General features: G+C 37.5%; 2 protein-coding genes across 7 annotated transcripts; both read right to left on the bottom strand.

Annotated features, from left to right (window-relative positions):
• Window positions 1-36607: 36607 nt before the first annotated feature.
• On the bottom strand, window positions 36608-39585 carry LOC141626559 (uncharacterized). 2 transcript variants are annotated; one of them, XM_074440298.1, is made up of 4 exons: window positions 39350-39585; window positions 39067-39267; window positions 38696-38955; window positions 36608-37902 (listed from the first exon to the last, which is right to left on the bottom strand). In XM_074440298.1, exons 1-4 carry the CDS (start codon window positions 39408-39410, stop codon window positions 36964-36966), a joined length of 1461 nt encoding a protein of 486 aa, XP_074296399.1. In that variant the 5' UTR covers window positions 39411-39585; the 3' UTR covers window positions 36608-36963. The 2 variants fall into 2 exon arrangements, with proteins under 2 accessions (XP_074296399.1, XP_074296398.1); XM_074440297.1 differs by having other exon boundaries at window positions 38696-39267.
• A 990-nt stretch (window positions 39586-40575) lies between these two features.
• On the bottom strand, window positions 40576-56332 carry LOC141626706 (putative protein phosphatase 2C 60). 5 transcript variants are annotated; one of them, XM_074440381.1, is made up of 9 exons: window positions 56222-56332; window positions 55965-56088; window positions 51471-51534; window positions 50605-50713; window positions 49297-49450; window positions 47934-48059; window positions 47679-47802; window positions 46977-47053; window positions 40576-41023 (listed from the first exon to the last, which is right to left on the bottom strand). In XM_074440381.1, exons 2-9 carry the CDS (start codon window positions 56079-56081, stop codon window positions 40787-40789), a joined length of 1008 nt encoding a protein of 335 aa, XP_074296482.1. In that variant the 5' UTR covers window positions 56082-56088; window positions 56222-56332; the 3' UTR covers window positions 40576-40786. The 5 variants fall into 5 exon arrangements, with proteins under 5 accessions (XP_074296482.1, XP_074296483.1, XP_074296485.1 ...); XM_074440382.1 differs by having other exon boundaries at window positions 56227-56307; XM_074440383.1 differs by lacking the exon at window positions 40576-41023 and adding an exon at window positions 46251-46377.
• Window positions 56333-72089: the final 15757 nt, after the last annotated feature.

Genomic DNA, 72089 nt, shown 5'->3' with positions numbered 1-72089 from the left:
ACTCACAAGTTTGAAATAGGTGAGTATGACTTCCCCCCCCCTTACCACACAAAGAAAAGTCATTATCAGGGACAATACCAAGGGAAAACAACTTATCCTTGAGCATAAGAGCTTTCCTAGCAGTGAGCCAACCAATAAATTGATGCTTGGGGAGACACCAAGAATTCCATATCTGTTTATGCCAAGGCACATTCTGAAATTTGTGCATGATAAGATCATAGCCACTACTCAAAGTGTAACCTCTAACATCCAGTAACCATTGCTCATTCTGGTAACCAGTATCCAATTTATCCTTGACCTTACAAACAGACTTCCACCCCCAGCTAAGATCACCACTAGGTTTGTAGTCTTTCCAGTCTTGGCCCTTTAAGTAGACCTGGTTTACCCATTTCACCCACAATCTATCAGGATTATAATAAACCCACCAGACCAGCTTGCCTATTGCAGCAATGTTCTAGGAAAAGCTATCCCTTATGCCTAAACCTCCTTCAGATTTTGGACAACATACTTTCTCCCACCCTACCATAGGTACTCTAACAAAATCTGCACCTCCATCCCAAAGATAGTTTCTGCAGATGGCATTTAGCTTATTCAGAACACCTATATGGATAACAAAAATGTTTATCCAGTAGCTATACAGAGCAGTCAGAACAGAGTTCACCAGGACTAATCTTCCTGAGTAACTCAGCTTCTTGGATCCAAAACATCTAATCTTACTGACCAACTTCTCCACCAGAATATTGCAGTCAGCTTTCTTCATTCTTCCACAAGTAATAGGGATCCCCAAATAAGTAAAAGGTAAATGACCTTCAGTAAACCCAGAGACTTGTAGAATATCTTGTTTCACCCAACTATGGACTCCATTAAAATAAGCATTGGTCTTATTGGAGTTCATTTGCAGCCCAAAAGCACAAGAAAATGTAGCAAAAGACCTTAACAGAATCATAATTGAATTCACATCTCCTTTGCAAAACAGCAAAAGGTCATTAGCAAACATTAAGTGGGACAGCTTCAAATTACTACACATAGGATGGAATTTGAAAGGCATTATAGAAGTGGTATAATTCAAAACTCTACTCAAATACTTCATGGCAATGGTAAAGAGGAGGGGAGATAATGGGTCTCCCTGTCTTAAGCCTTTAGCTCCTTTAAAGTGACCAAACACCTCTCCATTCAACACAAGAGAATAAGAAGCAGTAGTGATGCATTCCATAACCAGATCAATAAATTTTTGAGGAAAATTCAGGAAGGTCATCATTTGTTTCATAAACTCCCAATTAACAGAGTCATAGGCTTTTTTAAGGTCAACCTTGAGCATGAATCTAGGGGAGACAGACTTCCTATTATAACATCTGACAATATCCTGACAAATTAGAATGTTTTCCACTATGCTTCTCCCTTTAATAAAACCCCCTTGGTTGTCACTGATAATGCTAGGAAGGATAGTGGCAAGTCTATTACAAATAAGCTTTGAAATGGTTTTGTAAATAACATTACAACATGATATTGGTCGAAATTGGGAAACATTTTGAGGAATTTCACACTTAGGGATCAAGGTAACTAAATTATGATTCATTTGTTTCAACAGGTGCCCATGTTGAAAGAAATCAGAGATGGCCTCACACACAGTCTCACCCACAGTCTCCCAAGAATCCCTAAAAAAAGCACTTGAATACCCATCAGGCCCAGCTGCCTTATGGGGAGGAATAGAAAATAATACCTGCTTGATCTCAGCATTGGTAACAGGAGCAAGCAAAGTAGCATGGTGATCAACAGTGCAAAGCTTTCCCAGTTGGACCACATTTTTTGCAACATTGATAGTCTCAGCAGATGAACCCAACAGATTTGTGTAAAAATCAAGAAAAGCACTCTAGATTTCATCAGGGGTCTCACACACTTTCCCCCTACTATCAGCCAACCTCATAATTCTAGTCCTGACCTGCCTGGATTTAATAATGCTGTGGAAATATTTAGTATTGCAGTCACCTTTTTCCACCCAAACAGCCTTAGACTTCTGTAAAAGAAAATCATAGCAGGCCTCATTTAAAAACCTGACACTACTAGCAGCCTCCCTTTCCTGCACAATGAGCTCTGGATTAAGTGGATCAGTCCTAAGACTCTGTTGAACCTTCTCCAAGTACATCTGGTGATACCCGTCGTTGTGAGTACCAAAAATAAGATTTATAATTTCCTATTAAGACTAACCTAGGCTAGTGGTAACAGGGTCGAACCACAAGGAGGCAGATGTAAATTCTAGTCGATTTATATTCAGTCTAAGGTAACAATTGTGGGGGTTGAGTTGAGTTGGTCTAAAGCTAAGAATAAATAAAGACAATAAACTAAAAAGATGGTTTAAACAGATAAAGAAGGGGTACTAGGATGGTCGGTTCATTAAAGCTTCGGCGGCAGCATACTAAACAAGTCTAAATCGAACACAAGTGAGGCGGGAAACAAGAGGTCCTCTCGGTCCACTCTTAACAAATAGCATCTCTCGATCTCGCTATAGGTCCCTAATATCACTAATACTGACTCTCGTTCTGAAAAGTGACTAATGGTCTAAACTATACCTATCTTTCGATCTCAGCACAGTTTAGTCGTCTTTAATTGGTGGTCAAATAACTTTCCCTATCTTTCGATCTAATGGGTCAGTCATAAATTAAGCATCTAACTGGTCGCATGTATTCGATTCGTTAAATACAACATTAAAATCAATTAAAACGAAGGGTAACCTCACGAGGTCAGTCGATCGACTGACACGCGATTCAATCCGTGTTCAATACTTTGCCGCCTATGCTAAAATTCGCCTACATCCTAGCACAGACTATTTAGCTACTCATGCTAAGGGTAAAAACAATAACATTGACGATAAGAATTATTGAATTCATGCTTGAAACGATAAAGTAAACAATTAACATAAACAATAAAATTGGTTGCGGGAATCTAACTATCAATTCTACACTAATGATGAAATAAAGCAATAAACTGAAATTAGGACAGATGAATACCGAATTTGCAGAGGAAAGATTAGTTAATAAGAACCGAAAATCCAATGCTTAACAATAATCTAAACCCTAATGAATAAATAAAGAACTGTTTGATGTAAAACTTAATGTAAAACTACTGAATAAAGCTTGATGAAAACTGAATGAATTAGGTTACGTTATAAAGAGAGTATACGTAACATAATTCCTAAACCTAGTAACTAGTGGGCTTGATAAATCTCGATCTTTTAATTCTTGTCTGGAATAGCGTCTTGGTCGATCGATCAAGTTGCTTGGCCGATCGATCGCCCTTAGCAAATGATGTCTGATAGCTTCACATACCCCGATGGTTGGTCGATCGATCGATGGAGGTGGTCGATCGATCGATTAAGTCGCTACTAGACTTCTATAAACTCGTGGACTTGTCTTTTAGGGCCTTGAATTGCGCACCAAGCTCGTTCCTCGGGTGAATACTTCACGTCATATGCAATGCAGGATACTCGGGGACGGATTTAGCTCGATTTCCGCTGGATTCTTCACATTTCGCAATAACGCATTGCAAAAATACTAAGTAGACGGAAATAGGGAGAAATGTAGCATAAACTACATGCATGAGCTCTGAAATGCGTGTAAAATGGGATGTAAAACATCATATAAAAGACACGCATCAAACTTCCCCAAACCAAACCCTTGCTTGTCCCCAAGCAAGAACTAGACTCGATCTAATGACCTAATGGAACGAGTTCAATCTCAGAGCGAATTGCAACATGTGAAGCCTAAACCATTTTAATGCTCAACTGACAATCAATTAGTAACATGAATCATGCAAACGAGTTATGAAGTCGTTAAAACTATTGCTGAACCGTCAACCATAGAGACTTGTCAAATCGGACTCTCACGGGTCGCTCATATCACACATAAGCACAGGTGAATATATAAGAGAATAGAAAGAATTCATTTTGTAAAGACTCTCACCTAACTACGACCTATAAGAACATGCCTGCAATCTAATATGAAAATGATCTCTACAACCGTACATACGCATTCCAACTAACAAAATGACCATGACACATGCTGAGGTACATATGGGATATGTGAGGTATGGGTAAGAAGAGGCAAAACATTTATGGAAAAGTGGAGGTACAGGTGATCAAGCTAGTACCAAAACGGAACCAAACGGCAACATCCAACTTCTTGCTCATAATCAAACGAACGGTGCTATAGCAAGCACAAATCTCACAATTTCCAGAGATAAAAGTAATCAACTAACTCCCCATAAAATATGAATAAAACATGGGAGCAAAAATCGCCAAAAGATAAAGGATTGAATTATGCGAATTGGTTTCCTTTCTTCACGGACCTTCAGTCGATCGACCTATAAGGGCAGTCGATCGACTGCTTAAACAGTACAGAACTCTCTTCTTTTTTTTCTTTTTTCAAATCATTTCTTTTTCACTTCTTTTCTTTTCTTCTTCAACTTTGTTTCTTTCCTTCCTTTCTTTTCATTCTCCCAACTAAATCTCAATAAGAGCATTTACTACCAAAAATGAGTAACAACCCCAAGAACACAGACTACTAGCTTGACAAAGGACAGGCTAAATGTAGGATGTAGTAAATAGGACAAAAAGGATATTTTTGGCAGTGTGGAGCTTATGGGCAAATTGAATAAAGGGGAACCTCTACCACATGTGTCAACTAACCACAGACCGAATGCGTACAGGTATTTAGAAGATTAAGTTCATATTTATGCACATTTATGTGACATGCCTCATAAGGAGTACTACTCACATTCCTAAATAAACCGGTCATAGATGTCACCAGTTATAGGCTCTAATAACTCAGAAATATGATGTAGCTTGCCAATTTTCAAAGTCAAGTCTCAAGTCCAGCAAATAATTAACGAAAACTCGTAGATTATGCATATGATTCTACTAATAACATGTAAATCAAGCAAGGCTCGTGCAAAAAAAAACAGTGCAAGTGCTATATCATCCTTGAAATACTACCGTTCCGACTCGACCTATATGCTAAAATAAACGTGCATTTTATGGAAATTTTTGAAATTTTTCAATTTTTTTTGCTGTTTTCTGTATATATAAGAGAAATGAAATAAACAATGCAAAACAAAATTAAACGTGAATGCAAGCAAATGATATGCGACGCAAAACCCTTCCCCAAACCAAATCGCACAATGTCCCCATTGTGCAAAATCATGTAATGAAAGAAAAGAGAAATGGGAATTTGCGAGAAAATTAAATAAACATGACGTGAAGTGGAAGTCGGGAACTTACAAGACTTTAAGCGCATCAAAGGAAACCTCCCCAAACCAGCGTGAGCTAGGAGATTTCAGTAGCCACCAGTGCTACGAAAAGGTACCTGAAAGACAAGTAAAACCCACGCATAAAATCGAGAGAACAAATTTAAAGTGGTAAAATGGTGCACGAATGAGAAAATTAGAAGAAATAAGTAATTTGACGGAAAGTAAAGTGGAGTAGAAAACTCCCTTAAGTCCGCAAATCGACCAAACACAGCAGGGGAGAGGTCGTGAATAAGGACAGCAGCGTCCTTGGTCGATCGACCAAAAGGGGCAGTCGATCGACGGATGAACAGAACGAAGCTCTGGAAAGTGCAACTCAGTCGATCGACCAAGATGGCCAGTCGATCGACTGAAAGTACTGCTGTACTCCTTATTTCTTTGTATTTGCTCAATAACTTGAGCTAATGAGGTCTAAAAACCTGCAAGTGCACAATAACACGCGCCCAAAATTGCGCAAAACCCAGAATAAAGTCTAAAGCATATAAAATCCTAAACAACAAAATAAAATGCGAAGTTTCGCGCACACAAAAGCAATAAAAATTGTCTTAACAAAAGCAAATAAATTGAAGTTTATAAAGAGCTCGATCAACTAATAGTTGATCAAGAAAGACTTCGGTATGGCCCACTTCGTCGGCTTTTGGCTACTAGAGGTAGCCTCAACGGTGCTTATTTGAGCAGTTGCACCCTTCTTAGCTTCCACGTCCGTATGGCTCAACGGATCAACAATCTCATCATCTCCCCAGTCAAGGATCTCTTCGGGCTTGTCAGAATCCAAATCAGACTCTCTGGCTTTGACCGGCTCGTCATCAACTATCTCATCAATTCCATAGCTCAGGCAACCAAGACCTCCTCTTTGAATGATAGGCTTTGCTACAGTTGGAGCAACTTGAGGCACTTCCTTCCCCAAACCAGCCCCTGCATTATCAGAAATAGACAAATCTTCCTCCAATTTGCTCCCAGTCTGGGGCGGAGGGGTTAACACAGAAGTAGTAATAGAGACAGCAATTCGGGAAGCACAAAGTACGATTTCTTTTCGTAAACCGTATTACAAGTTCTGAGCACATGGGGTCCTTTTTCTTAGCCTACTGGGCAAAGACAATAGAATGCTTGCCTACTTTAAAAGTCAAGGTACCTAGACCGACATCTATGATCGCACCAAAGGTGTGCGAGAAATGGCCTACCCAAAATAATGGGAATATGAGCATCCTCAGGCATGTCAAGGACAACAAAGTCAACAGGGAAGAAAAACTTCCCTATTTGGACAGGGATGTCCTCTAGGACTCCTATGGGTTAGACCGCGGAGCGATCAGCCATCTGAACTGTCATGTCTGTCACTGCGAACCTAGTCAATTTGAGCTTTCTAGCTAAACTCAAGGGCATGACGCTTATACTAGCTCCTAAGTCACATAATGCCTTCTCAATGAAGAAGGTACCTATATTGCATGGAACAGAAAAGCTGCCCGGGTCCTCTAACTTATGCGGTGCAGTGTGGGACAGGTAAGAGCAAGACTCTTTGGTTAAAGCGACCGTGTGCACATGTTCGAGTGACTTTTTCTTAGACAGGAGTTGTTTCATAAACTTAGTGTATGCAGGCACTTGGTTAACTAACTCAAGGAAGGGTACCTGAACATTCAAGCTACGAATAAATTTCTCAAACTTACTGAAAGATACTTGTTCCTTTGTCGGCACTAGTCTCTCCGGATATGGGGCTGTAAGAAGTACCTTAGCCCTCTCCTCTAAGTTGCGCATGCCGGCATCCGTGGACTTAGGCTGGAAGTCCGTCACCTTCTCCTTGTTGAAGCTTGACCCCTCTTCAGACCGTCTCAAATGTGATCCATTAACCGTCGTCGGATCGAACTTCGGGGCCGGGACTGACCCATCAGCACTCGGGTCTTGTCCTAATGTCTTCGGGACTGTCGAACCCCGGAACAAATGGTCTCTCAAATTGTCGGGCATTGAAGGACGAAATTCCTCGCTATCAGCAATAGCCTTGGTCGATCGACAACTGTCCTCAGTCGATCGACCGTTGTGCACAATTCCAGAAGCTCCTGTAACCCGTGTATCAGTCGATCGACCGGGTGTATCAGTCGATCGACTGATATACCTGGTAAACGCCTGTTTCTTTGATTTATTCGTTGAAGCTTTCTTTTGACTTGTTTCCGGCTCATCTTTTTCAACAGCGTCCTCGACCATGGCAGGACCCTCAAGGGTGGACCCACTCCTCAAAGTGATGGCATTTAAGGTCTCCTTTTGGTCAGTTTGGGTCGGCAAGTGTCCGGGAGCTCGAGTGTTACTTTTGCTAGCCAATTGAGCAATTTGGCTCTCTAGTAGCTTCATCCCGGCCTCTCTTGCTTGGGACTCCTTTAGCAACAAGTTCTTAAGCTCGGAAAATTCAGAATTCTGCGATTGTTGCTGCTGCGGCACATAGGGAGGTTTCTGATATTGTTGTTGCTTTTGATGAGGAGGAACATAAGGTTGCTGCTGCGGCGGAGCTTGAGTTGGGTTCAGGATATTTTGGCTCCTCCAACTCAAGTTTGGATGGGTATTTGGCTCATAGTAGGTGTTTGTCTGCCTATAGTGTTGAAAGGCAGCACAAGACTCAAAGGGACTAGGGCAGTTTTTCGAAACGTGTCCCTCAGCTCCACACCTTTCACAGACGAAGGGACCGTCTAACACAGCATTTACTTGGTAAATCCCACCTTTAGAAGCTCCTCCTAGTTCATACTTGTCAAATCTCGCAGTAAGAGCTTCAAGCGCAAAGAACAGGAGGAAGATTGACGCACTCTCCTCTCGGTTCCCTCCGGAATTACCATACTCGGCCTTGTGGGTGGCCGGATCGTCGGTGATCTTCCACCCCTTGGTTGCTCCCAAGTTCTCAAAGAAACCGGCCATTGGTCAGAAGCGTCCAAAATGGCCCCTCGATCGTCGTACAACCTATTATAGAAATGATTGCACAAGCTCCATTTTTCGAACCCATGGTGCGGTATGGTTCGCACCAGCTTCTTAAATCGGACCCATGCCTCGTGGAAGTTATCATCTGGCCCTTGTTTGAAACTTGTGATTTGGGCTCTAATAGCAATCGTCTTTGAAGCAGAAAAGTACTTCTTGTAGAATGCCAATGCCAAGGAATTCCAATCGTAATCCCATGAACGGCTCGGTCGGATCTCTATACCACTCCCTTGCAAAGCATCACGAAGGAGAAGATAAACATGGTCTCCTTAATCTGGTCTTGGGTCACACCGGTGGTGGGGGTATGGAAGCAATGATGAGTCAATAAAGGTCTCCATATGCTTAGTTTGCATCTTCATTTGCGAGCTCCCCCAAACCGGTTTCTCTCAACCATGTTAATGTATGAAGGCTTTGGTTCGAACTTCCGGCATCTCCTGGTAATTCGAACCCCTTATATAAGTTTTATTTGTTGGCTCGGAATAACTAGCTATACTCGCTTCCTCGGCCATGATTTGGAATTTCGGGGAGGTAACTGTCTCGGTGAAGAAGTGGAAACGGATGAAGAATGTGGGTCTTCTTGACAGTGTCGTTCTCGTAATAGCTTGACAGAGTACTCGGCTCTTCCTCTGTCGGTAATACCCTTTGTGTTCGTCTCAACTCGCACAAAGATTTCTCTATCTCAGGATCAAATGGTACTAGTTCACCACCCTGTGACCTGCGCATAAGAAGAAACTACAAAAAGAGTATAAGAAAAGTTTAAGGAACAGAAGTCCCTTAAACTAAGAAAGACTAAAAATAAAACAACTAAAATTAGAACTATTGCCTCCCCGGCAACGGCGCCAAAATTTGATACCCGTCGTTGTGAGTACCAAAAATAAGATTTATAATTTCCTATTAAGACTAACCTAGGCTAGTGGTAACAGGGTCGAACCACAAGGAGGTAGATGTAAATTCTAGTCGATTTATATTCAGTCTAAGGTAACAATTGTGGGGGTTGAGTTGAGTTGGTCTAAAGCTAAGAATAAATAAAGACAATAAACTAAAAAGATGGTTTAAACAGATAAAGAAGGGGTACTAGGATGGTCGGTTCATTAAAGCTTCGGCGGCAGCATACTAGACAAGTCTAAATCGAACACAAGTGAGGCGGGAAACAAGAGGTCCTCTCGGTCCACTCTTAACAAATAGCATCTCTCGATCTCGCTATAGGTCCCTAATATCACTAATACTGACTCTCGTCCTGAAAAGTGACTAATGGTCTAAACTATACCTATCTTTCGATCTCAGCACAGTTTAGTCGTCTTTAATTGGTGGTCAAATAACTTTCCCTATCTTTCGATCTAATGGGTCAGTCATAAATTAAGCATCTAACTGGTCGCATGCATTCGATTCGTTAAATACAACATTAAAATCAATTAAAACGAAGGGTAACCTCACGAGGTCAGTCGATCGACTGACACGCGAATCAATCCGTGTCAATACTTTGCCGCCTATGCTAAAATTCGCCTACATCCTAGCACAGACTATTTAGCTACTCATGCTAAGGGTAAAAACAATAACATTGACGATAAGAATTACTGAATTCATGCTTGAAACGATAAAGTAAACAATTAACATAAACAATAAAATTGGTTGCGGGAATCTAACTATCAATTCTACACTAATGATGAAATAAAGCAATAAACTGAAATTAGGACAGATGAATACCGAATTTGCAGAGGAAAGATTAGTTAATAAGAACCGAAAATCCAATGCTTAACAATAATCCAAACCCTAATGAATAAATAAAGAACTGTTTGATGTAAAACTTAATGTAAAACTACTGAATAAAGCTTGATGAAAACTGAATGAATTAGGTTACGTTATAAAGAGAGTATACGTAACATAATTCCTAAACCTAGTAACTAGTGGGCTTGATAAATCTCGATCTTTTAATTCTAAATCGTCCGGAATAGCGTCTTGGTCGATCGATGAAGTTGCCGATCGATCGCTTAGCGATGTACGATAGCCAGACATACCCCGATGGTTGGTCGATCGACTGATGGAGGTGGTCGATCGACTGATTAAGCTGCTACTAGACTTCTATAAACTCGTGGACTTGTCTTTTGGGGCCTTGAATTGCGCACCAAGCTCGTTCCTTGGGTGAATACTTCACGACATATGCAATGCAGGATACTCGGGGACGGATTTAGCTCGATTTCCGCTGGATTCTTCACATTTCTGCAATAACGTACAAAAATACGGAAGTAGACGGAAATAGGGAGAAATGTAGCATAAACTACATGCATGAGCTCTTAAATGCGTGTAAAATGGGATGTAAAACATCATATAAAAGACACGCATCATCTGGGCTCTAGCAAAGTTATTCTCAACATCCTCAAAATCATTCTTATTGAGATTTTTAAGAGGCCCTTTCAAGTGCTTAAGCTTACAAACCAGCCTATACATTTTAGTACCAGGCCAGTTTTGATCCCAAACAATCTTCACACACTGCTGAAAATCCACAGACTTACTCCACATATTAAAATATTTGAAACTTCTCTTTTTCTTCCCCCCAACAAGCTTAGATTGAATAACACATGGGCAATGATCAAAAATTCCTTCACAATAGAAAAAAGCATAAGCCTGAGGATAGTCTTGTAGCCACTTCTGGTTGACAAGGACTCTGTCCAGTCTACTATACACCCTGGTAGCAAGTTCATACTTATTACACCAAGTGAACAGTGAGCTTGTAGCTGGACAGTCCATCACTTCACAATCATCAATACAATTCTTAAAGTCAGTAATCTCTTCTTCTGAGGAAGCCCCACCCAATCTTTCATTAGGGCTAAGCACAGTATTAAAATCACCACATATTGTTGGAATATGTGTCCTCCGACAATAATGCGATCACGACTGTTGATCATGATGATCACATGTTTAAGTCTCATTAAAATGAATACAATTGGGAAGTAATATTATTCTTGTCAACCTGGTCAACATATATCGGTAATGATTGGTCGACTAGAGTTTGACATTATCGTGTCGTGTGACGGTGGTGATCAGTTGACCCCTAGGTCATACCTAAAGGGCAATACTCTTAATTGATTATTTAATTAATCGTATAATGTTACGAGTTAATTAAATTACTTGAAAATTGACGGACGATTTTGGAAGTAAAATTTACGTATCAAATTGAAATGTGATTAAATGAGATACGGTCTGAGTAATTGAATTGTATCATTACTCGGATGAAATAATTGTTTAATGTAACAATTAAATTGAATGAATTGTTATAAATACAATCAGTTGTGATTTATAAATTGGTAAAATTTTTGGCACAAGTAAATATGAAATTACTAAGTCAATTTTTGTATGTGACGTATTTTTATTAATACGTTGATTTTTAATATGTTAAAAATACATAACAAATATATGTGACATGTGACATGTGACATATAGACAATTGACAAAAATAATATGGAATCCATATTATAGAATGGGCCGAAAATTAGAAGGGTTTATACTAATTATATGTTGCTTGTAATTAGTGGAAAACACAATGATTAAAAGGAAACCTAGCCATGCAAGCCTATTGTTCCTTGTGAAGAACAATTTCTCCATGCATTGGCTCACCCTAAAGCTCCTCTTACACGGTTTTGGGGAAGCAAATGTGATCATTGTTTTTTCTTTAATTTTGCCTAATAATATACTAAAGGTAGTGTATTATTTCCATTCCATTCACTCATCCAAAAACACAAGTTCTAGTGAGAAGAAAAATCCTCTCTTCTTCTCTCTTAAAAACCGAAATTTATAAGAGTTTTATAAAAGTTTTTGGTTCAATTTTCTACTAAAATTAATATTATACTAGTATTGTAATATTAATTAGATTAAGTGTTAAGCCTTGGGTATAATACATAGGGAGAGATCTTACACTTAGATCTTTATTCTTCCATTGAAAAAGCTCAAGAACAAGAAGAGAAAGGTGATCTCTCTTGTGCCCTAATAGCCGAAATCTACTATGTAAGGACATGATTTCTCCTCTATTTATATTATTGTTTGCATGCATAAGATCCGTAATTAATTTTATGACAAATTATTTAGACATATAAGAGTATGTTAACATGTATATGAATCTACATTTCCTTCAATCGGTATCAAGAGCCACGGTTGTTTGCATGCAAATTGGTTAAAAGTTTTTCGGAGTTATAAGAATAACAAATAAAACTTGTAAAATTTGTGTTATTATGATATATCACGAAATTATTACATGCATGTTAATATTTCTGGTCCTAAAGTGTTTTAGGATATTTTGGTTAATTTTTCGGATTTTTATTGTTCATAATTTACAATAATGGCATTTAAATGTGATTTTATGAGTAAAAATGTCATTTTTGGTCTAAAAATAGCTATACTTCGAATTTTCACTTGGTTTTTGGATATGTTGTTACATATATTATTTTGAGATAACCTGTAAATTTTCATAATTTTTGGACTTGTTATGCTCGAAAAATGAATTTTTATTATTAAATTCGGATTTAAGAGAAAAATAGGTTAATATGAGTTAAATTTCGAATCTGGTCATAGAAAATTAATATGTTGTCACATGCAATTTTACAAGATGTGTGTAAAATAATTGGCTATAAAGAAGTCATTTAGCATGATTTATGAATTTTTGAAGAAAAATAGCATAAATAGTGACATTATTAGTGAAAAATTAATAAAACATAATCTATGACTTAGGAAAAACGTCTAATGTTGCATTTTATTATATTTTTCAGATCTAAAATTGAAAAGTTAATGAAAATAATTTTTCCATGTTTTTATGATTATTTTATTATAAATTGATAAACCGCAACATTGTTTTTCCGGAAAAATTTCGAAATTTTTAACCTAAGATTTTGAACATTATGAGTGTCATGGAATTTTTCCAGAATGTTCATGAATTTAAATTTCAAATTTCAAATTTATTTGAAATTTTTAGATTTATTTGAAGTTTAATGGCTTATTTTTGTAATTTTTGGTCCATTTTTGAACAATTTTATAAATAAAGGTTAATTATGGTCAAATTATTAGTGAAGACTATATTTTGAGTCCTAAGAGGTTAGGGTAATTAACTTATGTATAAATATGAGTTTATGCATTTTTGTGATTATAAAATGTTGAAATCACGCAAATCCGTAAAAACCGAGTAATATACGATATTGGCTAATTAAAAGGCGATTTAGCATAAAAATTGAGCATGTTCATACATATTATAATGCTGCATTTTCTTTATGATTGTCATAATTTTAATTTATGTAATTTTTGAATTATGTAATTTTACTTAGTATGGCCTTAGATTTTAATTGGTATTTCCGAAATGTATGGGAATATCGATTCGGTTGTAATTTTTATTGTGATCTCGTATCACCGTTTTGTAATTTAATAGATTTATTTTATTTTAGTTACAAATGTATAATAGGAAATTATGTAATTTATTATGTAATTTTATTCATTAGGAGTTCCAAAAGACGGATTACTTCAAGAATGGCGATACATAAAGACGGTGTTACCTCGAGATGTGTGCCACAACCGAAGTTCAAGGGACCAATGGAGTTGGTTTCCGAATATGTAATAGATTAATAGTTTTTCTATTTTAGGAAAGGCCATACTAGGATTTTTATCTTTATGCTTGCATTTTATTTTATGTCACATGCATCGCTAAATCGCCATAACTAAACATGCATCCTTATTTTATCGAGTTTATCGACCGTGTCAATTAGAATTATCGTAGTTCACCGCTTTAGTTCACTTATAACGTGATAGATAATAAATTGACATGACCTCTCGCTAAAACTATCAATTGAGACATAGCCTTACCAAATAGTAGAAACCATGAAAACCTATTTCATGAGGGAGTGCACTCGGCTACCCCGGGGTACAAACCTTGTTACGTAGGGGAAGTGGGTGATAAATGTCTAATCCACCGAATTCATGTTGATGAGGGTTTCATCGGCTACCCCGTGCCTAAGTTAATGTGGGTTTGGATAATGGACACATTTATTCGAAATTTGGATTGAACTCAACAAAAGTAATTGATAAGGGTTTCATCGGCTACCCCGTGCCCTTATTGATGTGTTTTGGGCTATAGATAAATATTAGAGTAATTTTATCGACCAAGAGTTCTAAAAGTAGAATCGATTAAAAGGTTAATCCACCGAGTTATATTGATGAGGGTTTCATCGGCTACCCCATGCCTAAGTCGATATGAATTTGGGTCTTGGAATCATTTATTCTAGTTGGGTAGAGGTCACTAGAAAAATGCATAAAACTTGTTTAAATCATTCATTTTTACGAGTATAATTAAAACGACAAATGTTTTACTCCTTATATTTTGTTTTGTAGACCACTTCTTATTCATAACAAATGGCAACACCAACTCCTAATGCTACACCACTCGCTACTTCATCTTGGCTCCGATCCTTTATGGATCGATGTAAACTTGAAAAGAATGGGTCAAATTTCTCCGAGTGGGATGCCCAACTCAAATTAGCCGCCGAGGGTGACGACAAGCTTCGTTACCTTACCGAGGCCTCTCCACCCGAACCCTCCGCTAGGTCCACCGCGGCCACTAGGGAAGCCTATGAGGCTTACCAAAAGGAGTCCGCCGCAATGAAAAATGTATTAATATTTGCGATGGAGGCGGAACTCCAAAGGAGAGCCTTCAAAATGGGCAATGCTAATGAGATTTACTCCAAACTTGTGACCATGTTTTCACAAACTCCGCGGATCGTCCAATATGAGGCGGCGCGGCATTCTTTGATCTCGACTTCAAAGAGGGCCAAAAGGTTAGCCCTCATGTGCTCAAACTCATGGAGCTTGTCGAGACCTTGAAAATTCAAAGGGTTGAAATCCCCAAAGAACTCATTGTAGATAGGATTCTACACTCCTTGTCCAAAGTCAAGGCATATGTGCAATTCAGGGTGAATTTCAACATGCAAGACAAGGACGTGTCTCTTGAGGAGTTGCACAAGTTACTTGTGCAAGCCGAGAGGGACATGGGGTTAAATGTGAACCCTCCCAAGGATGTGCTTAACATAAGCACAAAGAGTAAGGGGAAGTTCAAGAAGAGTGCAAGAAAGGGTAAAAAGCAAGCTCCCACATTCACCAAAGCTAAGTCTTGTGAAGCTAGCACCTCCAAAGTCAAGAAGGGTCCTCTTGACAAATGCCATTATTGTAATGGCATGGGACATTGGAAGAGGAATTGTTCCAAATACCTTGGTGATATCAAAGTTGGAAAGATCACTCCAGTAGGTAAATGACTAACCTTCTTTTATGTTTCTAAATTCAACTATGGTATTATGATGCAAAGTTGTGATAATGTATCTCCCTTTTTATTGTAAATAGGGCCTCCACCAAGCAAAGACAAGGGAAAAGAAAAACAAGCATGAGAAACCATGGAGAAGCTAAGGATAGCTTTTATGGAGCTTTGTTTTTCATTGTCTTATTTTAAGTTATGTTTTGGATTCTAGAACTTTGAGTTTCCGTGTTCGACATGGAAAAGTATTTTGGATAATGAGTTGTATTTTGGATGATAGTGACTTGGTTTGCAACCCAAGTCACCCGTTTTATCATTTATCCTTTTAATGTTCTAAAATTCATCTTTAAATGCTTGCGTTTTGAAACATAAGATCATTCACTTAAAGGTGATCTAATAGACAATTATAATGACGGGTTTCATTATATGTCCACATGCTTAAGGCTTGTGTATAATCATTTATGAAGTGATTTTGAGTCTATGAACTCTCTTAAAGGTATGTCAATCACCAAGTACACACATGAAATCAATTACTATTAGTCTGTCTATGAGATAGTTCTCCTTATACTTCAACATCATTGATTAGTGTCTCATATACTATCTTTGAATATATAGTGTATTTATTCTAAAGATAGAGTGGGAGAAAAATGAGGACACAACACACAAGGCAAGATAAAATTGTGTACTTGTGTAAATGTAGATCTACACAAGAGAAAATGATTTGAATAAAGGTATATCTATTTACATAGTATACCAAATAGATGAGATCTATGGTCTCAAATTAGTTCTATATAACTAATGAGACCAAGTGTAGTAATCATAAGAGTAAATTCTCAAAATAACTACACGAGGAGACCAAAAGAAGTTTTGGATAAAAATGACTAATGTAAAGTCTTAACAAGTTTTGACTAAGTTCTATATGATAAATTTTGATCAAATAGATGTAAAGTCTTAACAAGTTTTGACTAAGTTCTATATGATAAATTTTGACCAAATAGTTTCAATCATGAGTTTTACTTAAGAGCCTAAATGAATCAAAGTAACATACTAGTTATGATCAAGATTAAGTTGCAAAGATTGATATTCCGATACCTTCAATAGCCAACGTTTTAACCACGCAAATGTCATTGCTTAACCTCGCTAGGAAATGGTTAATCCTCCTTCCGAAAGAGTATTCCGAAGGACGTATTCTAGATATTGTTTATATTTGAATAATGACATTACTACACATCATTATGACATGAGTGTGTTAGAGATTTAAAAATCTCTTTCCGTAAGGTTGAGATGAGACCACTTCAAAATAGGCTTTTTGAAAGGATATGATGGGAACATATATGGTTTTATCCTAGTAACTTGGCAAAGCAATTTATATTTATATCTTTGACAAATTTCGATCGAGAAGTCAATTTCGAAATATGTTGAATTGAGTGGGAGTTAGGAAATTCTCATGTGAAGACATGGAATTTAGTGGGAGCTATCATCCTTGAATGTATAAAACTCATTACTCATTAAAGAATGACGAGCTAATACCTTCTTTCATAAAGAAGCTTTTGAGTTTTCAATTCTGGATGAAAATGGACAATGATGAATCCAATTACATCATGGGATGTTGGATTAGTATTAAAGAGATACACATCGTATCAACATATACATAAGATATTCATATGAATGAAAATGGAATTAGCATTAGCAGTCATGGTAGTTCATTGAACCTGAGAACGGTTGATCTCATGATTATCAATAACTAATGTTTCCGCCATTAGAATAATCATGTACATGTCCCATTTTGAATCATATGCATAAGAGCATGATGATTGGTTGGTGAGCCATAATAGAAACGTCATGAATTCTCAAGTAGAATCCGATGAGCGATTTCGGTGTTTGACGGAATACTCGATTATGTGACAATAGGTTGCACATATATATGAAATCCGAACACAGGTAAGGATTTATGAGAATCCTAAAACTTTCGAGCTAGAAAGAGAAATGAGAAGCTTTGGAAAGATGCTTGGTTGAATAAGAAGTTATTCAAAAACAATCTTTCCTAGTAAAGCTAGGACTTGTGAGAAGTGCTAAGCTGAATAATCTTGTAAATTGTTACAAGATTCTACAAAACATATACCTAGTGCATTGTGTGTGGATGGAACACTTGATCAGTACAAGTTGTATTATTCATCGCAAATTCGTTCGTTATGAGATGAGCGATAAGAAAGTTCTTTCAAATTAAAGAACCAAAACCAAGGTCGAGAACCTTGATGTGCACTTGGTAAGATTTATGCTATGAGAGAAAACATGAATGTGAAGGAAAATGCAAGTGTAAGAAGTTTGAACACATGGACACATGGGATGTTAAACTTCTATTGCAATCAATAAGTGTTTACACTTATGATAAACATCACAAGGTTGCAATATGATATTGACTACCCAAGTGTGATGTCGACATTTGTCGTATGAGTTATTCTTAACTCACCCTGTACATTGTTATATCCAAACGGGTTGTAGAGACAATTGAACCCCATTAAAGTGAACATGGATTAACATTGTTTTTGCCCATAGTTACTTATATGAGGTGACGTCTCGAAGTGACTAGAGTGTGAGGCGATTGATGGCAAGTTCAAGTGCCATACAGTCATGTGAGATGACTAGTCGATCACATAGGCAGACTGTTAGGAACATTTTGTCGGGCCTAATGACCGCTTATAGAGTTCTGGCAAATTTATATAGCCTGGTCGTGGCGAGAGCTACTATAGTATTCGAATGAGTCGATTCTTTTGACTAAAGACTATTCACCTAAGATGGCACGTTTTGATTAACTTTGATTTGTGTTACTACGACCTTCGTAAATGGGGTCAAATGGGCATATTTTGGGTTATGATGGCTGTGGCTAGTCGAAGGGAATGAGTGCGATAGGAATTGTCCACCCCTTGTCGGGGTTATAACAATATCTCGGGGCCACTCGGGAGTAATGAAGCGGAAATGCGTGGCCACGCTCGGAAAGTATCTATGACAGATAAGTCCGGTCAATCAGTTATTCTCCAGATCGAGGAAACCACTCTCGATATGATCACTTGCAAGTACGACCTGAAAGACACCTTGCATTGAGTGGGAGATAGTAATAGGACAAGAGAATTGGTGACGCACACTTGTCGAGGACAAGTGGGAGATTGTTGGAATATGTGTCCTCCGACAATAATGCGATCACGACTGTTGATCATGATGATCACATGTTTAAGTCTCATTAAAATGAATACAATTGGGAAGTAATATTATTCTTTGTCAATCGGTCAACATATATCGGTAATGATTGGTGACTAGAGTTTGACATTCTTGTCGTGTGACGGTGGTGATCGATTGACCCCTAGGTCATACCTAAAGGGCAATACTCTTAATTGATTATTTAATTAATCGTATAATGTTACGAGTTAATTAAATTACTTGAAAATTGACGGACGATTTTGGAAGTAAAATTTACGTATCAAATTGAAATGTGATTAAATGAGATACGGTCCGAGTAATTGAATTGTATCATTACTCGGATGAAATAATTGTTTAATGTAACAATTAAATTGAATGAATTGTTATAAATACAATCAGTTGTGATTTATAAATTGGTAAAATTTTTGGCACAAGTAAATATGAAATTACTAAGTCAATTTTTGTATGTGACGTATTTTTATTAATACGTTGATTTTTAATATGTTAAAAATACATAACAAATATATGTGACATGTGACATGTGACATATAGACAATTGACAAAAATAATATGGAATCCATATTATAGAATGGGCCGAAAATTAGAAGGGTTTATACTAATTATATGTTGCTTGTAATTAGTAGAAAACACAATGATTAAAAGGAAACCTAGCCATGCAAGCCTATTGTTCCTTGTGAAGAACAATTTCTCCATGCATTGGCTCACCCTAAAGCTCCTCTTACACGGTTTTGGGAAGCAAAATGTGATCATTGTTTTTCTTTAATTTTGCCTAATAATATACTAAAGGTAGTGTATTATTTCCATTCCATTCACTCATCCAAAAACACAAGTTCTAGTGAGAAGAAAAATCCTCTCTTCTTCTCTCTTAAAAACCGAAATTTATAAGAGTTTTATAAAAGTTTTTGGTTCAATTTTCTACTAAAATTAATATTATACTAGTATTGTAATATTAATTAGATTAAGTGTTAAGCCTTGGGTATAATACATAGGGAGAGATCTTACACTTAGATCTTTATTCTTCCATTGGAAAAGCTCAAGAACAAGAAGAGAAAGGTGATCTCTCTTGTGCCCTAATAGCCGAAATCTACTATGTAAGGACATGATTTCTCCTCTATTTATATTATTGTTTGCATGCATAAGATCCGTAATTAATTTTATGACAAATTATTTAGACATATAAGAGTATGTTAACATGTATATGAATCTACATTTCCTTCACATATAGCCCAGGCTCCCTGAATATACTCATTAAACTGACTGAGTTTACTCCACAACACTTTTCTCTCATGTAACCCATTAAAAGCATACACCATAGTAAGATGGAATTGAGTATTAGATCCCATATCAGTAGCCTGCAGGTGTATGAATTGGGCATTATATTCTAAGATATGCACTCTAAACATAGCAGGATTCCATAAAAGCCAAACCCTACCTCCTTTATGGCACTGAGTATTAGTAGTAAGACACCAAGAGCTGCATAAATTGTTTCTAACAGAATTTAGAGACAACGGTTTCACCTTTGTCTCAAGGAGGCCAAATAACCCAATCTGATGAAGATGTAAGAAATTTTTAATGCTAGTTTGCTTAGATAGGCTATTCAACCCCCTAATGTTCCAAAAACCCCAATTATACATTAATCCCCCATTGGGGATAATTCACTACCATTCGTACCCACACCTACTTTAGGGGTTACATTGTTAATGGATTCCATGAAATTGTGTTTCCCAAATTGAATAGCTTGTAAACCAGTTTCCACCATTTCTTGTCTACTGTATCTGATAATCCTACGGGCAGGGGTATTAGGAACATGGTACTTCCCATCCCTAGTCCAATTCACTTCAAAATTGTTAGATTTTTCAACAGGGGTACTTACAGGGGCAGGAGGCTCAGCTGCAGAAGTAGTAACAACAGGAGGTGCAGCTACTGGTTTCTTCTGCTTTGGTCTCCATTGTTGTTTCCCCACTGGTTGAGTCACCTTCTTTTGAGGAGCATCTGTCTTCCCTTTTCTGCATTGAGAGGTGTCATGCCCAATACCATTACACTGAGTACACAACAAAGGTTTCCATTCAAATTCAACCTTGAGGCATATGACACTTCCATCAACATCCAAGAACTTAATCTTTTCTGGGATAGGTTTAGCAAAGGGTACATCAATCATCACCCGGGCAAACCCTAGCCTAGTTTTCTCCTTCGTAGCATCATCACAGCGAACAAAAGTACCCATGATTCCAGCAATTTTGGGGAGGCATTTCCCCCAAAATTTTAGAGGGAGGTTATAGACCTTCACCCACACAGGAACCTCCTTAATAACTTCTTTCTCCAGAGCCACCCCTTCAGACCAAGGACGAACAATTAAAGGCTTATTATCGAAAAGAAAGTGCCCTTGCTAAAGGATTTGAGTACAAGCAGCACTGGTTTTGAATCTGGCAATGAAAACCCCATTAGAACAGAAGGAAATCTTGTCAATGGGAAACTTCGCCCATAGGCGCTTAAGGAACCCTTCGACCACATCCACCGGAGGATTCGCACCCAGAACAAACCCATAGACTGAATTCTTCCAATATTCCAACTCTTTCTTAACATCATCATCAGAAAATTGTAACAATTCTTCATTCTCTTCAGGGATTGTACGCAATGGTTGTTTTCCCCTGCGTTTGCTCTGAACCCTCCATTCCGAGGAATCATCAGGCGCAGCCAAATCATAAGGAGGAATTCCAACCAATTGATGAACTTCAACCGTCTTCTGCCCTTCACCATCAGGGCCTCCCAACACCACCGATGGACCAGGAACATCATGATTATTCACAATTGTTTTTGTTTTTTGACTAGAAAGAGGGGGAAATTGAATTTGATCTGAACAATCAATCGACATCGCGAAATTTTTAAGGTTTTTGTTAGGGTTTTTAGATCTGATAAATCGTCTTTTTTATTCTTTTTCTCTCTCTCTAACATTTTTTTTTATTATTATTATTATTATTATTATTGTTATTGTTATTATTATTATTATTATTATTATTATTATTATTATTATTATTATTTTTATTTTTATTTTTATTTTTATTTTTATTTTTATTTTTATTTTTATTTTTATTTTATTATTATTATTATTATTATTATTATTATTATAAATTAATTATTTTCAATTTTTTCAATTAAACCCCATTTATAAAAAAAATATTACTTTATGTTAAAAATTAACCACTTTTCATTATTATAAAGTTGTCATTTCTAAATTATTATAAATTTACCTCATTTTAACATATAGCTATCACTGTCTATCATAAAATGATCACTTTTTTTATTCTTTTGCACCATACAGTTGCACACAATAACTACTATTCTCTCTTTCTTTAGGCTTTAACTAAATGAGACAAATAGGAAATGACAAAAGAGAGTTTTAATGATTATAATTTCCGAAGTTTAATCTAAGGTCAATATCAATCAATTAAATATAAACCTATTCAAAATTGTCTTATTCATTATGGGTAGGACATGAATCTTATAAGGCGAGAGATGACTTTACTGTGCATGTGTATTTTGTGAGAGGTAGGGGTAGGGGTATGGCGGTTTTTTGGGGAGGGGGTGAGTTTCTCGAGGGGTAAGTTTAATCTCTAACGTTTAAGAGTGTAATTTAAGGAATATAAGCAGATATTGATAGGGGGAATTGTTCGTGGATAGACATGGGATTGGGTAGGGAGGGTTAGATTGGTTAGTTGGGTGGGAAGGGTGAACGCACGTGAAAAATTGATATGGTGGGGTAATATTAGAACAGGTAAATAGGTATATTTTATTTAAAGGTCGTACTATGAGACAAGGAGAAAAATATACATATTATATTATTTGAAGGGTAAGTTTCTCTAAAGTATCATATATATATATAAACGAAACCATATATAAGTATATAACATGTATGTTTTATATAACAGGAAAAAATACAACATTATTGGAGACGGAAAAGGGAGTCAGAAAAAATTAGACAAATAAGGAATGACACAAGAGAGTTATGATGATTATAATTTTAGAACTTTAATCTAAGATCAATATAATTTCAATATAAACTACTTAATTTTGTCTTATTCATTTTGGACATGACATGAATCTGATAGGGTAATTTGTGTGTTTTTTAGGGGTAGGAGTAGGGGTATGCTGGGCTTCTGGGGAGGGGGTAAATTTCTCAAGGGGTGGGTTAATCTCTGACGGTTTAGAGTGCAATTTAGATAATATAAGCAGATGTCGATAGGGGAAATTGTTCACGGATAGGGACAGGGTTTGTTACGATGGGTTTAGGTTGTTTAGTTTGGTGGGAACTGGGAATGGTGAATGCACGTGGAAAAATAGTTGATATGATGAACAATATTTGAAAAGGTAAATAGATAAATTTTTATTTGAAGGAATCACTAAAAGGAAATGAAAAACGTAAACATACTATAAATATAGGTTAAATGCCTCTAAAGTATCGTGTGTATAAACACATAACTTTTGTACGTTTTATATAACGGAGGAAAAAAACAATATTGGAAAGGGAAAAGCGAGTAAGGAAGAAAATGAAAGACATAGGAGCCTCCTTGCCTATATTGTTGAAAGGCATACACTTGCTCCTTCTCAGCTAAACAATCCACGGCAATATGTCCATCATTACTACCACATCTCTCACATGAGACGACTTCTTGTCTAGACAACAAGTGAACCGTCTGTTGATTCCCTGCGGCCTTCAACTCAAACTTATCAAATATGGCATTCATGGCTTCTAGCTGAGCCACAAGTGCACTATCAACAGTAGAAACCGTTCTAATACCACCTCTAGGATTCCCATATTCAGCACAATGGGTGGCCATCTCTTCCATAATTCCCCAGCCCTTGTCATCATCAATGTTCTTTTAAAACCGACCGTTGGCTGCAGCATCCAAAATAGCGCGGTGGTCATCATACAACCCATTATAGAACTGGTTGCACAAAAACCACTGGTTGAAACCGTGATGAGGGACGGACCGGACCAGTTTCTTAAACCGACCCCACGCTTCATACAAATTTTCGTCTGGAGTTTGTTTAAAACTCGTAATCTTCCCTCTCAATGCATTTGTTCTTTGTGGAGGAAAGTATCTTTTGTAAAAAGCGAGAGCCAAGGTTTGCCAATTGGTAATTCCAGCTGCAACTCTATCCAAATCAGTTAGCCACTCTCAGGCTCCATCAGTCAGAGAAAAAGGAAAAGGACTTCCTTTATCTTGTCTTGAGTCACTCCCTTAGTAGCGGGAATGGTAGAACTGTAATCTGTAAAGACCTTCATATGCTTTATCGGGTCTTCGCCAGCTACTCCACTGTATATATTCCTCTAAACCAGATTAATGTAAGAGGGTCGAATGTTAAAGATATTCCCATCTTCTGTTGCAAGATTGAAACCCTTGGGAATGAAAGCAGCAGTTGGCTCAGAATGACTCGCAATATTAGGCATCTTCACATATTCAATAACTGTTGCAGAAATAGAAGTGTCTTCCTCTAAAGACTGATCTCCTGCAAATGTAAAGTGTTCAAGATCAGGGTCAAAAGTACTCAAGGCTTCATCTTGACAATTCTTTCTCAACAATTTTTGTCTACGGCGAAAAGTCCGCTCCGGTTCAGGATCAGCTGGTACTAATTCTGAGCTGTTGGACCTGGGCATACACAAAACTAAGAAATAAAAATAATAAGAAATGTCTCAAGGAATTAGAAATCCTTTTGAGACTAAGACAATCGAAAATAGACAAGTAAATAGGCTAATTGCCTCCCCGGCAACGACGCCAAAATTTGACACGGCTGTCGCAACCCTGTCAAAAATAAACCAACCGGCTCAATTGATATAGTAGAGGTAAGTCGCTTATCGTACTCCACATGGAGGCTATTATATCTACTTGTTATCTAAGTCCGTCACAGTAACAAATTAGGGTGTTTGAATTTGTTTTCTAAACTACTAAATGAGATTAAGGCAGAGAGAAAGAGAACAATAAAAGTAGTAAAATGAAATAGGTTGTGATCAAATAAAGAGAAGAATGCTAGGATGTCGGTTCACCATGATAATTAGCCAATTCAGTCATAAAGAGATCAGTCGGTCTAATGTCAGAAGGGTAAAAGAAAGGTCCTCTCGGTCCGCTATCGGCCCTAAAATACTACTAACTTAGCTCTCGCCCTCATTAGTGTAGTCTATTATTCATAACAGGTATGTTCAGTCCAATCTCTCGATCTAGGTCTGAATTTAACCGGATTAACTAGTTTAGAAGCGTGCACTCAATGAAACGATTACAACTAAATTGTTATGAAACAATTCTCACATGTAAACCATCTACTCTATCTACAACATTATTGTTTCACTACCATGGTTCCCTTAATCCTAACATAAAAGGAATTAGCTACTCATGTTCATAACGTAAATAACAACAACGATAGATAAAATAATGGGAGACATAATATAAAGATGTTGAGGATGAAATAAAATAAACTTAGCAGCAACACTAATTAAATCAGAAATTAAGAACAAAGAATTGAGGATGCAAAGATGAATTAAATTAAATCAAGAGAGTAAAGAGGGATTACAAAGTATTGAGATCCGGTAATAATGAACAAAGCAGCGTCGAACCAAAGGAAGAAAAAGTGTCTGCTTATGAGTGCTTAAGAGTAATTAAGAGTTGATTAAAAGATAACTAAACCTAATCACGTCTTCTCCTTATATAGGGAAGATATTTATTAAACAAACTTAACAAAATAAATAAGTTCTCGCGAAATAAAATATTCTGTCAGACATAAGTTTCTCGATCGAGCAGCTTGTAACTCCTCGATCGAACACTTCCTTGGCAAAACCTCTCGATCTAACAGTTAACATCTTCGATTGAGTAAACCCAAAATACCACCTTTCGATCGAGTACAGCAGGGACTCGATTGAACATTGTTCACCAACCAATTTCACTCGATCAAACAGAAAGGGCTTCGATCGAGTACTTAGCCACTGAACCAGCTTCCTTTCTTCGTTGGTTAGTGATACGTGCATATTGTATAGCCTTTTTAGCCTATTTTAGCACGTATTTCTATGCATTTTTGTACTGTTTATATAGTATTATGCCCCGAATTGGCTACTTTGGTTCGTTTTGTCCGTTTTATAGAAATGAACGCGAAAGTAGTGGAATCGTACCCTTTTTCGTCCTTTTTGCATGCGTTTAGAGGAGACGGGATTTTCCAGAGTGAGATACTACATTGGGAAGCATGAAGGCACGGTTTACGAGGAAGACGGGCATGGATTTGAGCTGAATTGAAGACAGAAGACTCGATCGAGTGGTTTTGTTACTCGATCGAGTGGTTTCTACATCCTTGGTTGGTCGATCGAGTGCTTTTCTACTCGATCCAGAAGTGCTATAAAGAGGGGTTACTCGATCGAGTAACTATTCTACTCGATCGAGTAGATTTTGTGGAGTTTTGTTCGATCGAGTGGTTTTATTCCACTCGATCGAGTTGTTTCTGCTGGCGTGGGCTTTAATTAGCCCGTGAATTTATTTTAGCTTATGGACTTAGTTGTTTTTCTATTTAAGCATTACGTTACTAGGTTATTAGCATCTAATTTTTCCTACTATCCTTTTATCCATCATTCAAGACTGCGTACTATTCTCTCCTTTACTGTAACTCTATTTTGGGATTTATTTCGCTCGGATTTGATTGTTCTTTACGCCGGATTCTCACGATTGTAATCTCTTTCTCCTTTCTAAATAATAAACTTCATTTCATTTGCTTTAATTATTCGTCTTGCTTTATTTACTTTTTGCCCTAATTTAATTTTTATGCAATTTAATCATATTTTTAATATGTTGAATGCTGGTTATTTATCTGCTGTTAGTTTTGATAGTATTAATAGCAATATGAGTAGCTAAATCTAATTCATGTTGGGATTAGGGGATCTACGGTAAAAATGTGACGATGTAGTAAATAGTTTAGATGAGTTAATTGCGAGACTCTGTCACCATATCAGTTTAACTTTATTTTTACCGACTTAGTTGAGTGCACGCTTCTGAGTCATCCCTTTAATCTGGCTAAAATTAATCCTAGATCGAAAGATTGGACTAAATAGGCATGCTATGAATAGTAGACTACCCTGACGAGGATGAAAGTTAAGTTAGTGGTAATTTAGGATAGAGAGTGGACCGAAAGGACATTTCCATATCCGTCTCGCATTAATTTGTCTAAGTTGTTCACAGTTGAGTCACTGGACTACCGTAGTGAACCGAAATCCTGACATGACCTTTCTCTATTTGATAGTTTAAATCTATTTTCCGCCTTTACTGCTCTTGTCTTTACTTCTCTTTCCTTTAAAACTTCTAGTTTAGAAACCCAATTTAAACAACCCCCCCCCCCCAATTGTGACCAAATAGACGGACTTCTACAGATATCTTGCCTCCCTTAGGAGATCGACCTGACTTCCCTAGCTATATAGTTAGTTTATTTTTGATAGGTATACGACAGACGTATCAAATTTTGGCGCCGTTGCCGGGGAGGCAATTGCCCTATCTGTCTTTGTTTCGTTTATTTCATCCGTCTCAGGGAATTTTTATTCCTTGAGGCAGTTCTTATTTATTTTCTTTCAGTGTTGTTTATGCGCAGGTCAGACAGGTTTGAGTTAGTTTGGTGATTGAGCCGGAGAGAGACTATTCAGGCATAGACTCCGTCTGCAGAGAAAATCACGAAAGGAAGACTTGAGTACTTTCGAGCCAGAGCTACATCATTCTCTTTTCGCGGAAGACCAGTCTTTAGTAGAAGATATTTCTATTTCTGCCGATCAACAAGTAAAGATGCCAAAACATTCCAGTCACTCGGTGCCTAAAGCATCCTCAATTCCAAAGGGTTTCAATCTCCAGACTGAGGATGGGAATACATTCGACATCCGTCCTTCCTACATCAATCTGGTTTAAAGAAATCTCTATAGAGGTGTGGCAGGTGAAGACCCAAGGAAGCACATGGAGGTCTTTACAGATTATTATTCTACTATCCCCGCCACAAAGGGGGTAACTCAAGACAAGATTAAGGAGGTTTTGTTTCCTTTCTCTTTGGCCGACTCGGCCCGGGAGTGGCGGCGATTTGGACCGCACAGCTGCGGGAGTTCTGATTGGGAGTCTCTTGCTCTTGCCTTTTACAAGAGATATTTCCCTCAGCCGCACCAATCAGTGAGGGCCAAGATTACCGATTTCAAGCGAGGCTCCGATGAGACTTTATATGAGGCATGGTCCCGATTCAAGAAATTGATGAGGTCTATTCCTCACCATGGTTTTGACCCATGGTTTATATCTAACCAGTTCTACAATGGGATGTACGATGACCACAGAGCCATACTTGATGCGTCATCTAATGGGAGATTCCAGGAAAACACCAACGATGATAAGGGATGGGCCCTTATTGAAGAGATGGCGAATCATAGTGCTGAGTATGGAAACCCGAGGGATGGTATTAGAATAGTTCATGCAGTCGATAAGCAGGTTGTGGCTCAGCTGGAAGCCATGAATGCTAGATTTGACAAGTTGGAGTTACATTCTGCTAGGGAGCCTCAGACGGTCCATATGCTTACTAGAGGGGAGACAGTCACATGTGAGAGGTGTGGGAGCAATGATGGTCACACTGCTGTTGGCTGTCTTATGGAGAAGGAACAAGTCCTTGCCTTTCAACAATATAGGCAAGGAGGGGGTTCCTATTACAACAACCAAGGGGCAGTCCATCCCAATTTGAGGTGGACTAGTCAAAATGTGCTCAATCCTATCCCTTCTCCGTACTAGCAGCAGCCGTATGTTCCTCCACATAAGAATCAACAAGGCTTTCAGAAGCCCCCTTCCTTCCCTCCTCCCAATCACGGAGCATCATCTTCTGGAGGGGTGAGTGAGATTGGTGAGCTTAAGACTATGCTGCAATCTTTTACAAAGCAGTGGCAGTTGAGTGATCAACATAAAGATGCATCCATCAAGGCACTTGAAACTCAAGTTGCCCAATTAGCCGCGAACCAATCTGCAAGGAAACCGGGTCATTTACCATCACAAACTGATAAAAATCCACATGAGACGGTAAATTTAATTAATTTGAGAAGCGGTCGTTCATATGAGGGACCGGAAGTGTTGAAATCAGACCCGAGGAAGGAAATGATAGCTGATGAACAGTGTTATGTCAAAGGACATGAGCTGACGGCTAAGAAGGTACTCGATCGACTAGTTTCTGGAGGTCGGTCAAGTAGATTTGCTGAAGAAAGTACTCGATCAAGTGGAATTTCTACTCGATCGAGTGAACAGGAAAAGCCAACTGCTCAATCGAGTGAAATTTCTACTCGATCGAGTGACGCTGTTGAAGAAACTACTCGATCAATGGGAATTTTGGTCGATCGAGTAGTATGGACAACGGACAGCTTGATCGAGAGCCCGCTAGTGCTCTATTAAGTGAGAAATCACCTGAAAGACCTCGTTTGAGAGGAAAGAAGCGTCCAAAGGATACAGAGCTTGATCCGGCTGACACGTTGGAAGAGAGAAACAAGGGACTCGAGATACTCATCACGGTTCCCTTCTCGAGGCGTCTGCAGAATACTAAAGCTAATCAACAATTCGGCAAATTTGCCAAAATCCTGAGAAGCTTGTAGGTCACTGTACCATTCGCCGAACTGCTGACACAGGTACCCTCTTACCTTAAATTTATGAAAGAAATTTTATCGCATAAGAGGCATATTAGTGATAATGAGACGGTAGCCTTGACTGACGTAGGGAAGGCCCTAGTTCAGAATAAGTTACCTCCCAAACAGTCAGACCCGGGTAGTTTTTCGATTCCGTGTCATATTGGTACCCATTTGATTGATAACGCGTTATGCGATCTTGGCGCTAGCGTGAGTGTCTTACCGCTGTCTCTAGCTAAGAGACTTGGTTTGACAAAGTTTAATTGCGCCAACATGACTGTTCAGATGGCCGACCGTAGTATATAACGGCCACTAGGTGTAATAGAAGACGTACCTGTTAAGATCGGGAGGTTCTTTATTCCCGTTGATTTCGTTGTACTTGACATCCCCGAAGATTCACATACCCCTATTATTTTAGGGAGACCATTCCTATCTACTGCCCGTGCAGTAATCGACGTCGGGGGCAAGATATTGACTTTTCAGGTTGGAGACGAGGAGCTGATATTCCATCAGTCTAAGTTCCGGAGGGATCCCATGCAAGCTCAGCTTGCAATGCCCTCTCTTCTATTAACCCCATTATTGACAACCCCAAATGAAAATTTAGAGCATTGTGCTGCTATTGTTACCCCTCCGCCTCAGATTGAGAGAAAAAGGAGGAAAGTTTGTCTGTTTTCCTTGCTGCAGGTACAGATGAAAGCAATGAAGGAGCTGTCAAAGGACATTGTGCAATTGATGTCAGTCAAAGTGGGAGTGACGGTGTTACAGCCGGTGAGAAAGGAGCAAGGGTGAGAAAATTTCGCGCATATGTGGATGTGAACTATTCCCCCCCTAATGATTCAAGTTCAAGCTCATGGAAGCTGAAGAGGACGATCAATGTTGCTGAGGTGACGTCTTCCAGTCAGGAGCCCTCCGGGGGGGCTACTGAATTGCTCTGGGAAGTGAGCGGGGAAATGCCCCGTGTACCATCTTGTATAAACATTTTTTGAATTTCCGTTGAATTTCTTTTATTGCTTTTAATTAGGACAATTAGAATTTAGACAATTTTTAGCGTAGATAAAGACTATAGACTGTTACTTTGCGTATTTGGTACTTTGGGATATTTTTTGCAAGTGTTTCTATGCAGGTTTGGAGAAATTTACGCAAATATAAAGGAAGAATGACGAATTCAGGAGCTTACACGAGAAAAAGAGCTCGATCGAGTACTTTTTGTACTCGATCGAGTGGATTCTGTTCGATCGAGTAACGCCATATCAGTCGATCGAGTAAAGCAGAAATAGGGAGTTCTCGATCGAGTAAATTCTACTCGATCGAGTAGATGGATCCACAGAGTCCTCGATCGAGTAGTTCTAAACCACTCGATTGAGTGAAATCGCAAGAGACGCAGGGAGTTTTTCCTTAACTTCCTTAATTTTGTTTCTTATTTCATTTTACCCCATATTTTTCGTTGCCCCCTTCCTAATTGCGATCAAAGAACACCCCAAATCCTCCATATTTCTTGCCCTTTTGCCAAATCCGTCACCTACATCTTGTTGCTTGCTAATTAATCGTCAAAAGCCCTCTACTTTCCCTCTGATTTTCGCCAATTTACTCGGTCTATTGGGGATTTTAGGGTTTGCGGTTTTTCGAAAAAAAATCGCCAAATTCTGCTTGTTGTTTGTCGTTTAATTGCAGTTTGTAGGTTTATTCTTATCAAGTAAGTGATCCTTATACTTCTAAGCATTTAAATTTCATTTATTTTGCATTTCATGAAGTGTATTAGGAATTAAGGTTTCGAATTTCGTTTTGGGTCGAAATTTTCGATTATAATTTCGATTCCATGCTTAATTTACCTTACTTGATGCTTAATTCCCATGCATCATTGTTTCTTACATGTTTAATTCGAATTATGCGAGAAATTTGCGATACGGGTTCAGGACAGTCGAAATATTCGACTGTAATCATGGTTTTTGCTGCTGTAATTTGCTTAGTCAACTTCAATTGTTGTTTAGTTGCTGCTGTTGATGCTTGCTACCCCGTCCCCTATCGCTGTTTACATGTCTCTATTCGAAATTTTTGAGGAAAGTTGGGAATTTTGTGCTGTAAGTCGAATTTTTCGACTGGTTAGGAGAGTTTCCTGTTGTTTTCAGGCCGGTTATCACGCTTTTTTCATGCTCTTTCTTATCAAATTCCCCTGCCCTTGGTTTACAGGATGGATTCTAGCTCACTGCCCTCTACTAGCCAGACCTCTAGTCCATCCTTACCTGAGACGGTGGTCCCTGCTGTTACCACCGCCTCCACTTCTGTTAGTACCGCATGACCCCCGTGTTCTTAGTTTCATTCTTGCCAGAGTCTTGTTTTTTTACGCTAGCTAGCACTGCTTGCTAGCTCTGTTTGGCTGCCACTTCGATTCGGCCACCACCTTTGCTAGCACCTTTCTTTGCTAGTCTTTCTTCGTCGAGTGGTGGGCACGGCGACCACACCTCTACTCCGCCCACGGTGAGCACACCGTAGCGGACTCACTGCGATTCTGTTTTGCCTTTAGAGCGGCCCTAGTTCCTCGTACCATCACTTTGGACGGGCTTCTACTTCGGGTTCTAGAGGCGAGGCCGAGGTCGTGGACGTTCCGTTCTACACCGGCTCCTGCTACCTCTCTACCTGCCGCTCCCTCCACTTGCTTTGCTTCTCTCCACGGTCAGCATTCGAGGGGATAACTCCCTCGACTCTCACCCAGACTACCCGCAGGTAATTTTTATTAACGGTGTACATCGTAAGAGGTTTTATCACCTCCTAGGCTGATGAGTAGCTACGGGTCTACTCACTTCCCCAGTTTTCTGGCTGGTTTAGGGAAGTTCGTGTTTTGTATGTACATCTCACTCTTTTATTTTTGTCTCCTTTTTATTTTATTGTTTTTATTCTTTATTGTTTGTATATTCCCGTTCCTATATCTGCTGGTGTATGCTGGAGGACAATGAGGGCGTTGTCCGTTTTGGTTTGGGGAGGGTATTGCATCCTTTTGAGTCTGCATTTGCATTTGTTTTGCATTCACGTTTATTTATTTCAGCTTGCATTGTTTGTTTATTTCATTAAAAAGAAAATCAAAAAAAAAATTAGAAATTTCAAAAATTCAAAAATATTCACGTTTAATTTTGCATATAGGTTGAGTCGGAACGGTAGATTTCTGTGATGAAACTGCACTATAACTTGTCATTTTTACTTGAGCCTTGCACTTCTGTTGATAGTTATTAGCTTTGTCATACGCATAATCTACGAGTTTTTTGTTCAAATATAGTCGATTGTTTAGACTTGACATGATAAATTGGCAAACTACTCCATAAATTCTGAGTTTTAGAGCCCATAACTGGTGACATTCATGACCGGTTCATTAGGAATTGAGAGTAGTACTCCTTGCATAGCATGTTCATCGTTTTTGCACTTTTATGACATTCAATTTCTTGTCAAATGCACACATTCGGGTTTGTGGTTGGTGTCACACGCAAGGAGGTGCTTGCAAATTTTCCCCCTTTCCTTATATTTTTCACCCATTTAGCTCCACATAAGCCAAATCTTGCCTTTTTGACCCATTAGCTACATCCCAAACTGAGCTTGCCTAGTCAAGCTACTTTAGTATGTCTTTTGTGGTATAATTTTTCCGTCTGCAGTTTGGCTCGTATTTATTTGTATGGAGTTGGTGTAAATAGAGGGGGGAGAAATTGAAAAAGAAAAAAAAGAGAATTGAAAAAGTGGAAAACGTGAAAGAAAGAAAATGAAAAAATGAAAAAAAAAAGGAAGCTTATTCACGTGAAAAAGGAAAAAAAAAAAAAGAAGAAAAAAAATAGTCATTTGTTTGTTTTGATTCATTTAGACGGTGTTTAAAAAAGGAAAGTTTGTGACCGTCTAACTCCTCCATTCTTATTCCATATTTTTGAGGAGATTGTGTTTGAGTTTAGTGAGCTGTATGCCAAATGAAGGGCACTTGTATTCTATTTTTCAGTCAGTTGAGATTCGGACGGTCTTATATGGTCCTGTTTAGGAACTAGCTTGACGCTTTTACCTCCACATTACCATAACTTGTTTTGCCTTTTCTCACCTGAACCTCACTATTCCCATATTATTTGTAAGCCCTCGGCTGTGACGGACATTATTGGTTGGAATGTGTGCGTTAGTACTTGAATTGTCTTTCATTTTTGTTGCATGCATGCTATGTAGGTCGCAGTTAGGTGAGTGACTGTCTTTCCTTCTCTCTTTTACATATAACATTCACCCTTTGCTTCATGATAAAAGAGTGACCACGAGAGAGTCCGATTTTGTTGGTCTTGCAAAGTCGATAGGTTGGCTATATTTCTGAACAGCTTATAACTCGTTTGCGTATTGACTGCTTAGCTATAACTGTTAGTTTTTTGTTGCATTAAATTGGTTCAAGTAGACAAGTTAAGCTAACTCTGAGTTTTCATTTCCGTTCCATTAGTTGCATTTTAGTTTACTCGAGGACGAGTAAAGGTTCGGTTTGGGGAGATTTGATACGTGCATATTGTATAGCCTTTTTAGCCTATTTTAGCACGTATTTCTATGCATTTTTGTACTCTTTATATAGTATTATGCCCCGAATTGGCTACTTTGGTTCGTTTTGTCCGTTTTGTAGAAATGAACGCGAAAGTAGTGGAATCGTACCCTTATTCGTCCTTTTTGCATGCATTTAGAGGAGACGGGATTTTCCAGAGTGAGATACTGCATTGGGAAGCGTGAAGGCACGGTTTACGAGGCAGTCGGGCATGGATTGAGCTGAATTGAAGACAGAAGACTCGATCAAGTGGTTTTGTTACTCGATCGAGTGGTTTCTACATCCTTGGTTGGTCGATCGAGTGCTTTTCTACTCGATCCAGAAGTGTTGTAAAGAGGGGTTACTCGATCGAGTAACTATTCTAATCGATCGAGTAGATTTTATGGAGTTTTGTTCGATCGAGTGATTTTATTCCACTCGATCGAGTGGTTTCTACTGGCGTGGGCTTTAATTAGCCCGTGAATTTATTTTAGCTTATGGACTTAGTTGTTTTTCTATTTAAGCATTACGTTACTAGGTTATTAGCATCTAATTTTTCCTACTATCCTTTTATCTATCATTCAAGACTGCGTACTATTCTCTCCTTCATTGTAACTCTATTTTGGGATTTATTTCGCTCGGATTTGATTGTTCTTTACACCGGATTCGCACGATTGTAATCTCTTTCTCCTTTCTAAATAATAAACTTCATTTCATTTGCTTTAATTCTTCGTCTTGCTTTATTTACTTTTTGCCCTAATTTACTTTTTATGCAATTTAATCATCGTTTTAATATGTTGAATGCTGGTTATTTATCTGCTGTTAGTTTTGATAGTATTAATAGCAATATGAGTAGCTAAATCTAATTCATGTTGGGATTAGGGGATCTACGGTAGAAATGTGACGATGTAGTAAATAGTTTAGATGAGTTAATTGTGAGACTCTGTCACCATAGCAATTTAACTGTATTTTTACCGACTTAGTTGAGTGCACGCTTCTGAGTCATCCCTTTACTCTGGCTAAAATTAATCCTAGATCGAATGATTGGACTAAATAGGCCTGCTATAAACAGTAGACTACCCTGACGAGGATGAAAGTTAAGTTAGTGGTAATTTAGGATAGAGCGTGGACCGAAAGGACCTTTCCATATCCGTCTCGCATTAATTTGTTTAAGTTGTTCACACTTGAGTCACTGGACTACCGTAGTGAACCGAAATCCTGACATGACCTTTCTCTATTTGATAGTTTAAATCTATTTTCCGCCTTTACTGCTCTTGTCTTTACTTCTCTTTCCTTTAAAACTTCTAGTTTAGAAACCCAATTTAACCCCCCCCCCCCCCCCCAATTGTGACCAAATAGAAGGACTTCTACAGATATCTTGCCTCCCTTAGGAGATCGACCTGACTTCCCTAGCTATATAGTTAGTTTAGTTAGTTTATTTTTTATAGGTATACGACAGACGTATCAGTTAGCTTCCGAGACCACTTCATGCTTCCCGAGGCAAAGACGATTCCGCTTCAATTCTTCCATCTCCATAAATCATGCTAAGAGGCGACAAAAAGGCATGATTTCGCTACTTTCGGGTCCGTTCCTGCAATTAAGACCAAACAAACCAATGTAGACTATTCGGGGCATTTCACAATATAAAACTACGAGAATTACATGGAAATACGTGCATAAAAGGCCAAAAAGGATTATGTAAAATGCACGTATCACCAACAATTTCAATGATGCCATAAACTATTAACGAACGGTGTCATAGATGATAATACTAGGTGCCTCGTGTATTCTAGGTTAAAATAATTTGCAAAACTCACAAAGGTCCGCCTCTGTTATTAAGGGTTCATATTGGTGAGTTGCACCATGTTTACAAAGATAGCTTGTAACACCCAGGGGCCCAAACCTGGTCGGGAGCGGTTACTTATGATAGCTCACCAGGCTGTGTAGCGCATTTTGTCCTCACTAATGCTCATCTCGGCAACCTTTCCAGGAGGTCACCCATCCTAAGACTACTCCCGGCCAAGCACGCTTAGCTTTGAAGTTCTTTCGCATGGATGACCATAAAAGAAAGTGCACTTTGTTGATATGAGTAGTACTTCTAATCCCTTTAAGCACTAGTTATTTAAGCCTATCACTGGACCTCTTCAATTACCGTGGGGTGTTACAATCACCCCCACTTGAAGAACGCAACGTCCTCATTGCTCCTGGGAGCATAGCCGCTAACCCAGAATCCTCCCCCGCTAGGTGGGTGATCACAATGGAGCGTATAACAACTGCCTCGAGGAGCATATAACAACTACCTCCCATCACCACACGGTCGCAGGGTTGCTCTGATACCACTTGTAATACCCCGGCCCAAACCGGGTCGAGAGCGGTTACTTATGATAACTCATCAGGTTGTGTACATGACCCACAGATCAACACAAGTCCTTTATAGCGCATTTTGTCCTCACTAATGCGCATCCCGGCAACCTTCCCAGGAGGTCACCTATCCTAAGACTACTCCCAGCCAAGCACGCACACTTAACTTTGGAGTTCTTTCGCATGGATGACCATAAAAGAAAGTGCACTTTGTTGATATGAGTAGTACTTCTAATCCCTTTAAGCACTAGTCATCTAAGCCTATCACTGGACCTCTTCAATTACTGTGGGGTGTTACATAGCGTCTTGTATTTATGCTAATTAAAAGCACTAATAATTCATCGGTGATCAACTACACCAACCACGCAATTTTATTTCATCAATGATTCAACATAGTGTGACTATTTAATCAACTTAGGTATATATATTTTGTAGATGATCCTAATAGGAGCCCCGTACATCGCATGGGCTTTCCAACTAGTATATGAATAACACCAGACGTAATACTATCTAATATACGTCCTCCCATTCCAGACTTGTCTATGTTCTTGGACGAAAATAGATCCAAAAACATGTACACATCCACAGAAATTATATTTATCTTTTAAGCATCCGGACTCCGGAGTTGTCAATATTATCTAGTTCAATAACACTAGCTTATTTATCAAGCCACCTTCCAACATAACCATGGAGCTATCAAGCTGAAAGACCCTCTTGGGACATTCTTCCGACTTCCCCTACTTCTTTAGGAATAGTTTTCACAGAGATAAGACCACCTCCACGTTTCCTCAGCAATGTCATGTGCTCATCACTCTTCCTATGAGCTGCCATAGTTGCTTCATCACGTGTACCCTTGTTGCACATCTTGCAATGCCAGTACTTCACTAACTCCACGCTTTGATCACCATCAACCTCTAGCCCTTCAGTGTCTAGTACATCCTTAGGAATACTTGCTTGCTTGTTTTCTGGCTCAGCCTGGTCAGGTTTGCTTAGTTCAGAGACGGAATTATCGGGTTTTTCTTCATTTTTCAGAGTATCCTCTTTATCTAAGCTCTTATCTCTCACAACCTTGATCTTTGAACCTTTTTCGATGGACCCCACCTTAGCTTTGTGTTTTTTTCCTTGTAAATGAGCATTCAAATTGTTCTCGGATGAAGCTGATACTCCACATACTGAGCAGTGCCATTGATTGTCGCTATCAGTAGCAATCCCACCGCTTGAAGGTACTGACATTACCTGTATGCTGTCAATAATTTCACCAGTTTGAAGCTTAGCCTCCTTAGCTTTGTGCTTCTTTCCTTGGAGATGACTTGCTAGGAGTGCCTCAGAAGTAACAGACACTTGGCACAAAGAGCAATCCCACTCCTTGGTATCAGAGCTATTCTCTTGCTCTGAGCTCAAGGTACTAACGTGTTGCAAAGACGGCGTAGTGTCACTAGCTTTGAATCTTGCTACTTTTGCTTTGTGTTTTCTGCCTTGGAGATGACTATTCATAGTTAGCTCTGATGTAGTAGACACTCCACACAAGGAGCAGAACAACTTCTCTGAATCCCTACTCATTGTTGGAGTTGTGTCTTCATCACAAGGCATCTCGGCTTTCCTTTTCATACCAATTATGCCAGCACTAGGCATCGCCTGCAAAGTAATGATATGACAAAAAGGTGTTTAGAGACACATTCAATAGAACAAAAAGACAGAGATCCAAAACAAGCTGAGATTTCAACCAAGAACTCTCGAACATAAATCACATTGAACAAAGATTAGGGCACGGTAAGAGTACATATAGCAGTAGATTTAACAGTGCAGCACTTAGAGCCTAACACACCAGTTCTTCGGACAAATTAGCTATAAGAAAGACGGTGGTTATCACTGTGGGATGCATGATCATAACAAAGAATTGAAGCAGAAGACCCACATTCTAAGACAAGAAAAAGTACGTAAGCTTCATTGTGTAGGACTATACATGTGTCCAACACTTGAGATATTTCACAAAACCTGAAGATGAAGAAAAAAGCGAAAAAAATAAAAAGCAACTAGCATTCTTTTGAGGTGAAGGATGTTTATAGCAGATATTTCACAAGACTTGAAACCATAGGAATGATCTTCATTCTAATTGGTTTTTCCCATAACACTCTTCATTTAGCAAAATTTCGGCTTTGAGAACTTCTCCTAGTATAAGTTCAGACTCTTATAAAGTTTCCAAGTTCCAACATAGCACTCCTACAGATATTTAGCCAATGAAACGACTCACAGCACTATTACATTAGGCGATAAACATGACAAGTGTAATAAAGAACATAAACGGAACATATGCACGAGCAAGAATCGAAAGCCAACGAAAGAAATTGCAATGCGTTAAACAACATAACCAATATAACAGTGAATGCTTGAATCAGATCAAGAAACAGGTTGAGGTAAAACATATCACCTCAGCCATTACTTCCTCAGCCAAATCGGCATTAGACTTCTCTGCAACACGAGCAGCAACAGAACCCGGGTCTCGATTGAAAGGCCATTTCCCTAAGGCTACCTCTTCCATGTGCAGCTTTCCCTCACTTGCAATCACATTACTCTCAGATGGGTATGGATTAATTTGCGAGATTTCATCACTCCCACCACCACCACCACCACCACTACTGGGACAACTCATCAATTTCATTTCCCTCATTAAATTATCATCTGAAGTGCCTAAATTAAGCAAATATTGATCATAATTAGGCCAATTCTGTGGACCCAAAGACTGATATTTGTTAAGCATATCAAGATGAACATTTGAAAACCCATTAAAATTCCTCATACCCATAATTTGTCTCTCAATCATGAGCTCCATCCTAACCTCATCTTCAAGTTTTCGACGTCGAATCGACTCAGAAGCAATGATCTCTTCCCTAATCTTCCTTTTCTCTATCACTCTCGATAATTGAACAGCATTACTTTCATCTGGGTTCATGCAATTTCCATCAGTATCACCAACATCATTGTTGTTGACAGCAAATTTCCCTAAAATAACACAAAACCCAATGATCATAACAACAAAAAGAATCAAACATTAAATGCAAATTATCATCATCAAAAATCAAACCTTGGGATGGAACGTTACGATCAGCAGATGTTGCATCATCATCATCGTGCTTTTGTTCCATGACGATGAATAGAACAGAAAAATGCAGGCAGAAGAGCAAAAGAAAGAGAGGGTTTTTGATGATTTGCGTTTTGGGTTTGCAAAACCAAGCAAGTTATACATACCACTCTACGCTGATTCTCTCCTTTTGCATTTATTTTTGGTTATTTTCTTGTTTTGGTGCAATTAATTACAAAGGCGTTAAACTTTGTTCGTTGGAATTATATTAACACAAATTCTCATTATAGACGGACACTATCCGTCTATACATATAGACGGATACCATTTTTCCTCACAAAATACTCATTTGTTATAAAGTGGGAAACACATGGGAGGTGCCCCACCTTGTCCCCCTACCCATTTTATTAGAGGTCTTTACCCGTCTGTTTGCCCCACCCGTCTATACCAAGACCTATTGTTATACCAAGACATATTGTTATATTAATGGGCTTTCATCACAACTCAGTGCTCACCTACTCTGACAATCCGCATTGACAGTATCTTCTCGTACAAATACTATCTGTCAAATGGGCCGCCCGGACTGGGTCCCGAATACGTGTTTTTTATAGGGTCATAGGTCGGTCATAGGCAGAATGCGGGTCAAAAATTGTTTATAAGAAAGTATGTTTATGATCTTTTAAGGCTATGTTCTTCTGACTTACTTTCAGCTATATTCGGTTCAGTTCAACTACATTAATTTAATTCAGTTAAGTTCTATCTCTTCACAAATTTAACTCAACTCCAAAATGGCATGAACTAAAATCAATCTGATTGACATGAAACAACTCAACTCCGAAATGCCTGAGCCATTTTAACTCAACTAACCGACTCGAATGCTCCAATTATCACCTTTACCACAACTTATAATGTAAAGAGAGTTTAACTCAGCTTAATGCTCCAATTATCACCTTTACCAAAACTCTCGGATAAATATCACATAGTATCCATATCAAAAACGCGAGTTAAAAAATTCACAAGGTAAGCCACACGTCTACTCCTTTTGTTAGTTTTAAATTTAAAATACTCATGTCCCAATCATTTGTTTTACCATTGATAAAAATATTTCCCACAAATAATCGGGACGGACGGAGTATTTAACTACTTCCAAGACAATCTCCACTCAAAAACGTAACCAAATACTGCAAAGGTGTTAGACGAATTATTAGTAAATTTACGTTTTCTATATTTTGAAGGGAAAAAAACCACAAGCTTGCACTAATTAACAGAGAATCTGTACATCCAATAAAGCTCCAGCATTTGTTGTATGCACTTGAACAGAAATACAACCACCAAGACACATTAGAGTGGGATAATCTTCATATACAACACTAGCTTGAGAAACCAACCACGAATCTGAATAAGAATCATACTCTTCCTCATACAATTGAACAATAGAATTTAATCTTCATTTCTAAATTCGCTAGCTTCTGTCGGTTTTGGTTCTTGTTTTGGTTCGGATTCGGTCACGGGTCTAGATGGTGAAGCTTCATTGTCGGAGGAAAGAGTAAAGTTTTGCACGGGTTTCTTGAACTCGACGATAATCATGGTCATGTTGTCTGACCCTTCACCTCCAGCGGCTGACGGGGCCAGACACCGGTCGAACACTCTCTCACAAACAGCAGACAGCTTGGTTTCCTGCAACCATTACAATTGGTAGATTATACAACCAGTTGTATACGGTTGTATGGTGTAGAATCCGAGCTGTGTACTAAAGTTTTCGAGTTTTGTTTAAAATAATCTGAGCTATGCTTTAAAATTTTTGAACTCACACCCTTAAACATAAAAAAATACATTCTTACAAAACTCAATAAAATTGCACATAAGCTCGGATTAATGTATAGAGTTGTACAATGCTTATTATACAACTGGTTGTATAGTAATATTTGTGCAACCCTTATATAACATTTTAGTGAGTTTACTCCCCAAACCACATGCAACATTTGAGGCGTCTGGTTAGAATAACAAATATCTTGTGTATATTATTAGGAGATATGGATGTATATTGTTGAGAGTTTTGGTAAGATATGTATCGTGTATTTAGGGTCATTTGTTATTCAGTTACGTAGTTTAGTGGATTACCTCCTTTGTATATATTGAAAGGTTGTACGCAGCTTGTGAACGAATTGATTAACTATTATCTTCCCAATTCATCCTGTTCCAACTTTCACATGGTATCTTGAGCAAAATATATACAAAAACAAAACGATCCTGTTTTTGCATTACGTTCACAGTCGACCAAAGTATGACTGGAGACGATAAACAGAAAGGAATAATGGGGGGTCCAAAGATCATCCCTGTAACTTCACCATTGTATTTGCATCCCTCGGATAGTCCAAACTTAACGGTCACACAAATCGTTTTCAATGGAAACAATTATGATCTTTGGGCAGAGGCTGTTATGAATGGACTAGATACGAAAAACAAACTCGCATTCATCGAAGGGAAAGTTCAGAAACCCATTTGTGACGATGGGGAGGAAACCATCGAATCTGTGGCATGGAGACAGTGTAACGCAATGATTAGGGCTTGGCTTCGTAATGTTATCGACCCAAAGTTACACCCGAGTATAAAACTTTTTCTGTACCAGTTCACGAAATATGGGAGGAGCTCCGTGGTAGGTATTCAGCCGGAAACGCACCACGGGTTCATCAGTTGAAGACCGAACTCAATGAGTGCAAGCAGGGATCAGATTCCGTAGTCGAATATTACACTCAACTAAAAACTATTTGGGATGAATTAGGAAATTACAGCAAAGCAAAGCAAAGGGGTGTACCTGTGGAGTAGCGGCTTCGATTGCGAAAGAGAGAGAAGAGGAGAAAGTTCACCAGTTTTTAATGGGATTAGATTCGAAATTATACGGAAACATTCGAACTAACCTATTGATGGAAGACCCAATTGCAACCCTCACTCGTGCATATGGCCTGATCTTGCGAGAAGAACGTCACGCATCCATGACCAAAGTCAAGGAAGATCGTATTGAAGCAGCAATGGCAACACAGGGATATGCAGGAAGAGGAAGGAATGATGAAGATGGGACATACAAACCGCCACACTGCACACATTGCAAGAAATTCTACCACACCGAGGTAGATTGCTATGATAAGCATGGGTATGAAGAAGTTCGAGCAAGAGACAGAGGGCGTGGTAGAAGAGGAGGCTATGGAGGCCGCGGAACTGGAGGACGCGGACGTGGCAGAGGCAGAGGACGCGGACGTGGCAGAGGCAGAGGACAAGGTACTTACCAGGCAAATGCGATGGGTACCAATACGTCTTCTAAGAATTCGGAAAGTGTTGCTTCAAATCTACCATTTACAAATGAAGAGATCGAGAAGTTGAAGATACTGCTGGGTGCAAGTCCAGATGATGGTGAAAAATTAAAAGGTATGAAATTAACAATTGATGTAGAATGGATGATTGATAGCGGAGCTTCTCATCATATGACGGAAAGACAAGATTTGTTAGCTAACGTCTGGACAGAGGACGTGTCGAAGGTTAGCCTACCCGATGGACGAGTGGTAGAAGCATACATACATGGAGAAGTTCGGTTGAATGGAAAATTTGTTTTAAAGGATGTCTTATTCGTCCCAAACCTCACCTGTCATTTAATTTCTGTTCGACAATTAATAAGTGAAAATAATTGTACCATAATGTTTTATTCGGATCATTGTGAATTGCAGGACCCGACTACGAAGATGACGATTGGACGGGGTGAACATCGACAGGGAGTGTATTACTTTCAGTTCAAGAAAGAAGAGGCAGCAAGGAAAGTGACGGTGACAAAGGACGAGAAATTATGGCATAAGAGGTTGGGACATCCATCCAAAAGTATTTTTTCACAGTTTTCTAGTTTAGTTGGGTGCAAATTACATTGGAATTCGGATACTGTTTGTGATTCTTGTTGTCAAGCAAAACTTTCTCGATCCCCTTTTAAGAGGAATAATAAGAAGTGTGATGTTTTATTCGGATTAATACATTGTGATATATGGGGAAAATATCGGGTAGGAAGTTTGACACAAGCACATTATTTCATAACCATTGTAGACGACCATAGTCGGCGTGTTTGGGTATATTTAATGAAAGACAAAAGCGAAGCCGAAGATTATTTGAAAGTTTTTTGTCAAATGGTAAAGACCCACTTTGAGACCTGTGTTAAAACTATTCAAAGTGACAATGGAACGGAATTATTATCCGGATCAATGCAAAATTATTATGGCGAAAATGGGATTAAATTTCAAACTAGCAATGTTAAGACATCTCAACAAAACGGAAGAGTAGAAAGAAAACACCGTCACATATTAGAAAAAGCTCGTGCTTTGCGTTTTGAAAGCGGGCTACCCTTGTTTTTTTTGGGGTGAGTGCATATTAACTGCGGCCTACCTTATAAACAGAACGCCTACACCATTACTAGATGGGAAAACGCCCTATGAAATTTTGTATCGAAAAAAACCTAGTTTTGATGATGTTCGAGTCCTAGGATGTTTGTGTTACGCTCACAACAAAGATAAGACACGGGATAAGTTTGGAGAAAGGGGGAAAAGATGCATTTTTGTAGGGTACCCACATAGTAAAAAGGGGTGGAAGGTGTACGATTTGAAAGAGAAGCGGGTTTTTGTTTCTAGAGATGTCCTTTTCTATGAACATGTAAGTCCATATTTAATTTTAGCAAAGAATGGAGAGGCACAGGCACTGGATATGCCGACCATAGTACAGGACCAGCTGTTTATTGATTATGAGCGTGACGAAGAGATCACACAGGAGGTCATGGGGACTTACAGAACAGAGGCCCAAACAGGGGCCGAAACAGGAACTACCGAAACAGGGACTGATGTTCCAACTTCAGGGACTGATATTTCAAGAAACAAAGACATTGATAGGAGTACAGGGGGAGGTGTTCCTGATAGCACAGAGACAGAGGGTGCGATAGGAGGGCAAGAAGAAGCAAGGATGGGCAGGGGCGCGAGAGAGAAATTTGAACCAAAGTGGAAGCAGGATTATTATTGCAAATCAATGAAAGTAATCACTTCAGTGTCGAATGCTCATCCCGAAAAATCGAAGTCTTCGTCGTCAGGTACACGCTATCCTTTATCCAAATACGTTGTTACAAATTTTTTTTCTCATTCGCACAAGGCCTTTCTAGCCAAAATTGATGCAGAAAAGGAGCCCACAACTTATCGTGAAGCTGCGCGAAGTGAGCAATGGCGAGCTGCCATGAGAAAAGAAATAGAAGCATTGGAGAAAAACAATACTTGGAAAATTGTTCCACTGCCGCAGGGAAAGAAAGCAATCGGATGTAGATGGGTTTATAAAATCAAGTACTTGGCTAATGGTGAAGTCGAAAGATATAAAGCAAGACTTGTAGCCCGGCGATTCACTCAAGTAGAGGGAGTCGATTTTCATGAGACGTATGCACCGGTTGCGAAGATGACAAGCGTTAGATGCATGCTTGCTATTGCCGTCATGAAGGGTTGGACGATAGAGCAACTAGACGTAAATAACGCCTTCTTGCATGGTGATCTCGATTAAGATGTTTATATGAGAATACCGCAAGGATTTGAAAGAGAAAAAGAGCATAAAGTTTGCAAATTAATGAAGTCGATTTATGGGTTAAAACAAGCCTCTCAGAATTGGTTTGCGAAACTAGCGGAGTCAATGAAAAGGTAGGGTTTCGTTCAATCTCTAGCGGACTATTCTTTGTTTACCTTTAATCGGGAAGGAGCTTTCATTGGAGTTCTAGTTTATGTGGATGACATGCTTGTTGTTAGCAATAATGACAAAGCTTTTGTTAAGTTCAAATCGTTTCTTGATGCATAATTTGGTATTAAAGATTTGGGGAGATTGAAATTTTTCTTGGGAATTGAGGTTGCGCATGGGACGAATGGGTTGTTTCTTAATCAACGGAAATATGCTATGAATATTATAGAAGAGAGTGGTATGGCAGGAGCGCGGACTGTGTATACGCCCATTCCACCTCGTCACGATTTAGCTTTAGCCAAGGGCGACATCTTAAAAGATGTGATGAAGTATAGGCGACTCGTTGGACGGTTAGTGTATCTTACAATCACGAGACCAGACCTCGTTTATGCAGTACATATTTTATCACAATTTGTCAATGAACCAAAGACGGAGCATTGGGATGCAGCACTACATGTGGTTCGTTACATCAAGAGGAATCCTAGTAAAGGCATTTTGATAAAGAAGGCAGGGGATTTCCAGTTGAGAGGATACTGTGACTCGGATTATGCCAATTGTCCGATCACGAGACGATGCTTAAGTGGGTATTTTGTTTCTCTAGGGCAGTCACCTATATCGTGGAGGACAAAGAAACAAGTGACGGTGGCAAAATCGACCGCGGAAGCCGAGTATAGGGCGATGGGAGCAGCCACCAGTGAATTGATATGGCTCAAATCTTTCCTCGGCTCCTTTGGTATTTTTCACACTGCACCAATGTCTTTATATTGTGACAATCAAGCCGCACTACATATAGCCAAGAATCCGGTTTTTCATGATCGGACAAAGCATATAGAAGTTGATTGTCATTTCATTCGTCAACATTTGGTGGCGAAGAACATCAGCACTTTCCATATACGCAGCAAAGAACAAATAGCAGATTTATTTACAAAGGCACTTGGAGGTGAATTGTTTGATCATTTGCAATACAAGTTGGGCCTCGGTTTACCTCGTTCTCCAACTTGAGGGGGAGTGTTAGAATAACAAATATCTTGTGTATATTATTAGGAGATATGGATGTATATTGTTGAGAGTTTTGGTAAGATATGTATCGTGTATTTAGGGTCATTTGTTATTCAGTTACCTAGTTTAGTGGATTACCTCCTTTGTATATATTGAAAGGTTGTACGCAGCTTGTGAACGAATTGATTAACTATTATCTTCCCAATTCATCCTGTTCCAACTTTCACACGTCTCATGCACTTACCGTCTTTAGTTGTTCATGAACAAAATCTACAAGCTGCTGGCTTGACATGCAGTCCCTTTACAAAACAAACAAAAAATTGCCTTGAGTTATTTTCTATATCCATTTATATAATTATCCCTATCGGACTTTGGACGTCACAGAATGTCAACTATGAACATTTATTTCTCCAAATATATGTACGGTTAATATGATATATTTGCGCGTGTTTGATTGTCAGTACACATATTTTTGTGGTATCTTTTTAAAGAAAGTTGCAGTTAAAAGTATATTATGAGATAACATTTGTTTAGGAATGGTTTAACAGTCAAGGTCAATTGGAGGTAACTTCTGATTTAGATTATGACTTTATGAGAACCACAATTACTGAAGTTAACTACGATTGGAGAGGGGGGGGGGGGGGGGGGATTGCATTTCTTACCATATGCCATCACAAGCTAGCACAAGAAAATCATCATCATCATCACAAAGTTCAATCCGTATAGCGAAAAGAGAGAGAATCAAAAGTCAAACGCTCAAAGCTTACGAAAGACAAATACACAAGAAAAGACAAGCGAGAAAATAAGGAGGTGAGAACATGAAGCAATTTACGAACTCATTATAAACTGCATAATAAAGTATCTGCAAATACAAATATTGTTACTTTCTGATACCAACCGTATTTATATCTGGGTTTGCTGTCACAATTTGTTTTTCAACAGGTAAGAACTTATTCTGCTTGGATTTCATATCACCTGCCCAAGATTATTTACATTGGTTCAAAAAAGCTTGTACCTGAACATTTATATTTATAACAAACAAAAACAGAAAGCCTTCACAGGTACAGCTGATTCATCAGCACCTAAGGGAACAAAAGGGTGAAGCTCTCAACAGACAAAATCAATAACTTTCTACCTACTCCGTATCTTTGTTTTTCTTATTCACTTCTTACTTAGTTGCTACTTTTAATCTCTGACCATTAGAAATCACGTAGGTTAATGATCTTAGAAGTCAGTTGTAACTGAACCATCGACAATTCTTTAAAATCTCACTAGATTTAGAAAGGAACCAAGTTTATGGGATGGACCGAAACATAAAAGAAGGCCAATATATATGTTATGGAGAGAGTAATTAAAATTGAATCAAGCTGCATTTGAGTTTGAGAAAGATGGAACAGGTATATTAGAGATCAGGAATGTTCACTTCGGTTAATTGGAAGCCACTTAGTCTTTGTCAACAATACGAACTTCATTTCTGAACAGATCAGCCGTTTAAAGAGAACATAACCTTACTAGAAGTTCAGGGACGAAAGAGTACAAAACCACTGTCAAAATTAGAGACAGACACACAACTAATATAGTCGAATCAAAAGAGGGGTACCTATAGCCCTTGCAAGGTTTAGACTTCCATTTACTCGTCCTGCGTGTATGAAACCTCCAGCTTTTAATATCCTGTCTCTCTCAGCCTCCAGTTCAGGTTTATGATCCCTAGATAAATTATAAGCCTGCATCCTCAAAAAAGATGAATTCACTTTAACAATGATGGAATATGTAATTGTCGTAATAAACTATGTCGAATCTTAGCGTCATGTCCCAATAACTTCTAAATTACAAGATAGTTGAACTGCAAGTACACCTGGCCCTTTCTGGAGATCACACAGCGAGAATCACCAGCATTGGCGACAAGGAGTTGGCCGCCCCTAATTAGTGAGACACAGGCAGTACATCCTGAAGTAGGACCCGAAAAGTCCGAGTGAGTCCCCTGGCATAAAGAACGTTTAAGTTAAAGCAACACTGACAATATTTTAAATAATATAATACCGACGATACAATTAAGAACATATTGTTCATAAAAGATACTGCAATATAAAATGATAAAACATCGGCACTTTGGTCCACGGCCATGGATTTCGAAACCAGAATTTGGTACAGTAAAAAGATAAAGCTTCCTACATTCCATTTTTATCTACTGTAGTTGACTTTGGGAATCAAACAATTTCAACTTGGATCAATACTTTCGCACAATATACACTAGGAAAAATTGTTTAAAGATGATAATACGAAATAGATGTTTTCAGAAATAGAAAGTGATTAGTGTGTTTTACCTATACATACACCTCATAAAATTGGCAGTCAAAGCTAAAGTCGGTTCACCATCAAATTGGGGACACTAAGGGTAAGGGGTGCTAGTTTTTGTTCGCTAGTATAATTTCCAGCAAAGGACTTTCGGTCCTAAATGCATATACAGTACCGTAATGCTGTAGTAAAACATTTTCACAATACACCACCAAAGAACATCTTCCATACACTCGGAAGAGGGGACAAAAATCTGTAATCTTCTGATAAATGAACAAGGCCTTTAAATGGCGTGGGCCTTCCGCCATGAATTAAATCAAATCAGTTGATTTGGAAAAGCTTCCTAAAAACACATAATTCCAATTCCGTGATCCATAATTTAGCTTCTTGATATTAGTAGATTGTGAGTTTGTGACAACTGAAATTGTAATATAAATGTCAAGGAAGTGAATATAAATATGCACCTAGAGAAGAAAAGTAATATTCAAATTGTCTTGATTGTTGAATAAGATAGGCCAGAATAATAGAAGAAACCTGAAACAGACAAAACAGTCACTGATTGGAAGTCCAATATGTTAAAAAGAATAATGACCAAAGAGCGCAACCTTAAATGTTCGTACCCAAACCCTTTCTCAACATCAGCCACATGAGTAGAAGCACCACAAAGGTGGGGATAAAAAGTTATATAAACAATTAGATCAGAGGCAACAACAAAGAACACCACCACAACAGCAGCAGCAGCAGCAACAACAACAACAATGCCTCACAGGCTCCTACAAATGTTCGGGGCACACACTTCACACAACCTTACTCACAAGACACAGGTCTTTTAAGGATGACCCATTATGAACATTGTGTCTCACATTTGCACAAACAATACCGAGCATAAAAGAGAGAACATTACCAAGTTCACAAATACCTACATCTTCAAAGGCCCAGTCATCATCATGTTCATTGCCATCGCCAGCTTTGGGTGACCAAATGAGTCCCTCGATCATTCCAGTAAACTTGTTTAGCTTATCACCAAGAAAGGCTAATTCTCTCCAGCCTCTTTGTCCACGCATCATCTCATCCATCCTGTAAAAGCTCACATTATCAATACACAAGGAACTACAATAGATACATTTGGAAGTATTAGATTAAGAACCAATAGACGCAAACATCAATAGTGCACCATATAAGACATATATCCTTAGAAGAGGTTGCCTAATTACATTTTAAATTAAACAAATCCAGATCTTCTTCAAATGTAGAAGGCAGAAAAAAATTGTTGGAATTACTGCTCGAAAATTATTGAATTTAGTGGGTAGTATAGTTGGAAGTTATTTACTAGTGAGCCTAGTTTATTTAGTAGGAGGTTATTTACTTGGTGGATCTCCTTAGTGGCTGATATTTATATGATGTATGACTATATAAAGGCTTAATTAGTAAGTTTACAAGCAAATCCATAAATTGTTTAGCTTTCAACCCACAAAATTCTACAAAAAAAAAGTAATGTCAATATGAGCATCTAACCTAATCTAATTGTACAATTTTGTGACAGCTAATAGAAAGATTGACTGGCCCCACAATTCGATTTTAAAACCCCTAAGTTCACCTTGACTTTCCATTACATTTTCGTTCTTCCTTTTTGTTTTTCATCTTCCCTTTTGAGGCGTGCGTTCACCCATGAACGGTTCGAAAAGATGATTCATATCAGCCGACCCCAAATCATTTTGGGATTAAGGCTCTGATGTTGTTGTTGTTGTTGTTGTAACTGTTACGACTACCAAAAATGATTCAAAGCTAGGTCTACAGAGGGATGATAGGAACAAAACAAGACATATACAATGAAGAATACAGATTCATGGGCTTAAGGAAGCATCATTTTTGTTTCCTGCTAAATTTATTTGGGTCACTAGTCATATCTAAAGAAGAGGCGGGATGACAAGTTGACAACTGGACAAGAGCTAAGTCTCTTTAAAACAAAGCGACTGGCGGGCGGCCTTATCAACATTGTGTCAATTCTATCCAATTTAAACATTTGAGCTCAGTGCACGGCACAGACATGGAGTCGTGGACCATTATGCCTCATTCTCTTTCTTAGGTCTTCACGAACTGCATATGCCAATGGATGATGAAACATATCCACGATCATAAAAAGCATATACACTCGCTAGATCTAAGACCTATATCTAGTAAAAAGACCAATTATTGATCAATTTAAGATCATAATATATTATGTATAATACCTAAAGAAAGCTTTCTGGAGAGCTGTTGTTAAATCTCCAGCTGAATAGGCTTCGCTCTTAAGCACTTGTTGGTGAAGGAACTTAGCGCAGAATTTAGCAACTACCTTATCTAGAAAAATAGAAAAATCAATAAGTAGATAATCACAACATCAACCATTACAACAGTAACACACCAATAACATTAGCCCAATGCCTTAAAAGGCTCCCATACGTGGCGAGGGTAGGAGGTTGGATGTACACAACCTCAACCTTGTGTTGAACACAAAAAGTTGGTTTCCAATTGACCGAAACAAAAATGGGATCATAAAATGCACCAAGTCACTGCTACTTCACTATAGTAGAAGTGCACACAGTTTAGAGAACACATTCACTTCATTACGTTATATTCTAAAGCCAAAGGATAATGAGTCTATGCCTTCACTGGAAATGGAAAAGTACAAGACTAATCATTACAACCAAAAAAAATTCTAACAAACTATCTTTCCAAGTTTTTCAAGCATCGACAATCCACAATTAACACACACAGCACAGACTAACATGTTCTACAGAAATTGATGGGGCTAATTAAGAAACAGTGCAACTGAGACATGCATTTCCTTACACACTAAATAGATAGATACATCCTTTAAGTGACGCTGGTGACTCTGTGCATTTTCAACCTTGGCACAATATTTTATATTACAGCGCAGAAGAGACACTAAATAGATAGTTCACCAGTATCTCCCACGTTAAATGGCATAATTCAATAACCTATTTTGGCAACATTGTCTTGTGCCAGTGAAGTAATGTGAATATAGACTACAGGATACTACTCCGTATAAACTTAGAGCTTTTAGCCTGAAAGATATAGAATTTTCCGCACTTACCTTCGTGACCATTATATACGCCAAAGAAAGAAGTTGAAGCATCAAGATCAGGAAAGGCAGCATGCTAGCAAAGCAACAAACTCAGTTAAGTAGAGAATAATCTGAATGAATAGATGAGATAATGAAATAAGATCCAGATTGTGTGTGGCCCGATATTTGATAACCACATCATTTCAGCAGGGATCTTGATTCAAAAAGTTGTAAGCGTGAAAGAGCGTATGTAATTACCACTGATCAATAAGAAACTTTTAACAGTAAATCACAGATCAAAATATGTGGCAATTGGTTGGCAGAGTTGAGTGATAGTAGTGTTTTGTGTCGGTCTAAGTTATCACCTTCATGTCTTTGAATATGGGTCTTTAGGTTTGGTTGTCCTAATCTTTGATACTTGGTTATGATTGGGTAACTTGTCCATTTTACCTCGGTTTTATACTTGATTTTGATGCACGGAACCCGAGGGTCGAGGAGAACCTTTCCACGGTCAAGATATGGCGCAAGCACCTCATATATGCCAAATATCAAGCTGGGAGAAGTGAAGAGTGAAGATGAGAAGAATTGAGAACAATTGAAGAGGTCAAGAATCAAAGGAAATAAGAATTCCAAATGCGAGCTTAGGCGCAGGCTGCGCAAATGAGGTCTTGTAGTGCAATGCGCCCGGCTTGAAGAGTACTTTTTGGGCGACTGCTTGCAGCTACTGTTTTTACTGGGGCTTTCTAATCCGCATTTTGGCTTCTTAAGTGAGGATCTTTTTAGGTTTGCGTGAAGCCATATATATACCCAAGATTTGAAGACCTCAAGAACATCTTAGAACATCATCTAATCTCATATCCTCTCGTAATTAGGGTTTGAATCTTGTAACATTTTAGAAGACTTTTCCATTCAAAGTTGTAATCTTTCTTTGTTATTTGGGTTTTATGAAGACTATGGAAGGCTAATTGTTATAACAGAAGCAAGAAAGAACAAATAAAGAACAATAAAAGACAAACGCACAGATTTACGTGGTTCACTAACGGTGTGTTAGCTACGTCCACAGGGCAGAAGGGAGAGAGTTTTATTGATATGTGAGGAGTTTTTGATTCTGATTCGAGACGGTATGATAAGCATAACTGCTAGGTAGAGGATTAGAGAGTTTATATAATACTCTCTAAACCTAATACAGAATGACCTAATAAAGGCCCAAGACAGACCTAGCCCAATAACAGATACAGAATGACCTAATAAAGACCCCCGCATAGTTATTCGAAGCGGCGGTTAACAGAATCAAGGCACAAACCCAACAAATCTCCACCTTGACTTGAATTCTCTCACAAATAGACAGATGTACCAGATGCATTCCCATAAATGCCGGATGTACCAGAAAGCTCTTCTCCCTTCCTCGATATTGCCCCCAAGAGGGCAATTACAGATCTAGATATTTAGCAAGTCCAAACAATGTTGGAACTTGCTATGCGGAATCGGCTTAGTGAACATGTCGGTGGGTTATCGCAGCACCACTTTGTTCACCTTAATCCTCTTCTCATCTCTCGAAAGTGATATCTCACATCTATATGCTTAGTCCTCTCATGATGGACTTGATCTTTAGCCAAGCATATTGCACTAAGATCACGAGAATCACAATAGCTTGCTCCCGATGTAGACCCAAATCATCGACCAATCCTTTTAACCGATTCCCTCTTTAGCCTGCTGCGATCAACGCCATATACTCGCTTCGTAGTAGACAAAGTAATCGTAGGTCGCAATGTAGCCTTCCAACCGACATGAACCACCAAGAGTGAAAACATAACCGGTCATTGATCGTCTCTTTGTCAACATCTCCCGCATAATCGTAATCGAGTACCACGACACAAGGCACTCTCTATCACCTCCATAAATGAGACCAACATCAGATGTACCCTTAAGGTACCGAAAAATTCTCTTCACAGCTTGCCAATGCTCTTTACCTGGATCACCCATAAACCGGCTCACCACACCGATCGATGTGCTAAATCGGTCTAGTGCGGACCATAGCATACATCAAACTACCCACCGCACTAGAGTACGGAACTCGGGACATGTACTCCCTTTCTTCACCGACTTGGGTGAGAAAGCAAATGACAGATGTGCATTCGATGCACTAGAGTATCTATGGATTTAGCAAAGTAGACATGCCAAACCTTGCTAGCACCTTCGAATATAGCCTTTACGAGATAAGAAAAGCTTCTTCTTGCTCTTATCCCCGTAGATCTCCATTCCTAGAATTTTTTTCTTCTGCACCCAAATCTTTCATCTCAAATTCAAAGACTTTCGAGAAGACCCTTCAATTTTCGAACATCGACTTGCTCTTTGCGGCCTATCAACATATCGTCTACATATAGGATCGGATAAATGAAAGACTCATTCTTGACTTGTTGTAATAAACACAACAATCATACGGACTCCTAGTGTAGCCAATCTCCAACATGTAGCTGTCAAACCTTTTATACCACTGCCTTGGAGACTGTTTTAGCCCATATAAGGACTTCTTCAGCTTGCACACATAGTCTTCTTTACCCGGAACTGAAACCGTCTGGTGAGTCATGTATATCTCTTCTTCCAACTCTCCATGTAGGAAAGCTGTCTTCACATCTAGCTGTTCGAGTTCTAAATCCTGATGTGCAACTATTGCTAGCAACACTATGATGGAAGTATGTCGACCACTTTGGCGAAAATATTTCATTGTAGTCTACCCCCTCTTTCGATCGAACCCACGAGCTACCAATCGAGCTTTATACCTTATACCCTCAGCAGCCAGCCAGTCTCTCCTCTTTCTTCTTGAAGACCCATTTACAAGTAACAACCTTTCTCCCTTGAGGCTTCTTGGATAATTCCCTGTGTCCGATTCTTTTGAAGAGACTCCATCTCATCTCCCATGGCAAAGAAGCCATGGGGCGATTCAGAACATGTTCTTTCGCTTCTTTGAAAGTGGATGGTTCATGTAAGTCAGGATCCACCTCCTCAGCAACCTGAAGTGCATAACCCACCATATCTTCAAAACCAAGTCTATTCGGAGGCTTCCCAAAATTAGGCCTGATTGACCGTTCACGGGCCAAACTCTGCTGATTCGGAACTGGTAATGAAGAATCGATGGAACAGATTCGGATTTGGACCGTAGTGGTTGATCTTCTTCTGTGGTACACTCTCATCAAGAGTGTCTTGTTGCTCCACCTGTTTATCAACACTACTACTACTATCTGACAACATATAAGACTTCACAGTAGGATTAACCATAGAATTTTCATCAAAGACAACATTTCTACTCAGAATAACCCTACCCTCAGATGGAGACCAGATACGGTATCCCTTGACACCATCCCCATAGCCCACGAATACTCCCTTTTTAGCTCGTGGCTCAAGCTTACCTTCACTAACATGATAATAAGCAGTACTACCAAAAGCCCTTAAAATAGAATAATCAGCAGACTTACCAGACCACATCTCAAATGGAGTTTTGAGATTCAGACTCGTGTGAGACCCCCGCATAGTTATTCGAAGCGGCGGTTAACAGAATCAAGGCACAAACCCAACACTAATCTTCCACTACTTGGTGTAATCCATTTCAAGCTTTCATCTTTATCATTGTATTGACTCTTTAATCTCTACTCTTTTATTTATTTCAATTTCTATGTTTGAATGTCATGATGAATGTTTTGTTGTGAGAAATGATCACTCTTGCCTCTATAACACTCATATATTGTTTGAATGTTGCAAAGTTTCTTACTTTTGTGATGTTTGGTTGAAGCAACTCATATTGTTGTTATCTTAGTATCAACCCTTGTGAGTAGAAATTGAATATGTCATTGGATTTGTTGGCTTAGACATACTCTTGTGATATTCCATTTACTTTCCTCTTGGTTTTGCTCTTCATGCTCTTATCTACAATTCATACATGGTTTAATGTTAGAATTTGTAGTTTAAGTAGGATTATCATTGTTGGCTTAGATAGTGGTAATCATTTACTTGAGGTTTGTTGTTGGATAAATGAATTTAGAGAGAAAAGAGTCGTACTTTGAGAAATGGTGGAACTTGTAGGATTACACCAAGTTTCCTCTCATATTATTGTTGTTTACATACCAAGTGTTTGTTACTTTGTTTCACAAGCAAAATCATATCTTTTTCATCTTGTTACTTGCTTTCTCCATGCCAACTCTCCTCTTATGTGTTTTCAATTGTTGTCAATTGTCAATATCCATAGTTTGTGTATAGTCTTGTGTTTTGTTCATTGTCATTAATCTAATACAAGCTTTTAGTCTTAATCCCTTCTCTTGAGTTCGACCTTACTTCCCTTTACTACTATTCTTAGCGCATAGTGTAGAGTCAAGTTTGGTTTATAAATATCTAATTTGGTCGCTTAATTCTAGTATTTAACGACCTAGTCAATTTAAATCTACCATTGAGCAAAAGGAAGAACGCAACTATTGGGGCAAAAGCCATGCATCTTGGTTGACATAGTGGGAGGAAAAAAGAGAGGTAACTCACAGCGTCTTCCATTGTAGCGCGCCAACCTTGCATAGAAGATAGGCCATACCTAACCCTGCTATTTTCACCATCTTCTGACAACTTGTCGGTCTTTGGCGTGCTCAGGTATATCCCCATCTTTAACCTGAAATCAACCAACCAAAACATTACACTAATCATTATGCAACAATACCCATGTATCCAAATTTACTGATTAAATTTCAATCCCAGATGAAGAAACACAAGTATTGATGGATCCAAGGAAGATAACGCCTTACCGTACCGAAAATGGCAGTTAATTTGCACTGATTAAGCAGAAAACAATGAATCAAAGCCACAAAGTTGAATAAACAATAAGATTAAAGAAAGAAGAGAGTTAAATACTTCGTAGTTTAAAGTCAGTAAAAAGGGGTTGAGTTTATAGGAAGTTGTACTTAGTTGACCACCTGACTTGAGAGACTTCCTCCTCCAACACAATTACGAGTATTTCCTCCGTCCATTTTTTTTGGTTGCTTTTTGGGCACTATTTATTAGTAGAAAGAATTTCTAATACAATTTTTAAGGGGGTGTTTGGTTCACGCGTGAGTATGGGTTTGGAATCGGGAATCATACCTGGATGGTATCGGGTTGGAACTTGATACCTCATACCTTGTATTTGGTTCAATTTTGGGGGTATGGGGTTAGAAATCAATCAAAGCTAAAAAAATCTTCAAAATACAATTTTTTTTAATAATAATTTTTATACTATTAAATCATGTAGATAAAATTTAATCAAATAAAAATATAAAAATATTTTTTTTACAATTTTTTTTATCACTTTTTAATATCTCTAATTTATACAATAGGTATCAATCTCATACTCACCCCCCTCCATGGGTATGGGAAACCCATACCTCATGGGTTTGAGGTATGGGTATGAAACCTTTATTTCCGTCAAACAAACACATGGTATGGGTTTGGTTCATTCCAAACCCATACCTCATACTTATATTGGGTGAACCAAACACCCCCTAATATGTTATATAAAAGATAAGATAGTCATGTAAGATTTTGTTTAAATCGTCTCACATAATCAATCAATCAATATCAATCAATCAATCAATATCAATCAATCAATATATATATATACTTAAAAGAGGAACTTTTAAAGCGATATGATTGGTTCAAGTTTTGTGAATTATTTGCTAATTAAATATAAGCTGATTATACATAAATAAATTATATATTATGATATAATAGATAATGCAAATAATAATTATAATATAATAATTATATTATACGGAGCAATATCTTACTGACCATAGAAGAATGAAGGAAAGTATCCAACAAGCCAACAACTACAGAATTATTTGCTAATTAAATATAAGCTGATTATACATAAATAAATTATATATTATGATATAATAGATAATGCAAATAATAATTATATTTTACGGAGCAATATCTTACTGACCATAGAAGAATGAAGGAAAGTATCCAACAAGCCAACAACTACAATCCTATATTAGTACAAATACATGGAGAAGGGAAGAGGAATACACTACTACAAATACAGGCAACTACAACGGCCTTTTAACAACGCTTATTCACGAAAATCATTAAAAGACGTTGTAGAATGGATGGCGCGAATTTTACCAAACTTAATTAATCTGTGTTGTTAAACGTTGTTATTGGTTTTAACAACGGGTCATACTTTCAAAACCGTTGTTAATATAAAAACTAATAACAACGGTTACATTTTAACCGTTGTTAATAATTTGGCGCAAAATTAGTGAAAAGTAATTACAACGGTTTGTTTAGAACCCGTTGTTATTAGGTTGTAACAACGGTTGTATACTGAGTAACCGTTGTTATTAATCTAATGCAAATCTTAAGAACAACAGATTGCTTTATTCTACTATACGCTACAAAACACAAACACAAGCTAATACTGCTACTATATCATCCTCCATTCCTCCCTGATCGTCTCTCTGTCTTCATCTCCGTCACTGTTGTCACCGTCTTCTCTCCCTCATCGTGTTTATCAATCAGGTATATATGTTTCTTAGCAACGCTTATAGATATAAGATTTTTTGGGTTATTATCTAATTTGTTGATAATTTAGCTTAATTGCTTTTCTCAATTTCGTTTATTTGTTTGCCTATTATTACGAATGTAGAATAATGACTCGAACTTGGATGATTGATGCAAATATGAGTTACAGCAACTATAAGGATGGTTTAGCTGAATTTTATGAAGTCGTTTCGAACAATTTGAAAGGTTCTTCTAATATTGCATGTCCTTGTGAAAGATGTGGTAATATTAGCTATATGGCTTTTCCGGACGTTAAAATACACCTAGAAAAGTGGAGATTTAGTCGATCCTATACACGTTGGATTTTTCATGGGGAACCATTAGAGGAAGAGAATAGCTTTGAAGAAGATTATGTTGAGGTACACGAAAGGCTAACTGATGATCCTGAGTTTGCCGAGTTTTTTGAGTTGGAAGAGTTGGAAGTAGAGAAGTTGAATGTTGGGTCTATAGATAATGAAGAGAATGATGATGAGTCGAATGCTTTTGAAGATGTAGGTGATGACACTAGTAATTGGGATGACCTTAACAACATGTATGAGAAGTTGTGTGAGTCTGAAGCACCTCTGTATCCTGGTTGTAAGTTCACAAAAATGTCGGTTGTGGTGAAGTTGTATAATATCAAGAGGGCAAATGTGGTGAGTGACACGTGTTTCACTAGTTTTTTAGCCTTGATAAAGGAGTTGCTTCCTGATGGTAATGTTCTACTTGTTAAGACATATGAGGCGAAAAAACTAATAAGAGGAGTGGGTATGAAATATAAGAAAATATATGCATGTCCAAATGATTGCATATTGTATCGGAAATTATATCAAAACTTAACCAATTGCCCTAAATGTTTGGAGTGGCGTTATAAGGATAAGGAAGGAATTCCGGCTAAGGTGTTGTGGTATTTTCCATTGATACCAAGAGTCATAAGGATTTATGCGAATCCCGATGATTCAAAAATATTAACTTGGCATGAAACGGGAAGAATAAATGATGGAAAGCTAAGACACCCGGCAGATGGTATGCAATGGAAATCGTTCGACGCTAAGTATCCCGAGTTCGGCAATGAACCTAGAAACTTACGTCTAGCGCTGTCTACTGATGGAATGAACCCACACGGAAATATGAGTAGCCAACATAGTACTTGACCAGTAGTGTTGGCTATTTATAACTTACCTCCATATGTGTGCATGAAAAGAAAGTATTTGATGTTGTCGTTGTTAATTTCCAGCCCTAAACAACCTGGAAATGATGTCTATTTGGAACCTCTTCTAGATGATTTGCGAATGTTGTGGGATAGTGGGATAAAAGTATTTGATGCATATAAGAACGAAATTTTCAATTTGAGAGCGATGTTATTGTGTACAATATCTGACTATCCGGCTTATGACGACCTTTCTGGGCACACAGTTCATGGGAAAGAGGCTTGTCCATTGTGTGGGGAGGATATCGAGTCTGAATACTTGAAGTCTTCTCGTAAGTATGTGTATATGGGAAATAGGAGATTCTTGTATCATGACCATTGTTATCGCAAGATGCAGAAAGCATTCAATGGAAGACAAGAACTTCGTCAACCTCCTAGAATTTTGAGTGGGCATGAAGTTTATCAGAAAGTAAAACATATTGAGATAGATTATGGGAAGAAAAGCGGCTCTAAATTGTCTACTCGTGGGTATAAGAAAAGATCCATATTTTTTGATAAACTTCCATATTGGCCGACACGGAGGTCGGGCATTGCCTCGATTTCATGCACATTGAGAAAAATGTCCGTGATAATATTATCAATACCCTTTCGAATATTCCTGGTAAAACAAAGGATAACGCCGCACTAGGGAAGATATGAAAATGATGGGTATTAGGCTAGAGTTGGCACCACAGAAGAGAGGTAATCGTACATTTTTACCGCCAGCAGCTTATACCCTTTCACGGAATGAGAAAATAGAGTTCTGTGCATGTTTGAATGGAATTAAAGTGCCACATGGTTATTCGTCGAACATCAAAAGCCTAGTGTCGATGGAAGACCTAAAACTCACCGGGTTAAAGTCACATGATTGTCACACTTTGATGCAACAATTACTACCAGTCCATATGCGAGAAAGTCATCGATCCCGATGACGCGGATTCATTGCAGGACCTCGTTGTAACCTCTCTTTGTCAGTTGGAAATGTATTTTCCACCCTCTTTCTTCACTATCATGATTCATCTGACCATTCACTTGGTTAGGGATACCTTGGTCCCGTGTACTTGAGATACCAGTATCCTTTCGAAAGATTGATGAAAGTCTACAAGGACTATACATATAATCGGTATCGTCCGGAAGGTTGTATTGCTGAACGCGCTATTTTAGACGAAGCTCTTTCATATTGTTACGCTCATCTCTCCCCTGATGAGTTGATTGGCGTTCCTAAGGATCGTCATAGTGACTGGATGACCGGAAAAGGTATTAGGGGCCGGGTTGAAAAAATTGTGACACGTGAAATGTTGCATTTAGCACATACGTATGTGCTAAACAAAGAAGATGAGGTGCAACCTTATATTCAACAACACAAAGATGAGCTCAAATACGATCACCCAAACAAGACCGAGAAGTGGATTGCAAACGAGCATACGAAGACGTTTGCAGAGTAGTTTAGGAATATTGTCTTAAAGTGTACGAATCAAACTGGTGATGACATCTCTCCTAGGTTACTACGTCTTGGTTTAGGTCCAAATGACAGGGTCACCTTTTACAGCAGTTTTGCCATTAATGGATATACTTTTTACACCCGCGAGCAAGATGAGTTGAGCACAATGCAAAATAGTGGTGTGAGTTCTGAATTTGAGGCAATGCACTTTGCTACTTCAAAAGATAAAAAGCCTATTTGGGGAAAATGCCTTTATTATAGTGTTATTCAAGAAATATTGGTACTAGATTACATTGATTTCACAATACCTTTGTTTCGATGTAACTGAGTTGATAACAACCTCCATTGTGTCCGAAAGGATAAGATGGGATTTACGTTGGTCAATCTGGGTAAGGTTGACAATAATAAGGATGATCCTTTCATAATGGCATCCCAAGCTAAACAAGTGTTCTATGTCACCGATCTTATGGATAAGAAGTGGTCTGTTGTACTGTCTATAAGGAGTAGAAGGAGTAGTCCATCCGATAATGGTGATGATGATCAAGATGTCGTTTTTGAGGAAATGGATCACTCTACCACTGTATCTTATTTCGACGATGTTGACACTGATCATGAGGACACTGAAAGCATCTATATGCGTGATGACCATGATTAAGGTATTTGGGTTAACGAAGAAACTATGACATCCAAGAAACGTCCCCGATCCTGAGATGGTTCATCAGGACACAGTGATATGGACGACCAACATTTTGAGTCATTTTCAGACCAGTAATTTGATGGTTTAATTTATTTGTGAGTTGTGGGGAGCTAATGGGATGCCTGAATTTATAGCAAGTATGCATGCATGGTAAATCCTGTAGCTTTTGGTAGCTTTAAAAAGCCAATAGAACCAATAATGGTCATTGTTAAATAAAGATTCCCAAATTTGCATGGCATGCTAAATCCTGTAGTTTAGATATATGCAGTATGCATGCATGCTGGTGTTGTCTTATTTTCTTGATCTTATTATTAGATGTGGATGCCGGTGTTGAAATTGCTGAATAATGTTGCAGTATATGGTGCTTCTGCTGTTACAATATGTATTGTTATGTAATGGAATTACAATAATTTAAAAAAAAAAAAGGTTCAACAAAAACAACGGTTATATTTAAATTACCCGTTGTTATTACTTTCAACAACGGTTATTTTTACAACACCCGTTGTTATTACTATCAACAACGGTTATAGTTACATAACCCGTTGTTATTACTTTTAAAAACGGGTGTAGTACCCCTACCCGTTGTCATTGATTTTTTAGACATATTTCATTTTGGCGCAAATTTGGTGAAAATATATTACAACGGGTATATTTTAACCGTTGTAATAAAGTTTTGACAACGGTTGACTTTTATTGACCCGTTGTTATTAAGATATAACAACAGTTTTGTTTTGAGGACCCGTTGTCAATAGTTTGTCTTAATAAAAAACTAATTTACAAACACATACAGCATACCACACAAACACACACAACACCAGTTCAACCGTTGGTATCTTGAGTTTATTATTCTCTCTTTCTCGCTTTCTACATTCTCGTTGCCGGCCGTCGCCCAGTTTCCGACGCCCAGATTCCGTTGCCTTCCCTTATCATCCTGCTCGTTCTCTTTACCATCATCATCAGGTATGTTCACTTTAATTTTGTGTTTCGTCATTAGGGTTTTAAGACGATCATATTTTTTCTTTTTCATGCATCTGTTTGTTTTTCATCTTCTTTGTTATCTTTATCTTCCCGCATCATCTACTTCACTCCTCTTATTAGGTTTAGGATTTTAGAAGCTCAATCTGTTGTTTTAAATTTCCATTCCTATTAGGGTTTAGGGTTTTAGATAATACTCTGCATGACGTTGTTAAGTTGTTCATTTCCTATTTCTTTCATATTTGGGTTTTAGGATTATCATGGGTGAAAAACGGAAAAGAAGTCAAAAGAATAATAAGTCTGGGGATAATAAGCCTGGTGGGAGGGGTGCTACGAAGTGCCAGCAAGCCCTTGCAGCTATAGCCGCTAAAGAGCCGCTTGAAATAACATGGAGCTCGAAGGGTTTACCTACTGGTCCAAATGCGGGTTTTTTATCCAGTTGGATTGGATGTTGCACAAGACAGTTTGTGCATATCCATTTAGATGACATTAGAAATTTGAATCCAAAATTGAGGATATTATACTTGGCTCGTGTAAAGGAAGCATTTGATATTGCCGATGAATGCCATGATAAGTATTTAATGCATAAGGCAGGGAATGCCCTAAGGCAGTGGAAGTGTGACGTTACTAGGGATTGGTTGTATGTGGACAAGGCAACGGGGGAGATGCGTAAGAACCCACCGGGAGACAATAAGTGTCCCACCATCAGTCAGGAATAATGAGATCTTTTTAAAGAGATGAGAACTACTGAGAAGTTTCAGGTTAAATATCCTCGCCTTTTAACGATTTACCTATCATTTTTTTAATTAATGAGTTCTTTATATAATCTTTTTATTATCTCATCTACTTGCGCTTTTATATAATTATTTGAAGGTCGTTAGCAGAAGAAATCGTGCTAACATTTCATGCAAGAAGGGGAAATGGTATGGTTCTCGAGGCGGTTACAGAAAGATAGAAGAGAACCTCGTAAGTAGCATGCATTCCCCTGTGAGACTTGATTTTTTTAATCACACTTGGACTTGCATTGATACACATTTACATGTATAACTGTTACCATGTTAATGTGTAGGTGGCAAAGGGAGTGACCAACTTGGATCGGCATGTAACTTATAAAGAAGGGCACACGCCTAAAGGATCCCGGTCGCGTGACAAATATGATGAGGAAGTGTTGGCCAACATAGTAAGCATTATTTTATTAAGACGAGTTCATTACTAACTTTATTATTTTAGTCACAAATATAATTTAAAGTTTATTTAATATATTATAGGACAACGTATTGAAGGAGGTAGAAGAAGGGAAATTCACTCCCAATGGTCGTAATGACGTTCTTACAAGAGCGATTGGCCGACCCGAACATCCAGATCGATTGAGGGGCGTCCCGTTACAGGTTGGAGTAACGAAATATTATGGGACAACTGCCCGATAAAGAAGAAAAGGAAGACTAAGTCTGAGAAGGCTGACATGGTACCATTTATTCTATTATTTTCATTTAAGTGTAATTCACATGTTATTGTTGGGATAAAAATTGTTGAAACATTACATTCTTGGCACGCAGGTTCAGTTAATGGCATCCGTACTACTAAAGTTGAATGCTGGAGGCAAGCTTTCCGAAGAAGAAGTGAAGATGATGGAGGATGTCATTTATAAAGAGGGTAATAAGGTACAACAGATTGGTCAAGAGGCCGCTACTACCTTGGCAATACATGAGAAGGAAGTATCGGTCAACGAGATTCAGAAAGACCAGGTACCTAATGCTTCTGAAGTTGTAACAACTAAAGCCGATCAGGTACCTAATACTTCCTTATTTTTTTTTTTTGGGTAAGATCAGGGGGTGTGTTCCCTGCCAGCTCTAATGCTATAACATCTGACATCGTGCCATTGGTTAATTTTATTAGGTAAATAATGGCTCTGAAAAGGAGATGCAACTTGAGAAGACGGCTGATGGAAAATAACATACATTCCCTTCAAGTCAGTTCACTGTTTTCAGTAAGGTATGCATGAATTGTTTAATTAGTTAAATTTATATGAATTCTATTAAATTTTGGGATATAATAATAATGTATGTGTATTCTTCAGGCCGTAAACAAGAGGCCAGTTATTCTTGCTGACCCTAAATTCGAAAATCCATATGTGCGTGTTGGCCGGGGTCTCTTAGAAATGCACACCAAATCAAAGAAATTTAAAGCGTAGTGGTTGTTCATGGCGAAAAACTTTTGTCGAATCATAGAAAAGTAGAGATAACTATAGTCTTTCCAGGCCATGAAAACTTTCAACCGCCTATCCGATTCGTGACGACATTACCATTTCGGGAGATGCGGTTGGAAGTTTCATCCAATGGCCTGATTCTCACATCTTCTTGGCTCGGTCGTCTCCGCCTCAGCCGAAAGCAGCTGGGGTTAGAAGAAATACCTTTATATATATGTTAAATTTTTAACTGTTGAATGCTTTTATATGTTAAATTTATATGTTATTTTTTTTGTATGGAACAAAAAAGCCGGCTTTGGCGGATAAGCCTAAGTCCACAGACATGCCAACTACCTCGTTGAGATAACAACTTGATGAGGTATTTAATTAACTTCTCCATTTTTATGAAAACCTCCCTTTAATTTTTTTTGTTTCTGTATTTCTAAAAAGCATGGAAATTTTTTGTATGTAGGAAACAAAAAAGTCGGCTAAGGCGGATAAGCCTAAGTCCCCGGACATGCCAACTACCTCGTCCAGACAAAAACTTGATGAGGTATTTAATTAACTTCTCCATTTTTTTAAAAACCTCGCTCCCTTTATTTATATTTTGTCTGTATTTCTAAAAAGCATGGAAATTTTGTGTAGGGGACAAAAAAGACTGATAAGCCTAAGTCCCAGTCAAATATACTGCTACTACTACCTCATCATTGAAAGAGCAAAGTTGATGAGGTATTTAGTTAAGTACGCTTTTATTTTTATTACTCCAACTATCTAGCTAGGATATGTTACCTTTGGATTTTTTATTATTTTAATTATCTACATGTGTAGGCTGGTGGTAGTAGCACAAAATCAAAGAATCGTTATTTCCCCGAACTGAAAGATGTTAGGAGTTTAAACTCCACAAAATATTCTGAGAAGGATTACATGCAAAAAGTAAGAACGGTGACGATGAGGAAACTGCATGAGGAGGCTTGCGGTCGCATAGAAAACGAGCAATTGATAATTATTCCGCTCAAGGAGCATATTCTAGGGGTTGAGCGCGAAGCACTTATGTCATGGGATATCTTTGGCCATTTGGCCATTTGGCCTAGACGAGATTGATGTCCAACACCTATTTGTTTGGATGAAGTAAGTTTCTTAATAAATAATTTCATATTCTAATATTCTGACTACTAGATAGTGTTTTAAATAACGAAAATTTTAACCGTAATAATGTAGGATATTGAAATTGAGAGTGATCCCCGAGAAGAAGATTCCATCTGATCAATACGGATTCCTGTGCCCCTATATTTTATCTATGTTTATCCCGATTTATTCGTTCGAAGATCGGGTAGATTATATTGCTCAGCAATTGGGGACAACCAAGAAGCTGTTTTTTGCCCCTTATAATGAAAAAGGGTAATAAACAAATTAATATTACGTTTCCCCCTACAATTGCATTTTCATAACTAATATATGTACTTGTTAATAATGATGATGTGTCTCTTGATGTAGGACTTATTGGGTGCTAGCAGCCATCATGCCGACGAAGAAGAAAGTATTTTGGTTGGACTCTATACATAATCCACCAAGCGAGACTTTTAAGCGCTTGATTACTAAGTAAGTTTATAATACTGATTTATTTATAATAACATTTTCAATTTTTATTTATAGCAAAAACCTCATTTTTGCCCCTAAAAAAATGAGTTTCTGCCTCCATTTTTTTTAAAAAAAAAAGGGCATTTGAGAAGAAAAGAGCTAACGAGCAGGATCAACCCACGAAAGATTCTGATAATGGCCCTACTTTTATTACGATAACAGGGGTACGTGCTCAAATACAATACCTTAAGTGCAAAAATCTGTGTTTAATACTAATACAATACCTAAAGTTCAAGATTCTGATGTGAGCCTTCTCTCGTCTGTTTGTTTTTATGTATTAATAGGTCCCTCGCCAGCCGGATAACATACAATGTGGATACTACGTTTGTCGGTTCATATTGGAGATTATTACGCGAAGATATATCCTTATTCCAGAAAAGGTTAGTAATTTAATAATGTGTTTATTACTTTTTTTAAATTAGAGCTGATGTTGTCTTGCTTGCTGCTATAACATGATGTTGTTATGTAGTATATGATGTTGTTACAATAATGTTTTGTTTTTGTTTTTTCCGCAGTATGTAATCAACCCGTCACAAGAGATTCAGCAGTACAAAAGTTTAGATATAGACGAGGTAAGGGACATGTTGGGCAAATACGTCTTAGAACATAGCAATGCTCAAGGCTAAATGCATGATACTCAGAGCTTAGATCAGCTATTAGTAAATTTTTTGTTGAAGTTAGGGAATGATTAGTTCATGTAAATTTAACTCCTTGTAAGTATATATATATATATATATATTTAGAGGCAAGATCCGGTGAGTTTGCCACTTTTCGTGAGTTACCCCCGCATTTATATACCATTGGATCTAACAAGATCAAGGGCTGAGATTAGACCAAAAAAAATACACACACTCATTTTTTTTCTCTCTCTTCCCCTCATGCTACGTTTTCCCTGCTTCTTCATTCTTCCCCTCTTTTTTCTTATTTTCTTCATATTCTTTTTTCTCTATCCTATTTTCTTTATTCTTTCTCTCTTTTTCCTAATTTCTTCAATTTAATAACATTATTCAATCAAATCATCAGAGAAACTGGAGTTATTCAAGTCGAAAACACAAATTAATTCATTATTTCCATTCTATTTGATTTATACATGCATCAATTGTCAATTTTTGCTCGAAATTTGCAGAAACCCTAGCTCGAATCGACAAAACGAAGGTAAGAGTAGATTATATAAGTCAATATATGTTATTTTGCGAGTTATTTCAATTGCTACTCCGTTAGTATACTTGTTTATCATACCGTTGACATTTGATTGATGATTTATTATCATAATGCTGAAAATTCGTTGGTAACCTAGATTAGCACACCAACTGTTTGTTAAAATGTCTAGTTGAATTTAGAAACTCAATTATTGTAATGAAAAAACGTGGTTATTTAAATGCAGAAACGCGGTTATTTTAATGTACAAACTCGATTATTGTAATGTACAATCTCAGTTATTGTAATGTACAAACTCACTTATTGTGGTGTAGAAACACTGGTATTTGTAGTTATTGTAATGTAGAAACTCAGTTATTTTAATAAATAAATTGTGTTATTGTATTGAGATGAAACTCAAATATATTCAATTTTCTTGTTCACTCGTTAGTTGTTGTAACACTACATCTCGATTATTGTATTACTTAAACCCAGTTATTCTATTATTAAAACTCAGATATTGTATCTCGTAGTTACTTCTTGGATATTATGGTAAGTAATATTCTGCTTTTTGGTGATTTGCAGGTTGAGTCACGATATACGCGGATAATTGACGTTTAATGGAAAAATTGATGTATATACTTGGTCATTTTTTGTTAGCTTCCATCTTGTTTAATTGATTAACTTAGTTATTCTAATGTAGAGAAACTCAATTATTGTAATGTAGAAAATCTGATATTTGTAGTTATTCAAATGTACAAACTCAATTATTTTAATGTAGAAACTCAGTTATTGCAATGTAAAACTTTGATATTTGTAATTATTGTAATGCAGAAACTCGGTTATTGTAATGAGTAAATCGTATTATTGTATTGAGATGAAACTCAAATATAATCAAATTTCTATCTTGTGTTTGTTTTCATGTTGTTTAATTTAATAACTAGTTATTTTTATTCAATTAATAATTGAGATTGGTTAATGCAATAGCAAAATCAGAAAAATGAAATAATAATATATAACAAGGTTAAAAAAATCACTTACTTTCATTATAAAACTTTCCAACTCATTACATTTAAACATCTCCAACAAATTATATCTAAGCATCATTATCATTACATCTAAGCGTTTCAAATAATACATCTAACAATGGTAACATCACAAATATTACATTTATTTATCTCCGATACTACGTCTAAAAGTATTTCTTCCAACGAAAATCGCGTCTTGCCGTTGTTTTCACCATTTGTCCGCCAATATTTCTTTCCGACGAGAACCATATTTTGCCTATTGACGAGGGCTGAATCCCAAAAATAAAAGCTCCCTGAAAAATCTAAAAGCAAAAAAAAGAGGCAAGTTATAAATAATTATTATATAAGCCCACAACACTAACTCCAAATTGAAATAACTAAGTTAAAGCAATACAATAAATAAGTTTGAATAATAGAATAACTCGGTTAAAGCAATACAATAACTATTATTAATAGAATATATTCTAACATATATAGCAAACAAGAAATAACTAGAAAATACAATAACTGAATTAGAATAATACAATAACTCGGTTAAAGTAATACAATAACTGTTATTTGCAGATTAACACAATAAACAAGAAATAACTACAAAATACAATAACTGAGTTTGAATAATACAATAACTTGGTTAAAGCAATACAATAACTAACAGCAGCAGACAAAGTTCGTGGTGGTAACACACTAAAACAAAAACCCTAAAAATTATCAAAGATACAAAATAACACAATTGAATAAGAAGAAACTTATCAAACAACTTACAAACAACATGAAAATGCACAAGATCGTTTAGAATTCTCATATCAAACTCAAAACCCTATAAATTATTGGGGAAAAAAATGAGAAAACAAGCAATTTAACAACAAAACATAAAAGCAGACAGACATACAATGAATCAAAAAAAATGAAAAGGATATTAGATAAGAACGATAATGGAAACGCACCAGTCAGATCTAGAAAAAAAATTAGTACTTACCTATAATGAAATTGAAGAGACATACGAAGATGAAGCGAAATAGACAACGAAATCTCCTTAATTGATGACAAATTTGAACGAGGATGATGAAGATTGAGTTTTTGTTCTGTCTTTTAGGGAGAGAGAGGAGAGAGAGGAGAGAGAGTGATTCTCTAATAATGAGGGGAATGAGAGAAAAGTGAGTATTTATAGGTTGGGCAAGATTTAGTCTCAGCCATCCATTTTAGATGAGATCAATGGTCTAGGTTTAGAGGGGTAACTCACCAACAATGACCCAACTCATATGATCCTACTTCTATATATATATATATATATATATATATATATATATATATATATATATATATATATATATATATATATATATATATATATATATATATATATATATATATATATATATATAGAGAGGTGAGTTCTTATGAGTCCACCATATGCCATTGAGTCCTTAAGTCCCTCTAAGGGCCATTGGATGAGAAAATGGATAGTTGAGATGGATGGTAAATGGATGGATTAAGGACTATTAAAAAGAAAAGGAAAAAAATGTGGATGGTTGGATTGAAATGGATGGTTGAGATTGAAATTAACAAAAAAATTATTTCACTAATCAAATTTCTATACACTAATTAATTTTTCTTTCTCTCTCTAGCCCCTAATTAATCGTTTTGAGTTTGATTTTGAAGTGTAAATGTAATGTTGTATGAGTTTTACAAGTGTAAATGTGATGTTTTACGAGTGTAAATGTAACATTTTAAGAGTGTAAATTTGATTTTTTGTGACGGAAATTTTGAATTTATATAATTTTATCATTTTACAAGTGTAAATGTGATGTTTTACGAGTGTAAATGTAACATTTTAAGAGTGTAAATTTGATTTTTTGTGACGGAAATTTTGAATTTATATAATTTTATCATTTTACAAGTGTAAATGTGATGTTTTACGAGTGTAAATGTAGTATTTTAAAGTGTAAATTTGATTTTTTGTGACGGAAATTTTGAATTTATATAATTTTAACATTTTACAAGTGTAAATGTGATGTTTTACGAGTGTAAATGTAACATTTTAAGAGTGTAAATTTGATTTTTTGTGACGGAAATTTTGAATTTATATAATTTTAACATTTTACAAGTGTAAATGTGATGTTTTACGAGTGTAAATGTAACATTTTAAGAGTGTAAATTTGATTTTTTTGTGACGGAAATTTTAAATTTATATAATTTTAACATTTTACAAGTGTAAATGTGATGTTTTACGAGTGTAAATGTAACATTTTAAGAGTGTAAATTTGATTTTTTGTGACGGAAATTTTGAATTTATATAATTTTAACATTTTACAAGTGTAAATGTGATGTTTTACGACTGTAAATGTAACATTTTAAGAGTGTAAATTTGATTTTTTGTGACGGAAATTTTGAATTTATATAATTTTATCATTTTACAAGTGTAAATGTGATGTTTTACAAGTGTAAATGTAGTATTTTAAAGTGTAAATTTGAAGGTTTTAGAGTGTAAATTTGGTCCTTTGAGTGTGACTTTGGTCCTTTATAAGTGTAACTTTGGTCCTTTATGAGTAAAACTTTAGTCCGACTACCAACAAACACCACCATCGCCGTCCTCCACCACCAACTCATATTCACAAAAATATATGAGTGCAAATATATATAAATTTAACGAGTGTAAATGTACAGATATACAAGTGTAAATGTAAATAAATATGAGTGTAAATGTAGAAATTATGAGTGTAAATGTAAGGAAATATGAGTGTAATTGTAAAGAAATATGAGTGTAAATCTGAAAAATGGGTGTAAATGTAAAGAAATATGAGTGTAAATGTAAACAAATATAAGTGTAAATATAAAGAAATGTGAGTGTAAATCTGAAAAATGCGTGTAAATGTAAACAAATACAAGTGTAAATGTAAAGAAATATGAGTGTAAATGTAAAGAAATATGAGTGTAAATGTAAAGAAATACGAGTGTAAAGGTAAAAAATATGAGCATAATAAATATATTTATGAGATCTAAGAATAAAAACCATGATAATGCGTTTTTTTTTTCAAAATCTACTATATATTTATTAGATCTACGAATATAAATTTAATAAAATACAAGTGTAAATTAGCAACACAAAAACCGTGCCACAAAGTCACAAACAAACCCGTATACACAAAACAAACAAATCAACAAATTAACACCTACCACTAGCCTTTATATATATATATATATATATAAAAAAAAAAAACAAAACAACAAACCACGAATACTGAACATCATAAAAGAACAAAATGCATTAAAAAGCAATGAACAACAAATCAACAAATTAACTTATTTTTTTTAAAAATCAAATCATCAACCAACATTGAACATCAATACATCATCAATACATCAACGAACCTGAACATCAACTAATTAACTTTTTTTTTTTAAAAAAAACAAATCAGTCTTAAAAAAATAAAAACTCAGATTTAGAAATATGAGGTGACGGTGGCGGCCACGTGTGGGTTGCGTTGATGCGTCCTCAGATCTGGCAGAGGAGGTAGGTGATTGTGGGTGACGGAAATAGAGGAAGAGAGGAGGGAGTGGCGGTGATGTGCGGTGGTTTCAGGGGTCGTGGGTGGTGCGTGGTGGTGGGCTGAGATGGTGTCGGGTGGAGGTGTTGTTGTGGGCAGTTGTTGGAGAGGAAGAAGGTTGTTGTCGGGTTGTGGTGTGCGGGCTGACGGTGGAGAGGAAATGGTGTGGTTGTTATTGTGGATGTTGTTGGTGGTGAGTGAGGGTGGTGAGCTCGAATCTGGCCAAAAAGGGAGAAAGGGAGGAGTGGCAAGGTGATGG

Source organism: Silene latifolia, chromosome Y (assembly GCF_048544455.1).
Source record: "Silene latifolia isolate original U9 population chromosome Y, ASM4854445v1, whole genome shotgun sequence".
Lineage (NCBI taxonomy): Eukaryota > Viridiplantae > Streptophyta > Magnoliopsida > Caryophyllales > Caryophyllaceae > Silene > Silene latifolia.
This window is presented reverse-complemented; position numbering and strand designations above follow the sequence as displayed.

Bases quoted from the DNA above. Each gene is read 5' to 3' on its own strand.
- LOC141626559 (XM_074440297.1), bottom strand. From the start codon at position 39,410: ATGGAACAAAAGCACGATGATGATGATGCAACATCTGCTGATCGTAAC. The intron at 39,268-39,349 runs GTTTGATTTTTG...GTGTTATTTTAG, and splicing joins TCGTAACGTTCCATCCCAAG to GGAAATTTGCTGTCAACAAC. The intron at 37,903-38,695 runs GTGATATGTTTT...ATTACTTTGCAG, and splicing joins CTGAGGAAGTAATGGCTGAG to GCGATGCCTAGTGCTGGCAT.
- LOC141626706 (XM_074440381.1), bottom strand. From the start codon at position 56,081: ATGGGGATATACCTGAGCACGCCAAAGACCGACAAGTTGTCAGAAGAT. The intron at 48,060-49,296 runs GTAGGTATTTGT...TCTTTATGCCAG, and splicing joins ATGACTGGGCCTTTGAAGAT to GGGACTCACTCGGACTTTTC. The intron at 47,803-47,933 runs GTGTACTTGCAG...TTGAGGATGCAG, and splicing joins TGATCTCCAGAAAGGGCCAG to GCTTATAATTTATCTAGGGA.